This window comes from Xenopus laevis, chromosome 4L (genome assembly GCF_017654675.1).
Source record: "Xenopus laevis strain J_2021 chromosome 4L, Xenopus_laevis_v10.1, whole genome shotgun sequence".
NCBI classification, from domain to species: domain Eukaryota; kingdom Metazoa; phylum Chordata; class Amphibia; order Anura; family Pipidae; genus Xenopus; species Xenopus laevis.
In genome coordinates, this window is record NC_054377.1 from 69,029,149 (window position 1) to 69,084,864 (window position 55,716).

Consider the following 55,716-nt stretch of genomic DNA (forward strand, 5'->3'; position numbering starts at 1 on the left):
TAAAAAAAATCCCTACCCTACTTACACCCCCGTGCAGATTCTGTGCAGCAGAGTTCACGGATGCCATCTTCAGCCACTTCTGTAATCTCCAGCGATTCAGCAATTTTCGCGAGTTTCAGCGCATGCGCAGTTGTCGCAAAACAGAAAATTGCTCCAACTGCGCATGCGCCGCTTTGCTGGTCTCATTACGAAGATTACCGAAGATTACCGAAGAGAATGAGATTGTGCCCGTGAACTCCGCTGGACAGAATCTGCACGGAAGGGTAAGTAAAGAGTTAGGGGCATTTACTCGGGGGGGTTGTTTCTCCTTTAAAGAGTGGCTTGGACTACTTTTTTGCCAATGAACAGTGATCTCAAAATCTACAGTTAGTTTAGTATAAGTATGTGTATTTATACTTTAAATATGTGAGTGTATCATGAGTGTAGCAGACTCATCAGAAGACTACTGTTTTAACATGCCAATGTGACTGATTGCCGATCACATACTTTATTGGTCAGGCAGTCTGTTGACAAGGGCCCATACACAGGCCAATAAGCTGCCGACATAATCTAGAGAGTAAGCAGGTTTTATTAGCCTGTGTACAGCAAATGGAAGGCTGAGAAATGTATAACGTTTGGGACATTTATAACGTTTTTGCTGATCATCCATTATTATAGTTTTTTTATTTATTAATTTAGAATGTAATAATCCTCGCCCCATCTCATGGAGCATTGGTGCTATATAAGTAATATATCGTAATAGTTCAGCAATCCAAGTGGGTATCTTTTTAAAATAACTTCTCACTAACTGAAGACTGTTGTATGAAAAAACACAGGACAAAAAGTGATGTTTGACTGAATTTTTGGTTTTCAGTAACTTCTTAGTAATAAAGAAAAGTGAAATGGGTTCTTGGTTGTTACATTAGTGAAGTGCCTCCCGAACAGAACATATTTCTGTCTGTTTGAAAATGGTCCTTAGAAGCCCAGAACAGGTTGTGGTTTTATATAAAAATACCAGATAAATGGAACAATCAGGCATTTTTCTAAAACATGCAAGTTGCTGGGTTGCATTAATTGCAAACTTATTGCATTTAAATGAAATGCAATCAGTGCAGCTTACAATAGGTTAAAGTTGGTGTAATTTTTTGGTGTTATTATTGACTTTTTTTTAGCGTTAATAATATTAAATTCAGAGCTGTTAAATTGGCAAAATTGTGTTTCTTGAACTATTTTGATTCAAAAAAATGTTTTGCATGGAGTGGTATAAAAAATTCTGAAACTGGAACTTTAATAAAACATGTTTAATCCAATTTAATGTCAATTTACCCACCCACCCCTTACAGTCCGTTAGTGGCCTATGATATGGGAATAGAATGGAAGCACATAACTGGATTTGGAAGTAATATGGTCTAATATGTACTTGGTACCTGCTTTCTGCTTGCTGGCTCTCTTTGCCAGTCTGGTAACGGAGCTGTCGGAGTTCTCGGATAAGATGGGTTAGCTGCATTACGGTTAGCTCAGGAACAGGTACTGCAAGCTGACGACGCCGGTGCATTAAACAAGGTGGAGGACCCAGAAAAGACCAGCAGCTCCTTCTGCTCACATCTATATGCTGGAAGGCAGGCTTGTTTCCATAAGAGGCATACTGAAAAAAGGTAAACACATTGTTTTACATATACTGATACATTACTTACTCTGGAATTCTGTAAATTCTTTAACTAACATGATATTATTGTTAACTTTATAGTGAACTACAATTAATTCTTGATTCTAAACACTTTCTTGAAAAAAAAAAAAAAGATTAGACCCTGATTGTAGAACAGCAGGTCTGCTATTCAATCCTTATACAGCTCAGGAAAGGAAGGGGGGGGGTCAACAGCTGGATATTCCATTACTTGCCTAAGCCATCATCACCAATAAGACTATACTACCTTTCATTGCTTCCGACTGTGATGTACAGTACCAATTATTTATCCTATACAGAAAGCTTCCTAGTGCTACCAGCATTTGCAATTTCCATGAACTCACAGTAAGGAATGTGGCCATCGTCCCACTTCCCAGAGTTTCGCACCTTTGAGTCCTCTGGTTGCAGTGCAAACTCATAGACAAGCATATATACCAGTCTTCAGTTCCTCTCTTCATTCACAATTACCTGGCATTCCCTTATCCCTGAAATTTATATAGAGCCCTCCCTCCCACCTTCATGAACTGTGTTGTTGCTCTGCGTGTCATGTGTCTGTCTGAACTCACTGAGTCTCAGGTTTAGCGTGAAAGGCTCCCATTACAGAAATGCATAGATCTGTCATGTGTTCTAGCAACTAAATACCAGGGTGTGCTTCTGTACCACACCTTCCAACACTCATATTAACAATTCAACACCACTCACCAACGGTCTTCTAATAATTATTTGTCCTGTACCTGTTTTGCTCAGAAATCAAATAAGCAACTATTTGTCTGCAAATGCAAAAAGTGTTACTTCTGTGTCAGTAGAGCAGCTTGTTACTGTTACCTATCAGTCTTAACCCTTTCACTGCCAGCCGATTTGGTGACTTGTGAAGTTTTATTGCCAGACAGTTATTGAACATTTAGTGCTCTTTCACTTTAAGGGCCTTTCCTGGAGGGGATTTAAGGTTAACTCAGCAAAATGATATCTCGTTTTTTTCAGAACAACCTAAACTTTCAAAATATGCTAGAATGTCGATGTGATTCCACTTCTTTAATAAGTTATACGTTTCTAACTGTAAAAATAATTTTAAAAAATTATATATTCCATAATATACTGTAAACAGATAAAGTAGAAACATTATTTATTTTACGCATGGAATTACAACTGATTCGGAAAGGCCCATGTCTCCAGAACACACCAATACCAAATATGTGTAGCTTTGTGGAGATTGTATAGGTCAAAAACTCTCAGCAGGACACTACCACATTTCCAAAGCATTGCTCCTGAAACCGGAATACTTTTGATTTCAAGGCAAAAAACTCCACTAACAGTGTTTTTAGCCTAAACAACTATAAATTTTTGGAAAGAACAGATTCTGACATTTCCAAAATCAGTAAATTTGCCTTTCTACTCCAAACTATCCAGTCAAAATGCTTTCCTAAAATTACAGGGTTTCATAAAATTTTCTGACATTTTTCCCCTCGTTTTGCAGCATTGTATCTTTTTTACATATCATTAGATATGAAGATAAATCACTCTAACTATGAAGGCCAGTGGTCTGCTGAACTGTTTGATGCACAATGTGTATAGGTTCATAAGTGTGTGGCCTCTAGGGGCCCCAAAACGAAGACACCCCATATGCGCTATCATCCTCTGTCATTCCATTTACTGCAGAAGCAACACATTTACTGCATTCTATGTGGGGTAAACTACAAAAAAGTGTGGTAACCCAGAAAGTCATATATTTTTGGAAAGTACGCATTGCCCCTAAACAAATATGGGTAATTATGTCTTTCTACTCCAAAAAACCAAACTGCAAATCTTTCCTGAATTTGGCAATTTTGATGAAATTTCAGAAAATTACCTAAAAATGTTGCAGTTTGCTGCACTTATCTCATACATTGTTTTATGTACAAAAAAAATCACACTAAATATGAACGCCAGAGGTTTACTGAACAGTTTGATGCCCAATACGTATAGATTTACCAAATGGATGGTATGGATGGATGGTTATGGATTCAGAATGTAAATAGCGCATATGAATTTTATCGCCTGCCAATTCAGCTTTTGCAATCTGAGCCCCCTGACTGAGTATTATGTGTCGCAAGACCAGGGCCGGGCCGCACCGCTCAGGCGCCCTAGGCAAGGCAGCCCGACGCAGTGACGGCTTAGCGGAAGTGCACATGCGCAAGGTGGCACTCAAGTGGGTGAATTTGCGAGAACTTGTGCATACGCGAATTTGCGAGAACGTGCGCCTGTGCAGGAGCGCAAAAAGAAGAAAAGAAGCACAGAGTCGGCAAAGAGAGGGGACCGGACTGGGGGAAGGAGACAGAGGAGGTACGTACCCCCCCGGCTTTGCGCCCTAAGCACGTGCCTACTCTGCCTACCCCTTGGCCCGGCCGTGCGCAAGACCCACTACCTGTACAAAGACCCCCAGAAAACCATATATTTTGGGAAAGTACACATTCTGATGAATCCATCAAGGCAAAGATGTCTTTCTACACCAAACTACAAATCCTTCCTAAACATAGTGTTTTTTTTACATTTGACATTTCTGAAAATCGCCTAAACATTTTGCAATTTGCTGCATTTATTTCACATTGTGTACAAAGGGAAATCACCCTAAATATGAATGCCAGAGGTCTACTGAACAGTTTGATGCCCAATATGCATAGATTTACCAAAGTATGTGGTATGTATGGACCCAGCTGCCAGTTCTCTGCAATCTGAGCCCCCTGTCTGCATATTCTGTGCCGCTAGATCCCCTAATATTACAAAGACCCCTAGAAAACCATATATTTTTGTAAAGCATATATTCTGGCGAATTCAAGTAGAAAGACACCTTTGTACACCAAAGTACCAAACTGCAAAGCTATTCTAAATAACTCCATTTTGTATGTTTAAGACTGTTTACTGCCGCAATAAATATTGCTGTTTTATTACATATTAATTAGGATATGGTACAACAATAATAATCAATTTTATAATATCTACAGTACTTATTATGACTTCTATCGCTTTGTGTGACTGTGTATAACAGCCTCCAGACCAATCATTTGATATATGTGGCTATAAAAGTGTAATTTTGGCAGAGGGCGCACTGGCTTCTGAGGAAGTGACTAGTACAGTCACGAAACGCATTAAGCTGTGCTCTCCGCTGCCTGCTTTATTTGTCTGTCCTCATGCAATGATTTTATTGAAAAACTCGAAATAAACTTGGATTATTATATATACACTCGTGCTTATAAGTCCTGCAATATGGTGAACAGGCAATGCAGGATGGTCACAGAGTAATATTCCCTCAAATCATTACATTTGTTATACAATGTGTGAACGTGATGATGGTACAGAATACAAACCTTGCCTAGTGTATAAATATCCTTACTACACCTTACAGCTTTTTTAAACGTGGCTTTTCCAATCGTTTGACAGCTGACCAATGCCTGGATCATAACAAGGACCTGTTAGAATTTCAAACTTGCCCAATATATATATCTGCCCAACCAAATATCAGTCAGGCAGGCTGTCATCTTTGCTTGCAGTCTGGAGTGATCATTATCCAGTGGCCACATTAAGATAGCAGGGCCCAATGTAATAGCCTGTGCTAAAATCAAACCCAAAACCCAGTTTCTAGTGTACGTTATTTAGTACATATTTTGCCTAAATAAAATGCACCCTACACTGGCAATCTGGAAGTCTGGCAAATGCTGTAAACTTCCACAGACAAGTGCTTTGGTGCTTTATATTGGGTCAGTGTGGCACATCGCCTCCCCCAGTTCTTGAAGATATCTTAATAGCTGATGTCCCTCCACATTCACTCATTAAGAAAGTAAATATAATATAAAAAAAATATATAAAAATGTAGACTAAAATAAAATCATGCTTTACTACCTGCCAGCAGTTTCAGTATACATACTATATGTAAATATAGACTGCAGCCTGTCATTTCCTCTTGCCAGGGCAGGGTTAATTGTAGCAATGTACAGACTTGAAGATGTGAATGGGGCTGTTGTTCTGCTGTTTACATGGGGGAGGCTGCCTGGTGTTCTGCCACTATCACCAGATCAGGACAATAGGCCCAAGTAAAGGTGCTGTCCCCTCCTTCCTCCCAAGCCCCCAATACGTCTGTTTAAGAGGCGCAGCTCTTCCAGCTGTGACTGGCATGAAACTCTCTGATTGTCCTCACACAACACTGGCCTATGTGTCTCTCCCACACCATCTTTCCCTTGTCTATGTGCTGAGGCAGCAGCTATGCATTGGGAATTTCAGGGAAGGGTTGATGATCTTTAAAAATATGATGAATTTGCTGCTATTGCAAAGAAGCATCACTTCTAATAAGAATGAATTTAAAACATACGGTGGTTGACTTACTTAGCGGCTGCACGACTGTCACTAAATAACATTTATTTGCTCCTTTTTAAAGAACAAGTTGACTTCTCTAATAACTAACACACACAGAGCTATAATTTACTGAAAGCTAACTGGCATAGAAGGAGCAGAAGCCATTTTTTGTGGTACGAATCTGCAAGCTTTAACATTCCAGATTTGTCTGGTGCAACAGGTGTTTGTTTCGATAACACACCCCTAACCAGTTCATATTGCTGCCATACTGAAACCATGTACCCAGCAGCCAATTGGTATTAGTTATGCAAAGTCACTTAGAGTACAGTAGTATGCTGCAGCTGAAGGCAAACATAAAATGTTTTAATTACAAATACGATGGTCAGCATTTTATGATTGAATGAGGCCAAACAATAAAAGTAGGTACTGGAACTTTAAATTCTATACTGCTCTTGTATCATGTGAATCTGTATGAGGAAAGTCTTATCTCAGGACATAACTAGATGTCTCTGGGACCTCAGCAAAACCTTTTAAGCCTGTATAGTTGTACCAAAAGGGATGCCAAAGATAACATCCTCGCAAGCCTCACTACCACCTGATAAAGCAAATGTCTTTCTGAAAATGTGTTTTATAGTTCAGTAGTCTGCAAGGCAGAAGAAAGCAACTGCGACTACATTTTCATCATGCTCTGCTCACAAACCAGTGTTTCTACATTTAGCAACCTCAAACAAGTACGGCCAGCTCCAATAGTGTTTGGACAACCAAAATTTAAATAAACAAACCACAACCTTAACAAATATGTTTCTACCTCTTAAGGCTATTTTGAAAATCCCATATACCTGCCCCAGTGAAGAATTCACCTGGCCTTCCAGTGCTAGTTCCCAGCATCCCCCGCTCCCCAGGTGAATTTGTGAGTGAGACCCCACTACAGCCTGCAGCCAGGAGGACTGGCATATCAAGCATTCAATACTGTCAATATTGTATGGTGATTGTGATATTTGATGATCACAGGGATACTACTTTGATATTGTAATACCAAGCTCCAAATAAAAAGCAGTAAGTAAATAAAAGAAATAAATAAGTACAGTTGCAGTCAGTTAACATTAGTTAGGGTAAAGTCACACTGAGCGTTTCAGGGAGATTTAGTCGCCTGGGGACCGAATGCCTTCCCTCACTCTTCTCTGGCTAAAATGAAAAATGCCGGCGCTAATCAAATGCGGCAATTCGTTTTCCAGAGTCGCCCGAAGTTTCCTAGTGCGGCAACTTTGGAAAACGAATCACCGCGTGTGATTAGCACCGGCGTTTTTTTTTTTTCATTTTAGCCAGTGCAGAGTGAGGGAAGGCGTTCGGGGAGATTGGTCGCAGCCAAGAAGAGGCGATTAGTGGCCAGTCGACTAAATCTCAGTGTGACCTTACCCTTAAAAGCATTCTGCTTCCTTTTTATGTTAGTTTCTTTTTAAACAAGGGCTGGAATGGAAATTGTCAATTTGTATGCAGTAGAGTGTTCAAATCTATGTGAAAGAGTTTAGTCAGGATTCAGACAGGAGCCACTAGATGGCCTTCCCTGGAAAGGTAGCATTTTGCTGGTTGTTCTTAGAAAGGGAATCACACACGCAAGGAGCAGCTCTCTGTGTATTTGTTTTATTGAAGACTTACATCTAAAGATGGGAGGCAACTCTGAGGTGATGAAGGGATATTAATTTACTATTTTGAGCAAATGTTAACTCCAACCTGCCCCCACACATACTTTTATGGATCCTCCCAAAATATTGTTTATGTTTTACCTAGGATGTATGAAACAATATTGTTGGGAGGAACCATAAAAGTGTCTGTGTACGTGTGTGTGTGTGTGTGTGGGGGGGGGGAGTTGTAGTTTACTTTGCTTGGCAAGGAACAAGATGTAGGATTGTCATTAGAGTACCAGAAGAGCATGATCCCTGCCAATGCAGAAAGGCTCAGGCCCCATCTGAGGGATAAAAAATATATATTTTAAGTGGGAATATTGACACTGTTGCCCTCTGGCTGTTAATGAACCTGAATTCCCAGCATCATACCAAAAGATCTCAGCTGATGCTTCAGTTTGTAGTTTAATAGTGGTGCCCCACACACCTACACAGACCTGCCCTGAATCTGCCTACACCCCCACACTATGTACCAAAAGGGAAGCCACACCCATCTTTAGGGCAGTTCAGGCTCCCACTTGGAATGGGCCCCTGACAGGACTCCTGCCTGTCCCCTTCTGATGGCACCCTAAGGGTAGTGTTGCTACAAACAAACACCCTGGATACATGTAACCCCTCACCCCGGAGCTTGCAATCAACAGGGTGAGAGTGCATTATCCGGGGTTTAAGAAAACTATTTTGGGGGGACAAGTGATTTGAAGGTATGTACCTGGCTAGTCTCCAACTTATAGATGAAACACTGAGCAACTACCTGAAACTGCTCAAGGTTCACATTTACTCGCTGCTAACACATAATTACTGTCAATCCCACGGAATGCCTAGAACAAGGTGTTTGGAGCAACTCCTCTTGTCTCTGATCATTATGAGGTAGAAGTTGAAAGACGACTTCATACCTCCCAATTGTCCCGTTTTTAGAGGGACAGTCTCTCTTTTGACAGCTCAACCTGCAGTACTGGAAAGTCCTGTTTTTCTCTGAACTGAACAGCCAGAAAAAAGAAACAGAGTTTCTAACTTAATTGGCTTTCAGCAGAGAGCCCAGAACAGCCAGGAGGTTCAGATAAGATACTTTTGTAACAATTTTCGAGATAAGCAAATAAGTCATTGTAACAATATAAGATAACAGGTCCCTGGGGAAAAGGGCTTAAAGGGCAATTCACCTTCATTAGCAAAACTAGAATAACTAGAAAAAAACACAGAAATATGTTCAAACTTTTATAAATTATGTAAAATGAACATGGTAATTAGGGGGTGTGGTCACAAAACGGGCGTGGTCAAAAAATGTCGCCACACTACCTGCAGCAACTTTTCTGTCCGTCTTTTTATTTCCAAAATTTTGGGAGGTATTCGACTTGCCTCCTCCAATCACACAGCCTTGCTTGCTGTCAGCTAGTTCAGGCAGTTCAGTGACAGCCGTCACTCCCACCTTGTGCCCCTGGCCGGTTTCCTAGCCCTAGGAGGTGAAACGTAAACCTGATTAGTTCATCGCAGACCCCGCCCGTCCTCGCCCATAGGGAAGTACCGGGACAAGCCGGACAGCATGAGGCTGTTGAATATATAATCGTATGCAGATAAGGCGGGGCGTGGGTCCCTCGGCTGTCGGTTGGGAGTTTCCCAGTAGAACTTGTAGCGGGTTAGGATTGCGGTCCCTTTGCACTTGTCTCCCATGGCTTCGCGCCGGGTTTCACCTGTTGAGTTGCGCGACAAATGCTCCGCCGGGAAGTGCTGGGTCCTTGTCGGTAACAAAGTGTACGATGTGTCGGCTTTTGTCAACCTCCATCCTGGGGGGGAGCGATTACTGCAGGACCGGGCAGGGAAAGACATCCAGGCAGATTTGAATGGAGCCCCTCATCGTCACTCGGAGAACGCTCGCCGCTGGCTGGAGCAGTATTATGTGGGGGAGCTGGAGCCCCAGGAACAGAAGCCGCAGGTGAGTTGAGCTGGAGGACAGGTGGCGGCTAATGTGGCGGATAATGTGGTGACCGGACAATGTCCTGGGACTGGTGACAGCAGGGATTGGCAGTGTGACGCCAGACTTACACTTTCATTGTACAATTGCTGCCAACGGACACTTCACCTTATGGTTTAGACTTCTTTATGCCCATTGGATTCCAGTCATGATGCCCTTATACTGGAACTTGTGCTCATGGTAAAGGAGTGCTGCTTACAGCCAGTAACTGGGCCCCCAGCAAAAATGGCACAGCCCCTCCCCCCCTAGCATTATATTGCCCCTGTACCATTACAGTCCCCAGCAATTACCCTTTCTGCCTCCCCTCTCATTATTCTCCTTCTTAAGGGTCAGGGCACGAGGCACATTCTCTGAGATTAGTCGCCCGAAGAAGAGAAGATTTGTCCCCCAGGTCAACTAATCTCCCTGCACCTGCCTGTGTGCCCTGACCCTAAATCGGCGGTGGGATGGCACTCAGAGCAATTCGAAGTTGCCTGACCAGGAAACTTTGGGCAACTTCGGAAAACGAATCGCTCCAAGTGCCATCTCGCCGATGATTTAAAATTTAGCCGTCGGGGAGGCAGTTTGGGGAGATTAGTCACCCCGAAGAAGAGGAGACTTGTGGCCGGGCGACTAATCTCCCTGAATCTGCCTGTGGGCCCTGACCCTAAGACGTCAAATTGTAGCATACACTTATTGGTGGGCACATTATGCACCTATTGTTCATTGTTGGTTTGTGGAATTCTGGTCAGTTTTATTTTTTCAATATATTGAGCAGTCTATGGGTTCCAGTGAGCAGTTGGACAGTCTCACCAGTATGTGGTCTGGGTGTCTCAGGTAACCAGGGCCAACACCCCATTGACCCATGACCCACCCCACACCCCGGTGCACACCTACTCTTGCTGCTTCTGCTGGGTGCTGCTAAATTCAGGCCACCGGCAAGCAGTTCCTCCCACCCTTCAGATCACAGACATTCATTGGCTGTGTGACCCATGATGGACAAGTGGAACAATTGGTCAGCACTCACCCAAACCACAAGCTCGATAGACAGGTGCACGTGCAAGATTGTCCACTCCAACTGGCTAAATACTTCAGTAACAAAATCACAGCACCATACAAATTATGTATAATCTTAAAAAGTCTTTATTAGGTTTCTGGCTTGGCTCTCGTTCGAGAGGCTTATAAAACCATGAAGGCCAGGGCCCACTGGGACTTCTTCCGGTGTCACTCTGGCCTAGTAGGTACAGGTATGGGACCTGTTATCCAGTATGATCAGGACCTGGTGTTTTCCAGATAAGGGATCTTTCCATAATTTGGATCTCCATACTTTTAAGTCTACTAAAGGATCATTTAAACATTAAATAAACCCAATAAGACCGTATTGCTCCCATTAAGGCTTAATTATATTTATATTTAAATTATTATGATCTGTTATCCGGAAATCTGTTGTCCAGAAAGCTCCAAATTACGGAAAGGCCGTCTCCCATAGACTCCATTTTATACAAATAATCCAAATGTTTAAAAATCATTTCCTTCTTCTCTATAATAATAAAACAGTGGCTTGTACTTGATCCAAACTAAGATATAATTGATCCTTATTGGAAGCAAAACCAGTCTATTGAGTTTATTTAATATTTACATGATTTTCTAGTAGACTTAAGGTATGAAGATTCAAATTACAGAAAGTTCCGTTATCTGTAAATCCCCAGGTCCTGAGCATTCTGGATAACAAGTCCCGTACCTGTAACACTTAAGAGTTATTTGTCATTATGTGAAAAGATTCCTGTCAAGGGAGACAAGTTAAACTGAATACACTAGAAAATCATTAGTAGAGGAGAAATGTGTATTTCATTCTACAGGAACGTGTCCGTATCACTATATGTGTGGAAGCATGAAAATCTTTTTGCCCTCCATCCCCAGTATAACTTACTACAACTAACACCTTGGCATGGCTTATAGTGATATCCATTCTGGATAACAGGTCCCATACCTGCACAAGGTGCTGTTTTATTATTACAGCGAAAAATTTTAATTTTTTTAATTTTTTTTTAATGATTTAATTACAATGTAGTCTATGGGAGATGGCTTTCCTGTAATTTGGAGCTTTCTGGATAATGGATTTCTAGCTGGATTCAACTGGCTGTCAGCATTGGACCAAGACCCATCTAGGCAAAGGGAGTTCAGAACAATGATGCATGTTCCCTTTAAGTTGATTTTATATGCATGAAAATTCTGAGGCTGCCGCATATAACAAATTGTGGTGCAGCCAAAGAATTTTGCGTGCAAACACGTCATATATATATATATATATATATATATATATATATCTACATACATAAAGACAATTTAGGAATTTTTGTAACATTGACACAAAGCTAAAGGTTGCTAAGTGTGTGTGTGTGGGGGGTGTTGTAAAGATTAAACTGATCATTATCTAGAAATCTTAGATCTGGGATGTACAAGTGAATTGATAAAATGACTGGTGGTGTTAGCCTACACTTGTGTTCACCGAAATTATTTACACGGCTCTTAAGTGAGGAGAAAAGCAATGGCATTAGGGTTTATGGGAAGACACTAATGTTGCACTAGTTTGTGATTAACAGAGGGTAACAGGTACCTGTTGGAACCAGCTGATGTCATCCAGGAGATAGCAATGGCACACCTTTTGGGTGTGGCAATAAAAGCCTAAGATATAGATGAGCATTAGACAAAGATCACATGAAATGTTTCACAGAATGAGTACGTGAGCTATGGTGTTACAATTCTAATACAGCTGAAACTATGAACATGATCAATCAGTATTTCCTCTTTATATTATACTTATATTTCCTTTTTTATTAGTGAATCCAGTGTCAGAGATAAAGAGCAGTAGGGTGAACAATAAGGATTGGCAGGTACAGAGTTGCAATAGATCTGAGGCAGGCAAGGCAGATATACTGTAGAGTAGGTATGTTGCACCCATTAGAAATCACCGGACCGCGTACAAAAATTCGCCCACCAATCCCCCAAGCCCCACCCCAGATCCCGCCCACTGCACACCACAGTTAAAAGACACACACAGACATCAGTGCTAAAACAGGTAACCCCCTCACTCACACATTATAAAAAGTCATTGATGGCCAGGGCCCTCTTATAAGTTAAAAAACTGTGGTGCCAGGGCCCCCCATAAAAGTTTTTTTTAAAGAATTGGTGGTCAGGGCCCCCCTACAAGTTAAAAAAACATTGGTGCCAAAGCCCCCCTTACAAGTTAAAAAAAATTGGGGTCCCAAAGAATGTTTTTTTTTTAAAAAAAAACTGTTAAGGGGGACCCGTCTCTTTAGAAAAGTGCGTCACTGCCGGGCCCCCCTTCAGGCCCGGGCCCGGTACACTTGTACCCCCCTGTGCCCCCCTGATGGCGGCCCTGTGTTGCACTTCGGGAGAAGCTGGGCACAGAAGTGATAAACACAAGCTAACACTGGGTATTTGGGAGCAGAGTGAAAGATCAAGGTGAAGGAGTTTAAGCAGTAACAAGGTGGAGGCACATGCATGCAGGTTCAAATTTCAGAAAAAAAAATACTGATATGGAAAAATATGGAGTGGGGTTAAAGGTATATAGCTGGAAGATTAGATATAAAGCAGTAAAAAGGAATTTCAGCAAAAGAGTTACAAGTTAATATCACTAACAAAAATGACTTTAGTTTTTAGTGTTAGGAAAAGGGAAAGACAATAAGTATGTGAGTTGTAGTAGTAGGATATTAAGATGTTTGCTTAGCTGTAATGGACAAGATTAAAGGGAAGCAGCTCTTCATTTTTATATATATTATATTACCTGAACTAAATAATGTGTTTTTTTTTCTTACTTGGCAACATATCCAGCATCAATAGAATATTTTTTTCTAATAAAGTACTTTGCCATGCAAAACATTTGCATTCTAAATAGTTCCCTAATGCTATTACGTGTTGCAATGTTGTTGCTCATATAGGTAGGAATGCTTGTAAACCAATCAAATTTGCAGGCAAATAGATCACGTAACCAAGCTCATCGCCCTTGAAAACCCTTATATATATGTTTTCTTCTTTGCAACAATTCCCTGCTACATAATTCTCCAGTACTATGGAATGGCAGTCTTATTGGTCTGATAGTCAGACGTGTGAGTTAAGACTAATGGCACCCAGGACAGTGCCTCACCTTCTTTCCAATACACAGAGCCGATATCAGCGTCAAAATGCAAACGTATGCATTTCTACATCTCTATCTTCTCTCTGTGTGTGCACACAGGTTACACTGTTCCTGGCAGTGCAGAAACCCTAAGAAGTGGATGGGAGCACATTAATTTCTCTTTGGATCTGGAGAAAATGGAGGTTGAGAGAAGAGGAGGCACAGTCCTATGTGCCATTAGTCTTGTTGTAATGGCAGTTTAAAGCTTAGTACAATTGAAAACCCGTTGGTAAATATATTGTGCTTTGCCACAATGCTCTGCTCATTAGCCATGGGTCCAACTTCACCATTCACTATAATAACTAAGAAATTAGTTAAGGCAAATGAAGGCACCGCTGCTATGAAATGTGAAAAGCCAACTAGCCTGTGTTTAGTAAAAGGCCACATAAAGCCACTAAGTTTCTGGCTGGATACCCTTTGGCATATGTTTATCTTTTGCCACAATGTCTGCTAAATAGTTTTTCTATACTATAGCATGGTACAGTTTGATTGGTCAGATGGCAGGCATGTGTTATTTGGGTAAAAGGATGGCAGCATTAGGCTCAGTGCCTTTGAAGACCCCAATGCATGTGTTTTGTTGCATTTAGGCCCGAACTGGCAATCTGTGGATTCTTGCAAATGCCAAAGGGGCTGTTGTAAGTTGTCATAGACAGTCACTATAAACTGGGCTGATGGTGGGGCTATTTAGGCCTCTGTGTGAGCTGTGTGGGCCTCTGTGTACCTGAAATGCCAGGGCCTATTTTGATTCTCAGTCCAGACCTGATTGCATTTAGTATTCTCAGTGGAGTGCCGGGCCCCCCTGCAAAAAAATCTCCAGAGGGGCCCAGCACACCCCCATCCTCCAGCCCACTTCCCATCCGGACTCTGCCCACTCCATGCCCAGACCCGCCCACTCCACGCCCAGACCCCGGCCACTATGCACCCGTGCCGACACGCTCTGCTTACCCGCCGCAGGTAAGAGAGCGGCTGGGGAAGGGGGGGTTCTTGTTGGCTGTAGAGGAAGCAGACCCCTCAGTAGGCCCCCTCCCTTTTTTCCCTTGCCCCGCAGACTGCGGGGTCTGCTTCCTCTACAGTTATGCCACTGGTTGTATTCCATGAAATGTTGAAATTGGACAGGTCAGATCCAATGGTTGGAGGGCAAAATTTTGCATATAAAGGGTTATTGTTAACCTTTGTCTTGGTGAAAGGATTGTGTATTATGGCATCCCCTGACCAAAAGAAAGATTTGTGGTAACAGAAAGAGATGAAGCTCATTTGAACTGGTTAATGTCCCTGTGGGTGTTAAATGGTCATATTGAACTCGCACAAAACTTTCTAGTTTCTGTATAAGATACAAAACAGTAACATCTGTTTATTTAAATGTAGCACATATTTTTAAATGGGCTATTTGGTGGAAATTGAGATGCTTATCTCTATGTCTAAAGATGACCATACACAGCAGATTGAAGTTGCTGGTTAGCTTATTTGCCCATGTATGAGGCCCACCAAAAACCTTCCCCACTGATATCTGGCTGAAAAACAGAAATATCAATCAGACGAGTTTTAAAATCCTGTTGGACAAAAAGAGCATTGGCATGTTGATGTGATCCTCATCTCATGGGTCTCTGTAAGCCCCAGTGGATGACTGGACTGCCAGAATGTGGTGGCAAAATCAGGTCAGGACCCACTCGTTTTGCCTCTCCAAACAATCAAATCTTGTCACTCTTATCCTCTTTTGTGAGACTTACTACACCAATCTTGGAGGAGCATGCGCAGTTCAATCTATGTGCTGAATCAGGTTCTACTGTGCATGCTCCCGTGCACATGCAAAAAACAAGTGCATATATATATGGAAGAGTGTACACATGCGCGAAAGAGCACACTTAATCATATTGTTCATGGGGGGCTAGGAGAACAACTTAGGAACAAGGTCCTAGATTAGAGATAGGCAATAGAAGAGGTATGTGCCTAGCACCCCCCCAACTTTGCACCCTAGCTATGTGCCCTGCTCATGACAAGAAGCACACTGGTTTACTGTATATGTCTATGAACATATGTGGCTGCTGTCTAGTTATACTCAGTATCTAGTAGGGGTGCACCGAATCCAGGATTTGATGCAGCATTCGGGCAAGATTTGGCCTTTTGTGTTTGTATGACTTTTCGGTACACAAACAAGGAAGTCAATTTTCTTTAACCATTGCCTGCACGTGCGGTTCTCTTTCCCCCTTCTTTCCCTAATTTACATTGCAAATTTGCAAATTAGGGTTCAGGTTCGGTATTCGGACAAATCTTTCACAAGGGATTCGGGATTTGTCCGAATCCTAAAATAGTGGATTCGATGTAGTATCTAGAGGGCCATGCATGTGATATATGATGGCCCTTGGGTAGAAAATGTTGGAATGATTTGCACAAACCCGAGTTCTGAGCTTTGTTTGTTTTACTTGCTAGTTCTTCATCCTGTTGCATGGTAAGGCAATGGGTCTGCTGTTTCAGGCCTTTGTAAAGCAGGTGCATCACATTTCCATTCATTTCTTCTCCTGTTTAATCAGGAATATTCAAAAAAACATCTCCAAATTGCTTAAAATAAAAACATACAAACCTGTGATTTCTTATAATGCTCTGTTGCAATTATTACATTTTTGTTGAATCAAGACCCAAATAAATTCGATATCATTGGAATTTCTCAGCCTCATCCCTCATTGCAACACTATGTAAATCTGTGACATAGTCACAGGTTGAGCTTCTGCTTTCCCTCTTAAAGTTCTGTTTCCTGGCATAAATCCTGCGGTCAGACAATTGACCCTGCAGGCATACTCTTTTTGCCCAAGAGGTCACTAACCCAATAAAATACACATTCATAAACCTAGATTCTGTATATTTATTTTGTTACACTCTGTATTTAAAGGGGACCTGTCATCCTAAGAAATAATTTCAAATTCTTTTCTATCATGTTAGTTGAGCAAAATAAACTTTACTTACACTGTATTTATTATTTACATTTTGTTTCCTTCTGTCTTGGAATTATACAATCACAGCAAGCAGGCAGCTGCCATTTTGTGGACACGGTTATTAAGAGAAATTGTGTATCACCCCAAAATCTTGTGTGTGCACCAGAATGGGGGACCTAATGTCCATGTGCAGTGCCCTACACAATTATAGAGCCTGAGGAGGGAAGGGGGAATGTGGGGAGAGCAGTGACATGTAGGAAGTGCTGAATGGAAAGTGAAAGTAATTGACTGCCCCTTCTCTATGCCAGAGGCAGGGCAGGTAATATTTGATTGACAGTTTAGATATTTAAACACCTTTATAACAGGTATGGATGTTTTAATGAAATTTTTTTTGGGGGTTCATATTTAATTTGCAAAGTACTTTCATTATGCAGCTTTTTATGTGTAGATGACAGGTCCACTAAATCATTTTGAACTGTGCAATGGTACCATGGGTACCTAACACAGCTGCAAATTATATATATCATTACATTCTTTGGATAGGTCAGTGTAGCTGTAGTTGTCTGTAGTTTTCTGCTCCTACATTAGAGCAGTCATAGCTGCTCTTTAAAAACAAACAATGACTTATAAAGGTCTAGTGAAGATAATTAGAAAAGTACATTTCAATCATTGTAATACCATTTGATTGGTATTTTACAATCCAATATCAAATATGAACATATATGACCTTGTGTCTACAGCTGTAGATGTTATGCTATACAGGGTAGCGTTGCTTAATGTGAAAGTATGACATTGCTCCATCTGGTGTATATGTACTGTATATGTATAGGCCATCCACAATGAAAGGGATGCACATTGCAGCAACATGCTCTTATCTAGAAATATATTATGCCAGCGTCAGCATCTTGTATGGTGAAGCCAAATGCTGGTGACTTACTGGAGTACCAGTAGAATCCTGGAAAGATGGAGAAGGTCTCTATCCAGAGAAAGATTATTGTCCAGTGCTTTGGCCATTGCTTCAACAATGTGACAATGCAGGTAGCTTGTTCAGCTAGACCTAAGGCTTACTTATAAAAAAGAGACAGCATTGAACTGTGTAGTGGGGACGGCAGAATAACCATGGCTTTCACAGATACAAGTCACTTGCAATAATAAAGGATTTGTTCATCTTAAATTAACTTTCAATATAATGTAGACATCATTATTCTATGTTCATTTGTGATTGCTCTTTGTAGTCTTTGCATTAATTAACTCTGCAGTTTGGAATTCTGTATCTGATAGCTAGGGACTCTTAGCAACCAGGTAGTCCAAAACTCCAAAACCAGAAAACACTTATATAAAAAAAAGTTGCTAAGAACAGGCCAATCTATAACATACTGTATCTAAAGTTAATATAAAGGTGAACAGTTTCTGGGAAATTATGTTTTGTTTGCCACATTTCATGCCACATGGCCAAAGAAACAAAACCATGAAGTGGTTTTGAAGTTTCCTGTACATTGATGTATACTATTTGTATAATGTACTGTTTTTCTGGTTTTTAATGTATGTGCCTACCCATAAATTACCCATTTAACCTACAGGGGAAAATATTTATGCTAAAGGTTTTTCTCTAGGGCAGTGGTGTTCCAAATGTGTATCCAGTATTGCCCATTGGTGTGTATTCACACTGTATTCACCCACAGTAGGGAAAATATCCTAAACAATACGAATTTTGTTCCCAAGAAGTTTGGGAAATAGTGTTTAATAAAGCAGATGTAATTTTGCATTGACTTCAAAAGAATTTCTGCTAATGTTTGCATACTTGATTTTTAGGCAAGAATTGTCAGCTACAATGTGGTGTACAACTGTTTCTTGTAGCACGTTCTTAATATCACATTCTGATAAAGACAAATCAGAGCAAGAAGAAAAACAATGCATCATAGACTTTTGCTTATAACTGAGCTCACAGAAACCAGTATTTCAGATAATGTTTTCAAGGTGTGCCATCTGTCTCGGCCAAATATATTTTTGTTCACACTGATGGCTTTCAGGTTGATTGGCCAGATAAGTGATATCTGGTCAAAATTGAGGCCAAAATGTATAAATAACTTATTAACTTGTAAACTGAGTCAACTGTCCTCAACGTCACTCTCTGTATGGCTAGACTGCTGCACTTAACCAGATAGTATAACCATAGAAAAATATTAATACAATCTGTTAAGAAAATTTTATGTTTTTATTACCGGTATGTCACATTTTTGTTTCAATAATCCTGTCAATCGTGTCCTACAGAGTACAGGATTATGGAATTAGTAAAACCAGAAATCACTGAAAGGAACAGTAACACCAAAAAAAAAGTGTTTAATGGAATGACAAAATAATATCCCGTTGCCCTGTACTGGGAAAACTGATGTATTTGCTTCAGAAACACAACTATAATTTATATAAACAAGCTGCTGTGTAGCCATTCAAGTACAGGATACACAGTAGTTAACAGAAGAATCCAGGTGCGCTCCGCCAATGAGGCGAGCTGAGGCGCTCGCCTCAGGCGGCAGCGCCAGATAAGTTTCCAGGGGCGGCAAAAAGCCGCTCCTGTCACTTTAAAGAGCCGAATTTCCGGTTTTGAAACCGGAAATTCGGCTTTACTAGCGCGAGAGAGCGCAGTTGCGCTCTCCGCACTAGTGTTTCTGCCAGGGAAGGGGCGGCATTTAAGGAGCCGCCTCAGGCGGCGTCTTCATTAGAATCGGCGCTGGAAGAATGCCATTGTATAAAGCTTATTGTTTATCTACTGTACTGTTTAACCTGTGCCCTTTCTCCTTTTTCAGCTTGAATGGCTGCCCCCATGGCTACACAGCAGCAGGTTTATATAAACTATATTGTAGAGTTTCTGAAGCAAACACTCTATTTGTACCAGTGCAACACAACAATATGTTATATTTATATGATTTTAAAACACTTTCATTTTTTGGTGTTATTGTTCATTTAATACACAACCATATTATCTCATATGTAAATGATCTGATTCTTGTTTGAATGTAAAAGTCTGAAATATTATAATTGCAGTTAGGAAATTTAGAAAGACACACAAAAATGTTACTTTTCCTTTGTCTACTGGAGGTATCAAGACATTAATGTTCAAAAATACTATGGTTGCAGAACTTTTCCAAGGTATTTTTAATTCATGTGCCCCTAAGCAGTTCTATTATTGTGAGATATGCCTTGTTGCACACATCACCGCCTAGTTATTGTTTTATTATATATAATAATTACATATTTCCTTTTTTATATTAAATGGCTAATGATACTACATATTTTCTGCTAGCCCCACAGTATTGTAATATCTGATCTACATACATTTCACATTTCCCACTGTGTTCTATTTAAACAAACCTTTATTCTTGACCAATTAATCTAATAAAAAGAAAGTACCATGTACATTAAGTTAACTAAGCTAGTAATAGTAAAGCTGCATAAGGGCACTTTTTTCCTTGTGGTCGCTTTCTTTGGCCCCCCCCCCCATGATAAAGAATTTCGGAGGGCCCAGAGCACATCGTTCTCCTCCTTTTCTCCCTCATCTGCCTGCTGCACGCCCACTCGTGCCCACACACTGCATGTGAAGAGTTTTATATAAAGCAAGTTCCGTGGTTCTGGAGTAGGAAGTAAGTGATTAAAATCACCGGGGAGTGCCTAATAACTGCGTCATTCCAGGGTAATAGTGCAAAATTACCTTCTTCTGGACTTTAGTGCAATTACCAGGGGTCACAGCATGTAAAATGTTTTGCATGCAGCAATTTCAATGGATCTGGAGTGGATTTGCAGGCACTTTGCCACCCACAGAAGAGGAAATTTTCAGTGGGCAATAAAGTCCCCTATCTGTCATTTCCCTTAGAATGGCTGTTCACCTTTGAGTTAACTTTTAGTAATGGTAGTATTCTGAGACAATGTGCAATTGTTTTTTATTATTTGTGGTTTTTGAGTTATTTAGCTTTTAATTCAGATCTTCGGTTTGCAATTTCAGTAATGTGGTTGCTAGGGTCCAAATTACCCTAGCAACCATGCATTGATTTGAATAAGAGACTGGAATATGAATAGGAGAGGCCTGAATAGAAAGATGAAAAATAAGATCAATTGAAAAGATTCTTAGAATTGAACATTCTATAACTTAAAATTTAGCTTAAAGGTGAACCTTTAAGGATGAAGACACACGGCGTTATTTACTAAAAATGAATTTCTGGTCAGCCTTTTTGGGGTCAAAACTCGAATTTTTTGTGGAAAAAGACACTTTTTGTGCTACAAAAAGCCAGAATCTGAAAATTTGCCATCAATCCTATATTTTTGACTTGTATAAGTCAGTGGCAGATGTCCCTATCTCACGGTTCTCGGTGGGTTTAGCCTGATAATCCAAAAAGTTTGGGGTTTTCGCAATAACCCCAAAAAATCAAGCAATTCGGAAGAAAAATTTGAAAAGTACAATTAGAGTTTTTGCTCGATTTCATTGAGTTTTTCCCAGATCCGATTTATTCAAGTTATTTTAATGATAAATAAGGCAAATTTGTGGATGGGAATTTGGTTGAGCTTTGTTTCATAAAAAAATGAGATAAATTCAGATTTTAGTAAATAACCCCCACAGAGTTACTAGTAGCAGCAGCAGCTACTTGTCATGGCTACAAAATAGGCAATACTGATAATTGGCTTTGCTAAGACACTGTGGGGCAAATTCACTAACCTGCGGAGTTTCGCTAGCGCAGGCTTCGCTACACTTCGCCAGGCGAAGTTTCGCCAGGGCGCCGCTAATTCACTAAAATCCGAAGTTGCGCTCAGGGAGGCGAAAGGTAGCGAAGTTGCACTAGTGTTAATTCGTCAAGGAAAGCGCAGTTACGCTGCCGATGCCTAATTTGCATATGGCACCAAGTTAAAGTACATTGGACGTATATGTAGCAGCAAATACATTACACTACACAAGCCTGGGAAAGCTTCATAAAATAAAATAGAGGTGTTATATTGCCCTACACATGCCCACTGTATAGTTTAGGTGCCATATGTTAGGAAATGTAGGGGGGAAGGAGGGTACCCCAAAAAATGTACGATCTTTTTCGGCCTATCACCCTTAAAAAAGGAAAAGACACCAGCATTTTTGGGACTTAGAAAATATTTATCTATGTACTCTATTGCACTTCGCCTGGTCTGAGGTGGCGAAGGCAAGTCTGGCGCAAGAGGTAACGTTCAGTAAAATGCGCAAGTTAGTGAATTAACGTAGTTACGTCCCTTCGTCATAGTGCAACTTCGCCTGTCGTAAGGGTGCAAAGTAGCGCTAGAGTAGGTCCCGCTAGCGAATTTACGCCAGCACCCGTTAGTAAATCGGCAAAGTAACGAAATGACGTCACGCTGGCGAATTTGCGCTAGCGTTAGGCGCTTCGCACTTTAGTGATTTGCCCCTGTGTGTTTTAGCAGAGGCAATTCTCAGTGTTGTCTACGGCAGGGTATTATGTAGCCACAACAAGTGGCTGCTACAAGTAGCAACTGAGCTACTAGTAGCAGCTACTTTTTGGGTTTTCACTTAAATTTTATCAAATTTTTCTGTGATCCGATTAAATAGAGTTTTTTTAAATTAATAAATAAGCTAAAATCAGGCATGGGAGTTTGTTCTTGGTTTTATTTGTAATAAAATATGAGATAAATTCAGATTTTAGTAAGTAACCCCCATAGTGTCTTAGCAAAGCCACTTCTAATTATAATCTATTTTGTAGCTGCTACTAGTAGCTCAGTGTGTCTTCACACTAAAAATCACTGTACTGGGTTTACAATTAGTGCTGTATAAATAAGTATGGAATACATTTTGCCAATAAAAACAAATGTTTCCTTGTATGTATGCCACAACATGAAGATCGTCAATTCAATACACACGTGTAGAGCTGCACGTGACGATTTAGCACTAACAATGGCTGATGTTTGGGTCCCTTCAAAGGCACCCGATCAAAATTTTCCATCCAGCACGATCGACGAGCCGACCGATATTCAAGTCTTCTGGCAATATTGGTTGGCTCTTTTCCCACCATACACGCACCGAATATTGTACGAAAATTTGTTTTGTATGATATTATCTGTGCATCTATGGCTACCTGTGGGCTAGTGTTTCACAGAGCTGTTCATCTCTTCCCTCCACCTGCTTTTTCTGATTTGCTCTCATCCACTCCTTCTTCCATGATCACTGACAGGCACACTCGCACACACGCGCCTGTGAGTGTAAACACGGCAACACACTCCATGCATTCACTGAACAGACTGATGCAGTGTCGGACTGTCCCCTTCTCCCAAACTGTTTTTTAAAAATAATAAAAACAAATTCGGCGCATAGTAGCGCCGTTTGCGCATGCGCGCCGAGCGCCGTTTCCGTTTGCGCATGCGCGCCGTTTGCGCATGCGCGATGCGCCGAGCAGGGATTCGCCGAACAAGTAGGTAGCGGGGCCAGAGGGGGGCCCTGGACACCAGTCCCGGTGGGCCCCGGACCCCCCAGTCCGACCCTGGACTGATGCTATGACTGTTAGTGTACTTGGAAGAAGGAGCAGAGGGGAGCACATTGGAAAACGCAGGTAAAGGACACTAGTAGCGCTCCAATACAAGGTGTTTTCTTAGCATTGTAACTTCTAACCTTGGAAAGAATTTTAAGAAGTGTTTGTTCATGGAATGGGTGTGGCAATTTTATATTCCGTTCAGTTTTAGGACACTGGTGGTTTCAGAAAATGACCATCAGAGTATCTGTCAAAATGTTTCTTGTTATCTGTAAGATTGTACTGTCATGGCTTCAGAACTAATGGCAGAACAATGGCAGGGAAAAAGTCTTCACTTCAGGTCAGCCTGCTTGGGATCCTGGGGATTCAAGTTTTGTAACAACTGTATGGGTTAAGGTTGATTATCCATAGCTTAGAATAAATTGTGTTTGGCCTTTTTGAGTTAAAAGTATGTAAAATACAAAGCAATTGCTAGTTTTATTAAATATACTGTACCACATAGCTCACTCAACTCTCACCTCCTGTCTACCCACTGCAGCTCGCTTACCATATATAGTATATATAAATCGATACATTACTTGATACATTTCTTATCTGTGGCACTACTGAGCAGAATCCCTGATTTTCATCAAAGGCAACTGTGTTAATTGATACAATAGTTGCTAATACTCCACAGATGCTGCTAAAAAATGTATCAACTAATGTAGCAAATTGTACCAGTTTTGCACCTGGATTACTGAGCTGCCAGATGGAAGCACCAGAAACACAAACAATAGACTTCAATTTTGGAAAAATGTTAAAAATAAAAAAGAAGGAAAGCATCGAAAAAAAGTCTTTATTTCTGGTGAACAATCTGAAAACAGCTGAATTGAAAAAAAGTGTTTGGAAGGTGAAAAACTCCTATAAAGTTATTTGTAAATATAATTGCTATTAAAAAGAGCATTTTCTTAACTCCTGATTCGCTAGCGCCTCTCTTACTACATGGCACTTAAACTCTGTGTACTTATGTATATATACTTATTGTATTTATGTTACTTGTCTCTCTATGTGTACTTTTATATATTGTACAGCTCTGCATTTCTCACTTTATAAATATACATACAGTAAATACTGCAGGCATAATAAAGTAACTCATTCTGCTCCATAAAGTTATTCATATACATAGCATACATAATATATTAACAGTTTTATAACATTTACCTTTGCCATAAAGTTATTTACTGCATTCCATACAAAATTGATTAAAGGGGTAATATACATCTAAATGCACATTTTATTACTATGCTTTTACTTTAAAACAGTCATTATTTATTACAAATAATTAACCGAACACTCACTGTCTCCCCTATAATTAGCTAAAGTAGAAGTAATGAGCTCTGTATAAAAAATCCACCTTCCTTTGCCCCTTTGTTGTGGGTATTTTAGATTAGATACGAGAAGAAATCATGTATTTATCTAATTATCTACCACAGAAGATACTTAATGGGGTAGTTCACTTTAAAATGAACCTTTTGTAAAATGCAGACAGTTCTATTGTAAACCAATTTGTGATTAGTCGTTTTATATTTTTGTGGTCTTCAAATTAAAGTATTTTTTTGTTAATTACACCATCCTTGTGTGTATTTTCTTCAAATGTAAAATGTTGTGAAATTATTGTAATGTAAGTAAGTGTAAGTGTAGCAATATTGTCTTTAAAGGAGAATTCAACCCCCCACTGTGATAAGTCCCCACTGGCCCCCCTCCCTGCCTCCCCTCTGCTAAGTGTTACCCCAGAATTGTGTCCCCTGTAGGATTACTGAGTGCACATGCAGAGTGAACACAGCGGAGCTCACGGCGCCATATTCTCTTCGGTAATCTTCGTAAAGTAATCTTCCAGTTCTCAACAACTGCGCATGCGCCAGAAGTGACGGAAATTGCCTATGGGAAGGAATAAAATACGAAGATTACCGAAGAGAAGAAGATGGCACATTATGACAAAATATTGGAGGAAAATTTGCATTTATTAGCAGGAAGCTGTGCCTGGACTTTTAAACATGATCATAATCTGTAAAATAAAGCCTTGGCTCTGCCATATTTTCATAACCTTATTTGTTATAATCTTTACAAACAAATTTTCACTTGTACTGAAAAACTGAAAAAAATGATCTGCAATATCATCTTCTGGTCACATAAACACCTGTAACCTTTGCCTCATGATTACTCACTAGCCCAACTTATCTGATGCCGGACTAAGTTGTCTCATAACTCACTCGTTAGGATACACTTCCCTTTATATTGCCCTTTCTGGAGCACAGCTGTCAAATGTAAAGAAAAAAAGTAAAGCTTTACTGCATAGCAACTGCTGTAGTTACCTCTAAGCCCAAACTGATAAGTGCTGTATACAGTGAATTTGAAAGGGAAGGGCAAAAGATTGTTAGTTATGTAAGCAGAGTTATTGCTAATCTGTACAATCGACAGGCAAAGGGCATTTCCAATCTCAGTATGCAAAACTTCTATCAGCTTGATAAATGTAGGAGTTTAATATGAGGCATTGTGCACAAGGAGATCCATGGGGCACAAAGTTTAGAGATCATAAACCAGGAAAACTTTGTACTTTACAGATGCTTATTTTCTGTTCAACCCAACACAACTGGGTTTTAACAAGAAGAAAGAACTGTGATTCTGAGTATTTGTTACTTTAATGTAAAGTTGTTGTTTTTTTTTACGTTTCTCAGGGATCCAAGTTTTAAGCTTTTTACATAAGTTTATGTGTTGTGCATTGTCTTTGGATACAAATGGCATCTGAATGGCTACCTTACTATATAGTCTAGCTTTGTGAAGCTCAAGATATACTGTTTTTGTTACGACTGGGTAAAAGTCTGGCACAGTTATGTGTTAAATGTTGAGGCTGTTGTTTTTTTTGGAACAACTATCCTATAAAAGTATAAGGAAAGTTGGTTCCTAATTTGGCAACATCTGAAATGGCCCTGTGATGTCTATGAGTGAAAATTACAGAACCTCTGAGCTTCTTGTTTGTCAGGTTTCACTGCTTTCCCAGTGTAGACTCTTTTAGTAATTGGTAATACTTTCCACACCCTGGGCAAGGAGCATGTGTACTTCTATAAACCCAAGTCTTGCACAGCAATAACAAGTTCCAGGCCCGGACTTGTAATCTGTGGGTTCTGGCAAATGCCAGAGGGGCTGCTATTAGGTGCAATAGAAAGTCAGGATTTAGTGGGCTGGTGGGGGCTGTTTGGGCCTCTGTGTGGGCTGATTGGGCCTCTGTGTACCTGAAATGAAATTCTCAGTCCAGACCTGATAACAACCCATCATTAGGATCAAAAACACCAATAGGTAAAAATTGTAGGTCTTATTCGGTCTCAAAGTGAACCAGTCTAAGGAAGAGGTCCAGGTGCACTGCCGTGAACCTTCAGCTGAGGGAGCGGATAACCATATGTAGGGATTGAGCAGGCACTTCCAGAAACCAATCTTAGAAGAGCGCTAGAACAGGTTGTGTTCTAGCGCTCTTCAACAAAGTAAATACTTTTTAACTGAAAAGTCTGCCTGGAAGATTGGTTTCTGGAAGTGCCTGCTCAATCCCTACATACGACCAACCCATCATTGTTCACCCTCCAATGCCCACCACTAATGGAGATGCAAGCCAAAGATGGAGGCAGTGTGTAAATAGTGCACACGTGATTTTTTTTTCTCATTTTAGTGGAAATAAATTTAATGTTTTAGGATAGCATCCTTTTATTCTCCTTTAGATGTTTGCCTGTCCATGTGAGTGAGCTTTGATTTGTGACTAATGTTTCTCTTTCTTTGTGTGGAATATGTAGTCATGATTTTTGAGATTTTTCCACTCTTATCAGTTCACCTGCAGTTCAGGCATCAACTATTTTCCTTTAATTAACTCTATATCTAAATGCTGACACATGCCATTAATTGGCAATCAATGTAATGTGGCTAAACATGGTAGCCACCTTTATCATTGTGATTTTGTTAGTGTAGTGTTTCTTCTATTTTGTGTTCTCTGCCAGTAACATGGTAAAATTTGTCATCCCCTGGTTAAATATTCTGAAAATCAAATAATATTCTATTATCTAATAGTTTTGTTATATAGCACATTATGAAGCACTTCAACATTTGACTTTATCACAGGAAGTGCCTTCTTTAACATTTTCCTGCAATAAAGCCAAATCGCGTAGTAAAGGGGATGGCATTTTAAGGAGATTTGGCTCCCATGGTAGTACAGATTTAACCAAAGACAACAAATCTTAGACCTTAGATTGTATGTACTTTGGAGCATGGCGCAGTTCCATTCACATATATAAAAGGGTACTGTGTTTTTTTTCTATGTTGTACTTCATAATGCGCCAAATAACTAAACTATTAGATGATAGAATAATATTTGATTTTTTTAAAAAATATTTTTCAAACCACCTGTTGTTCCTAAAGCTGGCTTAAAGGGAAGGAGGGTGAAATCTGTGTTTTTGGAGGTTACCATTAGATCATTCCATTATTAGGGATAATCATCTTTTATTCTGGCTTGGCTATTCCTAGTATTTATCGCACAAAGACAATTATGATATTATGATTAATTTACTATGCTGAGGAAAAGTTGCAGGGTGCACAAAAATGATGAAAAATGCCACGTTTTTGTACTTTGCACCACTTCTGAGCCTGTGACCTTGACTTGTGATATGGTGATGGCAGATTCCCTTAACAGTAAAATATACCATGGGAATAGCAGGTCATTATAACTAAATATATAGTGAATAAAGTACCCCCTCTTGTAAAATACAAGGATATTATAAGTTACCGAGGAGTTTCATGACCATATAAAAACACGAGGCCGGAGGCCGGGTGTTTTTATACAGGTCATGGAACCCCGAGGCATTTTGCAACTGGGGGTACTTTATTTATTATAATACACAAGTTTCAGTGAGTCCTGTGACATCAGAACTCACGTTTATAACTGATGACATCAGAACTCACCATTTATAAGGATATAATTTACAAGATATTCATATGTATTATATTATGTATAACAACCCATATATAAGACAGTTTTGTATGAATAAAGCCTGTTCATAGCAATAGATCGGTCTACTAATGTGTGCCATCAAATAATCACATGCTGTATGAAAGTTGACATAGTTTGTACATATCTACAGTGGGGAGTTCTATTTCACACTTTATCAAAGTGTGAAGTTAAAGCTTACCTGAGTAAAATGCCACCACTTTCTATTCATTCCTATGGGATTTTAGAGGCATATTTATTAAATGGTGAATTGTAACTTTCATCCATTGATAGATAAATACACCTCTTAAAATCCCATAAGAAAGAATAAAAAGTGGTGGCATTTTACTGTGGTATACTCTTATTACATCATCTGCCCCATGGTGCTATATGCCAGTTAGAACAATGCTATTTAATTTGTGTGTGCACATTCAGTAGAACCCCCATTTTACGTTTTTCAGGGGACCAGAAAAAAATTGTGTAAAATCCAGGAAAATGTAAAATCAGGGAAATGTATTGTGCATAATATATAGGTGGGAACACAAAACAACAATGTAAAATGAGGGGAAACTTTAAATCAGGGGATGTAAAATTGAGGTTCCACTTTATACAGATATAACAGACTATAACAGATTTGAATGCATTGGATTGTGGCATACAGTGTGCTCAGTCTATTATTTAAGGTGAGCATACACAGGCATGAACCATGGCCAAAACATTTACATCTGGTAGGAAGGACAGTGTTTTATTACCTTATTTATATGTAAGTCTAGTAAGTAGTATGTACTAAAACTAGTGTTTATATATTGTTCATATTTTTGTTTACATTTTAGCCAACACTCTACCTACCTCTCTGTCCTCTGAGAGGATTTCTGCCAAATGACATTGTTCATATCTTTATAAATAAACTGATATCAGCAACAGCTTCAAAAGAGCTGCAGGAGACTTGCAGGCTATTTATACAGTGATATATACAGAGATATGCTTAAAATCCTGCTACACGGGTATGTTTGTGCTGCTTTTCCTAATCAAACCTGATCAGTCCCGCATCTACTAGATAGAACAGAGTAGAATGTTTCTATTTGCACATTGTTACTATTTGTGATTTACCCACCGCACTCACAAGACTTAATTTTTTTTTTATAATTTATCACAGTGCCTGGGCACTGTATGGTGATTCAACACTTTGAAAAAGGCTGTTGTTACAGCCAAAACGTCAGTTAATTAAGTGTAATAAATTATAAAAAAGTCCTGTGAGTGCGGTATTTTCAATGAATTGATATATATATTAATATATATATATATATATTACTCTATAGGGCTGAACACAGATCTCACCCTGGTTCACCTACAAGCTGAGCTTCCAGGAGTATATTGGTGAATGGACATGCATTCTCCCCAGTTCAACCCTAACTGGCCTTCAGTGTGGAACCCAATGTAACACAACATTACTGGCATGAATCAAAACATGGTTAATGTGTTTTTGTTTATAGAGGAAATTAGAGACCAGTATTTAAGCCCTGAATTCAGACTTAATTTAATGTTATTCTGTAAAAACTGAAATGACTTTAAAATTGTCCTTTAAATGCTAGTCGGCCATTCAGGCCTTACCACGGGGCCTCTGTTAGAAGATAGTTAAAAATTGATTTCTGAGCAAATAAGAAGTGCTCATCAGTGCCTGGTACAAGGGCCGCAAGGACATCAAAATACGTCTCCTTTTAGCAGGAACGGCTGTGTAGTGTAGGCTGGAAGGAGGCCATTTCTAGATGACTGTAACTTTTATTAAGAATAGAAGGAATTCTTCTGCCACTTATTTGAAGTCTTCATTCTTTATTTGGCTTATTTGTTTTTTATCACATTCTGCATGTATTCTAAAAACAGCTTGAAGCATGAATACAAATGTTTAAACTTTAAACTGTCAATGCTGATGGGGCTCTTCACAAGAATGTTTTTTTCTTGTATTATGTTTCTTCATCGGGATGTAAACCAAAAAATATAATTTTGCCTTATAAAGGAAAATGTAGTTTTAAGCCAGTGATCCCCAACTAGTAGCTCTTGAGCAACATGTTGCTTACTAGATACCTAGAGGCACCTGATACCAAACAGGTAATACTGGAAACAGCACTCCATTTTGATACTGTATATTTTAATTCCTGGCTTGGAGGCAAGTTTTTCTTGTTTAAAAAGCAGGTGTACTGTCAAACACAGCCTCCTATCACAGCCCTCATTTGGCACCTCCAGGAACATTTTTCATGCTTGTGTTGCTCCCCAACTTTTTATTCATCTGAATGTTGCTCACGGGTGAAAAAGGTTGGGGACCTCTGTTCTAAGCAATATTCAATATGCAAAAAAATGTTCTGTAGTTTTGAAAGTATTTGTAAATGCAGTTGCAACTGAATGCAGCCTTTGTCTGTCCCTTTCTGCACTGCTGGTTCTTCTTTACTGGCCTTTTAATCAGTTTGTTTCAAAAGTCAGACCATAGCAGTGCAAAGATAGGCAGATGCTGCTTTCAGTAGCAATTACAAATAAGAAGACATATAGGATAAATGAAAAAAACCTAATTTTCTTGGCAATTATGAGTAACATATGGTGTTGCTTTTACTTGGAGTTAAAAATTAATATTATCTTTAAAAATAGCCCCTTTATTGGAGTTCCTTATAGATGTTAACTGGTCCCTGTTTCAAATGAGGGGTGGGTGTGTCCTAATGGTCCCTGCCAGAAGCACAGTAGGAGGGGGACAGCCAATCACAGCCCCGCAGTCACACAAGCAAAGACAGGTTTCAGCTCCCTATCAGGTCCTGCTAGCTGCTGATTAGAGCAGGAAGTGGAAGAGAATGGAGGGATTATTTGGGGTTTTGCAGATATATTCAATAAACCAGCCTGAAACACTACTTTTTTAACCACAGTTCTTCTTTATCTAAATGTGTATAACACACTGGTACAGTCTTATTTTTTTACACAAAATGTCTTCTTTAAAACCATAGAAAATGTGTAATGATTGTTTATAGGAAAGCAGCTAATATGACAATTTCAAATGTTAGCAAAATGTTATTTTTGGGTTTACATCTTATTTGCAGAGTAAAAAAAACATTCTGTTCTTCTTATTATTTCATTTGAAAACTGCCATGTAGTGTTGTTGTCATTAAAGGGGAATACTTTTTGAAAAGTTAACATAATTTCAAGCAACTTTGCAATATACATCAATTAAGAAATATGCAGACTTTTCATGATCTTTAATGGTTTCTGACAGTTCCCTAAGCCTAGCCCCCTGCTATCCTGCTGATCTGTCTGACTACTTTGCTGAGCTGTCTGACTACTGTTACTTTGTATCAACTACCAGCTGTCCTCAGCCTGCATCCTCCAAACCCCACAATTCTCGGCACATGTGATTTCAATAAGGAACAGAACATCACAGTGCAATGCATTGTGGGTTATGTAGTTCCTGCATGCTGTCTGTAAGCTGCGGAGAAGTTGTTACAATTTATAACATCAGTGTTTAGTCCCTGCTTCCCTGCCAGGATTTCAAATGATGCAGAAAGAGAAGAACTGTTAACCAGCAGGATTGCAGCATAGAAAATGGCATTTATTCATACTTTATGAAGAAACAGGTAACTGTGATGGGTATATTAGGAGTTTCTGTGTTATGTGGGCCTCGATGAAATTTTGGGGCCGCCTATAAACTCATAATATAAGCCTAAAAAGCCCTGTCTGGAGAGGACCATATTAATGAGTCAATGCAATCCTCACCTGAATGGATTTTAAAACCTGCCTGATCAATAGCTGACACTTTTCAGTATCAAAAAGGGTATCATACATGGGCATGATAAGCTGCTGACTTGGTCTGGAGGGGCAGCGTTGGCAATTATTATGTACTTTTGTATGGCCAGCTTTATAGAAACTTGGGGGAGATAAAATGAATAGAAGAATCAAACATTAGTAAGCATGTTTACAGAATAAGTTCTATAAATAAAATAGCTAACCATAGATTTTTTTTGCAAAAACAAAAGTTTACAGCTTTATGGATGGAATATTTTGTGCCAGCAACTTATGCACAAACTTGATGTACCCACATGCTGTGAAATGTAGTCATGAATATGATTTAGAATTTCATGGCTGAATCATAACTTTTTGCCTGTGACTTCAGCGTGGTCACTTGTGAAGTTCCTTTTTTTTTTTGTAGAGTGGGAGATAGTGGGTGAGGGAATTTCACACATTCGAAAGATGCTGATGTAGCTGGTCAGTGAATAAATGCTATAGATTGCAGAATGTCGAAAATGTCATTGTTTTCACAGTGAGCGTTAGTAGCAAATGTTCAGAAGTCAAGCAGTAGTCAGTAAGCAAAATAATATAAAGTCTGTACATTTCGACTTGTATAAAGGGTTGGAAAAAACCCCTGAAATGTTTCTTCTTATTCATCCCAGATAAAAGTCATTTCCACATCCAGTGTGTAAAATTGCTTTGTTTGCCTGGTTATTATTTAAATAAATTATTTAATTTGAATCATGGGCTTCTTCTTTGGAAAAAAACACCACCAAAGGGCCAAATTGGTTCCTCTGAGAAACAAATATATTCTGCTACACCCACAGAATGGAATGGAATGGAAAAGTAAACGAACAGACCAAGATCATAACAACTTTGTTATATTGGCAAGAATAATATGAATTCAACAAGAGAAAGCAAATAAAGAAACTATAAAACCAATCAAACATGCAGCACTAAAAGGCCTATAATGCAGATACATGAGAAGCAAATTGATCTCATTACACTACACAGCACTATAGAAACATGCATGCAAGAGGCTTGGTTGGTGTTCTGCAGTGGGTTGGAAACAGCAGATACAGTAAGTTTAGTGTAAGTGTGGGTTAGTGGACCTGGAGGTTGAGTCTGGTAAAGCATTTTGCACTTGTGCTACTAAAATAGGCTTCTGTGCTTCATTGCCTCCCGTCTCCCCCATGTTTGGCCTCAATTTAATCACTTCTGGTTTTTGATGACATTTATATTTTTAGGGTAGGAGCTATGATATGGTATAGCTGCTGTGGGTCTGGTAGTAGTTTCCAAGTAAGGAAAAAAGACATTTAGCCTTCTTCAGCTCCCATATTCACCTTTTTTGCTCCTACAGGGACGAGAAGGGTCCTCAATTGCACTCTGCACTATATAAGAATTTTTTCAGAATTTTGGGGAAAAAAAACACTCCCATTAACCTGTGGGGTAAATTTGTCAAATTGCCTCATGTCACTTTCTACTTAAGTTTTACATTTTTGAAAGACTTTCAAGTTAAGGCAGTTAGGTTGGATGATTACATTCCACACCCCACCTACCTGCCTGCTAAATAACAATCAGTACTGTATTTAAGGGTCAATATGCAGGTCACTGCTTTCCAAAACAGAGCACTGGGACTATTCATATTATATATATATATATATATATATATATATATATATATATATATATATATATATATATACCAATTATTCTGAGACCAGCACTCCCTGTTATAAAAGCCAATTACTTTATTAATGCATCGTGTGTGTGCCCGACGTTTCGGTCCCTGTTGGGACCTTTTTCAAGGAAAAAGGTCCCAACAGGGACCGAAACGTCGGGCACAGACGTTTCAAGGGACTAAGTTTTACCTGCAACAAAATTGCTGCTTTCAACATAAAACTCCCAAACTTGGTTGCCCTTTTATTAGCCACCAGTGGGATCACCTGACTATAGCTGGGAAGGGTGGGGGCTACAACATGGAGCTGGTCACTACTCTCCTATATAAACTATAACAAACAAGTGGTTGTGCTCACCACTAATTTTTAAAACCATAAGGCGGGGGTGCAATGAGGCTGTGACCACAAAATACATATAGACAAAAAAGTCCTCTGCACTCAACCCATTATCAATATATTTAAGACATTGAGACATTTTGTGCATACTGCTACTGAAAAATGCCTTACCCTTTAAACAAAACAGGGATTGTTTATCCTTATTTTGCTATATATTCAAGCTGGCCAACTACGTCAAAGTCATCCCATATCTGGCCAGTCCTACACTCAAATTGCATCTGATTCATTAAGAATTATATATATATATATATATATATATATATATATATATATATATATGTAATAAGGAGCACTCATGGGTATGTTGAAATATAAGTTTTATTGGAGTTTTACAGACTACCCCACATCAACGCGTTTCGGTTCTCTCTGAGACATCCTGACGACGGTTCAGAGAGAACCAAAACGCGTTGATGTGGGGTAGTCTGTAAAACTCCAATAAAACTTATATTTCACGATACCCATGAGTGCTCCTAATTACATTTATACATGCTCTTTTTGAAGAGCACCCGGGACTTGATGGATTGGTGGTGAGTGCCAGTTAATAGTATAATATTAATAGTAATATATATATACACCTAATATTTACTTGCCCTAAAAAGATAAAATGCAGTTCGCATCAACATTTCCTTGTTTTTTTTTTTTTTTTTTTTACAGAACTTGAAAGAGAAAGCACAACAATACAGCTCAGCCACAGACCATAAAGATGTTTCTACTGGAATTCAGTTTAAAACTTTCAGCCCAGAGACGGTATGTCAATTCCATGTGGTTATTCTATAGCAAAAATCTTCTGCAGACACATTAATTGGTAAATGAATGGACAGTATACTCCTGTGTGTGGATACTGAGCAGGGGAAAAGTGGTTTCAGTGGAGAGCAACTTTATATCTTTAAAGGGATACTGTCATGGAAAAAAAATGTTTTCAAAATGAATCAGTTAATAGTGCTGCTCCAGCAGAATTCTGCACTGAAATCCATTTCTCAGAAGAGCAAACAGATTTTTTTATATTCAGTTTTGAAATCTGACATGGGGCTAGACATTTTGTCAATTTCCCAGCTGCCCAAGTCATGTGACTTGTGCTGTGATAAACTTCAATCACTCTTTACTGCTGTACTGCAAGTTGGAATGATATCACCCCCCTCCCTCCCCCCCCAGCAGCCAAACAAAAGAACAATGAGAAGGTAACCAGATAACTGCTTCCTAAAGCTCCCCTTAGATGCGATGATTCTTCCTGCCGAATGACCGATTTTAGAGAAGTCCGACCAATCCTTCGAAATTGTTGTGCGGTTAGTGGGATTCGAATGATCGTACATCTTACGATTTTTCGGCTGACATCTGTCAGGAAATTGATCGCCCAGGTCAAAAAATCTGTCGGTCCCAGTGCAATTTATCTATGTTTGCAGGGCCAAGCAGGCAGCTCCCCTTTGTTTTCCTGGCAAATTGGTCTTTTTAGTTGATGGTAAATTCGTACAATCGTACGATCGTTCCGAGAAAATCGTGGTCTCACGATGAGGATCTGATCTTTTAAAAATCTCAACATCTATGGCCAGATTTACACAAGATAACAGCTGCCTGGTAGATCTAAGAACAACACTCAATAGTAAAAACCCATGTCCCACTGAGACACATTCAGTTACATTGAGAAGGAAAAACAGCAGCCTGCCAGAAAGCATTTCTCTCCTAAAGTGCAGGCACAAGTCACATGACCAGGGGCAGATGGAAAATTGACAAAATGTCGAGCCCCATGTCAGATTTCAAAATTGAATATAAAAAAAATCTGTTTGCTCTTTTGAGAAATGGATTTCAGTGCAGAATTCTGCTGGAGTAGCACTATTAACTGGTGCGTTTTGAAAAAAACATGTTTTCCGATGACAGGATCCCTTTAAAGGTCACAATGGAGCTAGTGCAGTTAACACTTTCTGGGATCATGATCACTCACTGGGAAGTTGCACTTTGCACCCTGCTGTGTGGGTGAAGGCCCACAGACACAGGTCCTTGTGCTCGAAAATGACTCCACAGAGATGTTATGATAGTGCTGTGTGGTTTTGTTTATTAATAATGTATACTCCTGAAATAGTGGTATTGTTAGTGGCAGCTGAGAAGGAATTGACTGTAGAGATACTTTTTTTTCTTTAAAAGGATACTGTCATGGGGAAAATAATTTTTTTCAAAATGAATCAGTTAATAGTGCTGCTCCAGAAGAATTCTGCACTGTAATCCATTTCTCAAAAGAGCAAACAGATTTTTTTATATTCAATTTTGAAATCTGACATGGGGCTAGACATTTTGTCAATTTCCCAGCTGCCCCTGGTCATGTGACTTGTGCCTGCACGTTAGGAGAGAAATGCTTTCTGGCGGGCTGCTGTTTTTCCTTCTCAATGTAACTGAATGTGTCTCAGTGGGACATGGGTTTTTACTACTGAGTGCTGTTCTTAGATCTACCAGGCAGCTGTTATCTTGTGTTAGGGAGCAGTTATCTGGTTACCTTCCCATTGTTCTTTTGTTTGGCTGCTGGGGGGTGGGGGAGGAAAGGGAGGGGGTGATATCACTCCAACTTGCAGTACAGCAGTAAAGAGTGATTGAAGTTTATCAGAGCACAAGTCACATGAATTGGGGCAGCTGGGAAATTGACAATATGTCTAGCCCCATGTCAGATTTCAAAACTGAATATAAAAAAACCTGTTTGCTCTTTTGAGAAATGGATTTCAGTGCAGAATTCTGCTGGCGCAACACTATTAACTGATTCATTTTGAAATAATTTTTTTTTACCATGACAGTATCCTTTTAAAGGTTTGAGTGGAGCAGAGACACTACAGGGCTTTCCCACATTCTCCTACAGGGCAGGGTGCAAAGTGCAAAAAACACACGTGTGCCACAATGTTTTATGCACTTTGCACCCTGCCCTGTCGGTGGACACCCACACGGACAGGTTCTTGTGCTCCAGAAGGAGGACATGAATAAAGTACTGGCTGTGTTTGCAGTGTTCTATTCAGGAGAAGGAAAGTAGAACTCTGCATACATTGCATAGACCATTGGAGAAAATAAACTGCTGAATTGACAGCTTAAATATTAGTACGGTGTAGAGAGTGATATTCTGAGACACTTTTCAATTGGTTTTTATTTGTGGTTTTTAAATGATTTAGCTTTTTATTCAGCAGCTTTCCAGTTTGCAATTTCAGCAATCCGGTACAAATTACCCTAGCAACCTTGCCTTGATTAAAAAAAGAGACTGTAATAGGAGAGGCCTGGATAGAAAGATGAATTATGAAAAGTAACAATAACTGTACATTTCTAGCCTTACAGAGCATTTGTTTTTTTATTTGAAAACTGGAAAGGGTCAGAAGAAAAAGGCAAGTAATTAAACTGTAAAATTTAAATACTGAAAACCAATTGAAAAGTTGCCTGGAATTGGACATTCTGTAACATGCTAAAAGTTAACTTAAGGTGAACCATATAGTGGGCTGGTAGGGGGATGCTTGGGCTGGTAAATGGGTTGTTTGGACCTCTGTGTACTTGGAATGGCAGGGCCTATTTTGACTCCCAGTCCAGGCCTGTTTCTGAGATATTTTTAGCTCAATCCAATGGTTAATTGTATGTAGACTACCAGGCGGCTAAGAATAAGACCTTCTAATACTTCCTTGGGCTAATGCCATCCGTGGGGGCTGATCTCTGGCTGCAGAAAAGCAAATGCTAGTGTTTTGGTGCCCAAATCCACCATGTGTGTCTGCATCCAACACAATGGTTCCAGTTACAGGCAAAGCAGAAAGCTAATGTCAGTATTAGGGCTGATTCTCAGAGATCAGCCCCCCCCCCCCCCGTGTGGCATTGGTCTAATAGTTGACTTAAAGGTGAACTATCCCTTTGAGCTTATCAGATCATAATCATGTTGATTTTTTAGCAAGGGTTGCTGAACTTATTCCTATTTTTAAAACAGCTTATGAGTGCCACTGTATTTAATATTTTCCCTTTGTATTTGTTTCTATGGAGGTTTTGTACAATTACTTTGCCTACTCCCTCTAGAATCAATGTAGATGTATCTGACTCACCTGAAGTTTTACTGTTGCCTAGGTTGCTGTTGCCATTGCCTTCCTTATCAATTGCATGTTTAGGGCAATGGCACATGGGGAGATTTGTCACCTACAGTTAAATGAGGTACCGCGGACAACATATCTCCCGAAAAACACTTTGGCTTCCTGAAGTTGCCTTTATTATTAACATGTATTTATACAGCGCCAACATATTGCGCAGCCTTGCCTTGCGAGGAAACTTCAGGTGACTTTGGAAAATGAAGTGAAGCGCATGTTTTCCCATCAGAGATTTACATTATTGCCTGTGGGAAAGCATTTTGAGGAGATGTGTTGCCTTTGGCAGTGCATTTTTACTGTGAGTCTTCCTCACACAACAGAAAATAGTTGTTAGGGTTTGTAAAACTGATGTGAATTATATGACAAGTTGGGTCTTCTGAAAAAAAGGTTAATATATGCTGATCTGTGGGAAATACTGTACATGACTATTATGTAGTGGAGACTGGCGGACCTCTCCTTAAAAATATTATGAATGGAGACCTGCCTGTTAGAGCAGAGACACACGAAAAGATTCACTTCTTCTTCGGGCGACTAATCTCCCCCAAAAAGCCTTCCCGCCGGCTACAATCTAAATTGCCGGCGGGATGGCACTTGGAGCGCTTAGTTTTCTGAGGTTGCCTCACGAGGAAACGTCGGGGGACTTCGGAAAACTAAGCTCTCTGAGTGCCATCCCGCTGGCGATTTAGATTCTAGCTGGCAGGAAGGCTTTTTGGGTGATTAGTCACCCAAAGAAGAAGCGATTTGTCGGGCGACTAAAATCTCCCCAAATCTTTGTGTGTGTCTCTGCCCTTATTTGTGTATTAGGCACAGCATTTCACATAAATTAATAGTAGACAATGGCAATAGGTGACAGCAGTTTGACCTTCTGTCTTCCCTCTGATGACAAAACCTCACTATGATATTAACCTTAGAACAAACTTCCAGGCATGTAGCCTAGTGAAACAAAGAATGTGAGGAAATTGATCACGCATTGACACTGTTGTGAAACATACTGCATATTCAGATAAAGACTGACCTGAGGTGTATGATTAATGCACAGGAGCATGCCACCCTTCTTCTTGCACAGCTATTATTAAAGGTTTGCTTTCATCTTCCTCTAAATGCTGTGTATAGGAGCTCTTATCTGGCATCTTTAGAGATACTAATTCTTGGACCTTGGGCAGCAGAACTTTTGGGGAAGTGCAATAGGATCTGTAAAGAATAATATACAACTGGATTTAATTATGTAAACCGGTCCTAGCCTGTAATGGAAAAGCAAAAATGCTAAAGCTACCGTATGTATTAAAATCCTAAAGTTGGTATAAATTAGCTGTGCATTATTCCTGAAAATTAGTATTCCCTTTGATCAGCTGCCTGAGGCCCAACTTATACACAATACCAGGAGGATTTGTGTCCATATATTCCAAAAACTTCTCTTGTTGGTCTGCCCCAGAAACCACTGCTATTGAATTATTTCAATTTTTTTGTGCTACACAAATGAAACTTGACAGTGCAAGTTTTAATTAATCACTGTTTCTGTGTGACTTAGATTTATTGCTCCAGATTCAGAGCAAGATAAGCAGACAGTAGGACTGTGCTAATGCACTCTCTCCCATTCCCAGAGACTCACAAAAGCCTAGGTTAATTATGGTGATTTTTTAGAGAACACTTTTCTATTGGAACTATGGAAATATCTGTAACCTAGTTCTAAGCAATTGGGGACTCTGACCAAATGTGGAAGGGGTGCATTAGCAGAAAAACTGCTTTATTTTGCTAAAACTCAGAAGTCAGTTTTATTTGCACTTTTCAGGATTTGGTGGACTGGGAGAAGCCTTTACTCTGGCAAGTGGGCCACCTACGGGAGAAGTATGATGAGTGGGTACATCAGCCGATTAACCGTCCTATCCGACTATTCCACTCGGACTTTGTGGAGTCATGTTCCAAAACAGCTTGGTAATATTGTCATTTCGGTGCTCATCTATTTTAATTACTGGGCAATTACTTACAATATCATTATTTACTGTATATCCCTGCTGTACATAGACACTAGGAGTCCTTGCCCCATATAAGATTTTGGTTTAAAGTCACAGTGACACAAACAATCTTAGAAATGTCTTTTTAGGCTTACATTGGCAGACACATTCTGCCTTGAGTGAACATCCATTCTGTTTATCTTAAACAGGAATAATGATCAGTGATAGTTTATCACTTCACCAACTGACTTGGATACCAGTGCATCATTTTGCCAAATATATATTAATGGTCTGAAAATTGTTTGCTGATAATGGTCATGTATTATATCATAACACCCCGTATAATCAGACACATATAAGTTAACACAGGATAGCAATAAAAGAGCTCATGCCTTTACAAATGTCTTTTTTTGTCCACACACACCACTAGTAATCTAGAATATAATCTAGTAATCTAGAATGTTGCCCACTATTTACTAAGGGTAATTAAGTAAATAATTGGATAAAATGTACCACTGGTGTAATAAATTGGGGTTTAGAAGTCTGTGTAACACCTTATAACTCTGTTTTCCCCCTATGCAGGTACATTGTTTTGTCTGTATGGGTCCCTGTGGTTCTTTATTTATCTTGGTACTGTCTCACAGAATTGGCTCAAGGAAACACAAGGATCTTCTCTTCATTCACCAAAGGTACTTAGCAAAGCCAATATCTACTTGTATGGGTTCAGATTCAGGGCCAGGACTAGGGGTCGGCACATGAAATAAAATAATGATGTTTTACAGAAAGACTGTGGAACCTTTGGACAAGTAGGGGCCATGTTAATCCCTATTAGCCTCCAGTTGGATTGCTTTGACCTATAAAATAGGGGGGGCAATTATAAAAATTTATACATCATGCAAATTATACTAATTAATAATATAATCATATGGCAAACATTTAACTAGCAGATTTGTGCTAGATATGCACTTATGTGAAAAATGTATACTGATTGAAGTGGACATCACCAGTGGGAAATTGAGTCAGTGCAGTATGTGGTATATTTTTAAAAAAAATGTAAAATGTTAAACAAAAATCTCACTGGGTTATTGCAAGGGTTAATACAATTTAGAATGCAATAAAGTGAATTGATCACAATTATCAATATTTAGTCATAGAAAGAGTGATCTGGAACATTTGGGGCATTTCTTATCTGTATAACACTGGGGCACACAGGTATGACTAATGCTTCCCACTCCCACAGCTACAGGAAGTAAATAGACAGTGGTACCTGGTACAAGTCCATTGACTGCACCTTACAGCCCCTCCCTCTGGATGAGATTGCATGACTTTAACAGCCTCACCTGCCAACGACAAACCCATGCTCATCATATAATTAAAGGGGAACTCCGGCTTCCAAACCAAAATTTGATAAAGAGGTCCACATAACACAGAAACCCCTAATATATCAATCACAGTTACCTGTTTCTTTAAAAAGTATGAATAAATTCCATTTTCTATGCTGAGATCCAACTGGTTAACAGTTCTTCTCTTCTATCATTTGAAATCCTGGCAGGGAATGAGGGACTAAACACTGATGTTACAAATTGTAACAACTTCTCCACAGTTTACAGACAGCATGCAGGAACTACATTATCCACAATGCATTGCACTGTGATGTTCGGCTCCATATTGAATTCACCTGTGCAGGGAATTGTTGGGTTAGGAGGATGCAGGCTGAGGACAGCTGGCTGTTGATACAAAGTAACAGTAGTCAGCCAGCTCAGCAAAGTAGTCAGAGAGTAGTCAGCAGAAGAGCAGGGGGCTAGGCTTAGGGAACTGTCAGAAACCATTAAAATCATGAAAAGTCTACATATTTTTAAATTGATGCATATTGCAAAGTTGCATGAAATTATGTTTACTTTTTCAAAAGTAAAATGTTTTTGTGGAGTTCCCCTTTAACATGTAAGGCCAAGGACACACAGTGCTAGAAAATACTCTGCCATAAATAATACTGAGAATTGTCTCTGCTAACACTCAAGTGCATGAGAAGGCATTTTTCGTGCAATAATGTGATAGAAGTGTTAGTATTCTCTGTGGCACAATATTTTTAGGTGTTTTGTAGCTGTAACAAAACGCAGGCAACAAATAGCAATTTGTCACTGCCCTAAGGTATTTAAAAACAATAATTACACTAATGTGGCACGGGGGGTTGTGTTGAGGACAGGAGCAGCTCCAGACCCCTTCATACATTTTTGCTCACTGGGCCCCTCTAAAGTTTCTCTTTGATGGGGGGCCCGCTAATCTTGTAACGCTACAAGAAAAATGTTTTTCTAATATAGTTAGTTAGCCAAAAATGTAATGTATAAAGGTACAGAGACTTGAGGGGGGGGCACATGGGTTATAACTGTTGCTTTTGAATCTGAGCTGAATGCTGAGGATCAATTCACTGAACAGTTATGTCCCATGTGGCCCTCCTTCGAGTCGCTGACTAACTCAGAGTTAGAGAGCTGAAAAGCAGGAAGTTGTGTTCTGTGCTGTTATATTACACGTCCAGTCACTCCAGCCTTTATACATTACATTTTTCACTAACTAAATTAGAAACATTTTTTATTTTGCACAGGTTATATTTATTTACACTGAACTGTTCCTTTAAGCAGGGTGTTGCATCATATGATAACACTACTATATGAAAATGAATGGAAGAAAAGCAGCATTATGGAAGATCTTCTAATACCTTGCACAGTACTAGTATTATTTGGTTCATATAGAACTACCTGAATGCAAGTATATTAATGGTCTCATTAGTGACCAGTAACATTCTAGATGTCCGATCTATCCACAAGCTCAGACACCTAACAGGGCTTTCAAACAATTCACAAAAATGTGAAAATTTTTGCAATGCATTGAAGTCTAAGGATGACAACATTTTTTTTGACAGGTGACAAATTTTTTCACCCATTAGAGACTATGGGGGTCATTTACACAACCAAACTTGGCGAAAAATATCCTGCACAGTTCTGGACAAAAGATAGCCCGCATAGGAGCCATAGAACCAGAAGGAAATGATGGGGCCTATTGTAACAACTATTTTAATTTTTGCAGATTATTCAGTTCCTGTGCCAGTGTTTTTCTTCTTTCCACTTTTCCTTATTGGAGTATTAATCTGGACACTTATGGAGTATGCCATTCACAGATTTGTCTTCCACATGAACCCACCTGCTAGTAACTACTATCTCATCACCCTGCACTTCATGTTGCATGGGCAGCATCATAAGGTAAAGTGGCTTCACAACACGTAGCACAATTAATCTTGTCTTGACACACAATACAACTAGTGTTTGCATTCTTCAAAATTCTTTTTAAGAGCAACTTTTCTTTGCTTACATACAAACATTAGTAGTATAAATAGCATCCGTTTTTAATCAGTGATGAGTATGGGGCATATAAGAATTCGGACACTGTTCTATGTACTAGAGGTCCATAAAGTGACTTACAGAGACGTTGGTTGTTCATTGTGGGAGAAGGAATATTAATACAGCCTATCTAGGAAAATATGGGATTTTTTTATTTTACAAAGTAGTTATTTGCAGCTGAATTGGCCTAAAAAGATGTAATAATAATAATTATGTTTCAGGCTCCCTTTGACAGCTCCCGTCTGGTGTTCCCTCCAGTTCCAGCATCCTTTGTGATTATTCCTCTCTATATCTTGGTGCAGCTGATTTTCCCAATTCCAGTAGGGCTGTCTATCTTTGTGGGAGGACTTTTTGGATATGTGGCATATGACATGACACATTATTATTTGCACTATGGCAGTCCTAGCAAGGGCTCATACCTGGCCTGGCTAAAGTCATATCATGTCCGTCATCACTTCGAGCATCAAAAGTCTGGTATGATGTTTTCTGATGACTTTGTATTTCCATTCAATTGATCATTTTCTGTCTCAGTTTTTCTGATTAATTTATACAGTTGTTTTTTTTCATGATATATATATTTGTAGTGTCATGTACAATTTAATTTACTTTGATTTCAGTTCTTGCATATTACTTGGAAAAAATTTAATTTGCCCATCAAATGTAAAGCAGGCGCAACCATGCAGAGGGTTTGAAAGCTGTGTCAAAATAATAAAGTTTACAGCTCTTTGCTTACTAACAGGTATATTTTGCACTGAAGCACTGACCCGTAGCAAACCTCCTTCTATTAGTATAGTACACTACTATGATCCAAGCTTACTGGTTGGTTGTTGCCAGTTATTTTTCTGATGCAAATTAGCACCCACGTTAATAAGGAAGGGCCCCAATGTATTGTACAAGTGTGACCTACAAGTGTTGAGAAACATAAAGAGTTGCTGAAGATGCAAACTCTAAAAGCAATACAAAAAGGTAATGTGAGCCTCTCAAAAATTCAAATTCTATATTAGGACATGAGGAATAGCCTACCACGTTTCATGCCTATTGTGGCCATAGGCGTGTGAGTCAGTGCCACAATTATTCTAATAATGATAATAGTCTGCTCTTTCATTGTTCCCTTTTTTACATGATTTTCTTCCCTTTTTATCTACAATTTATGACTGTTTTGTATTTTTTTCTCCAGGTTTCGGCATTACCAGCACCTTGTGGGACCGTCCCTTTAACACTCTTATTCCTGAAGATAAGGATAAAGACAGCTAGAATGTACCATGCTTTTAGCTTTATACATTCAGAAAAACACCTGCTGGCTTGCAGCCTATGGTACATACAGGGGGAGGAGAAGGTGTTTTTTTTGTTTTTTTTTAAATAAAAGATGTCCAACTTTTGCCATTGATCCCATGTGTCATGGGATGCACGTCAGCGGGAAATAATTATTTATTAAGGAAAAAACAAATTGAAGGGGATTTGTAAGAAATGTAAGAACGCCTGGGCTTGGCCTCTTCTTAAGCTAATTCAATGCAAGTGTTTCCATAGCTGAAATGGACCCTGACTCCTTGACAAAGGAGACACACACATTGTATTCCTTTAAAATCGCACTGACAGACTTCAGCTTTAACCCTGGCTTCCCCTGTCAAGTGAACAGCACATTGTAAAATCCATAGTGTGTATCAATGCCTAAAAATAAACTAATATTTTCTTTTTTTAAGAAATCGGACATGTTGTTATAATTCAATGTTTGACGCTAGGATACAGTTTGATATGAAATAGCCAGAATGCACCATAGCAAAACACTAAGGGGATAATGTAAGAAAAGGTGCATAGCAACGAATCAGATGGTAGAATTTACTGGTCACTTGTTTAAAAGCAAATCTTTTTATTTGCTATGGGTTACTGCTCCTGCTGGCTTTTATTGCATACGGGGCTAGGGATTTATTTATTAAAATCCCAATGTTAAAATCTCAAAATTAGTTTTTTTCACAAGAAAATTCAAATTTTTAGAGGTAAAAAAAAATGTTGAATTTTTCAAGATTTACCATATCTCGATGCTGCATTAAGACTGAATCCAAAATTCCGAGATCTCAGACCAATCAAGGTCCTGTATAAGTCAATAGGAGAGGCACCTATCTCAATTTGAAGTTTTCATGGTCTGCGCTGGGTTTAGCTGGAAAATCCGTATGTTCAGGGTTTTCGGGCAAAAACTTGAAAAATTTGAGCGATTCGGGGGGAAAGCATGAATAATTTGAGAGATTCTGGTTTTCGCTCGGTTTTATCAAGTTTTTCTGCAATCCGATTATTTTTTTTTTTTATTAATAAATAAGCTAAAATCAGTACGGAAGTTTGCTTATCTTTTTTTTTTTTTTAATAAAATGAGATAAATTTCAATTTTACTAAAAAAAAACCCTTAGGGTCACTTACTGCATAGGTTCACTTTTTCCTTGAACACTTTGGGGAATTGTTCAGCATAGAAAGCACCTAATGATGGAGGGGGAGTTGTGCTTAAAGGACCAGTAACATCAACATTTTTTACAAAAATTAGTTAGAATACAACAAAAAAACCCCACCAAGACAAATTAAATTTTAAAATAGCAAAGCATTTATTAAGAAATTACTTACCGAAACTCCACTTCCTGTCCTCTACAGAAAAGGCGACACGGCGACCATCCATACTGCAGCGCTCGATTTCTTCTTCCTGGCTATTCACTGACAGTGTGTCCTGCAGCCGGTCCCTGATCTTCACGCGAATATCCCCAGGTCCCTGTGTTTGTATGTATGTGTATCAGCGCGATGTACGACCCCGCCGTGCTCCTGCCGACCCCGCCGCCTTGTATGTGTCTTTGGTGGAGGATCAGCGCGGGAAGCGGGGCATCAGCAGGTCCCCATCCTCTTCTTCCTCTGCCCGCCGTTCGTCCTGCATGATCTCCTCTGCTGTGCGAGAGCCCTATGCGATGCGCTTGGGAGCCGAACCGGTGCCGATACCAATTCCTGCGAGAGCGCAGGGTTTGCACAAACAGCTGTCCAGCTGGATTGCTGCAGTCGCTGCTAAGTTATGGATCAGCAGAAGTGGACGAGCGTTTGCTCCCCGTGCCACTTCTCTGGCTGCTCATACATTCAGCTCTCCGGTAGCTTTGGGAGAAGAGGCAGGCAGAGAAAAAGCCCTGGGGAGCTGCTGTGTTGGGGATCACTAGAAACCAAGCGCATCGCATGGAGCTACTAACCCTGCGCAGGAATTGGTATCGGCACCGGTTCGGCTCCCAAGCGCATCGCATAGGGCTCTCGCACAGCAGAGGAGATCATGCAGGACGAACGGCGGGCAGAGGAAGAAGAGGATGGGGACCTGCTGATGCCCCGCTTCCCGCGATGATCCTCCACCAAAGACACATACAAGGCGGCGGGGTCGTACATCGCGCTGATACACATACAGACAAACACAGGGACCTGGGGATATTCGCGTGAAGATCAGGGACCGGCTGCAGGACACACTGTCAGTGAATAGCCAGGGAGAAGAAATCGAGCGCTACAGTATGGATGGTCGCCGTGTCGCCTTTTCTGTAGAGGACAGGAAGTGGAGTTTCGGTAAGTTATTTCTTAATAAATGCTTTGCTATTTTAAAATTTAATTTGTCTTGGTGGGTTTTTTTTGTTGTATTCTAACTAATTTTTGTAAAAAATTTTTTGATGTTACTGGTCCTTTAATCACATAATGGTTTTGTCTAGAAATCATTCATTCCTAATAAGAACTATGCAACACATAACGGGGCCCATTTACATAGCTCGAGTGAAGGAATGAATACAAAAAACTTCGAATTTCGAATGGCTTTTTTGGCTACTTCGACCATCGAATGGGCTACTTCGACTACGACTTCGAAGTTGAAGGATTTAACTTCGACAGTCGAATATCGAGGGTTAATTAACCCTCGATATTCAACCTTAAGTAAATTTGCCCCTACGTGTTTGTGATAAAAATCCCTTGGAGGGCTACATGCACAAACATAATGCAACATGCATTATGGCACACATGGCCGTCGTACTGATACTAGTGAGTTATACTGAGCAGTGCTGACAGGTGGATCTCAGTACCAAAATTATAGCTTTAGGGTTTTCGGAGCTTTGTCCTTTGCTGCTGCTTCATGGGGCAAATTCACTAAAGGGTGAATTTTCACCAGTGAATGCTCTGCCACACTTCGTTACCACAACGCTAATTCACTAAGATGCAAAATTGCGTCTCAGCAGCCGAACGCTGGCGAAGTTTCGCAAGCTTTAATTTGTCAGTGCAAGCATTTTCTTAGTGATCTTTAGCATTCAATTCTGCCTAGCGAAAATTCGTTAGTAGTCTTACAATTCGGTCAATTTGAATAAGGCGGGTAAATATAGGTCGTATGGACGTCTTTTTTAGAGATGTTGGTGCAATTACTTGACGTGGCCATTCATTATTACAAATGTCCAATGAGCTATAATAAAGATAAAAGAGATCATATAATGCCCTAGACATGAGCCCACCCTAAAACAAATGTGGCATGCCCCTCAAATTAGTTAAAAAAAATTTTAACACACAATTCATAGTTAGGACTTTTGAAGGCAATCCCGCTTTATAATATGAAAAGACGCCAGTGTTTTACAAGTTAGGACTTTTGAAGGCAATCCCGCTTTATAATATGAAAAGACGCCAGTGTTTTACAACTTTTATGAGTTTCCGGCAGACAGGATATGATGTCACTGACATAAGATTGAGGAGGATGTAGCTTTATCTAATCAGTTCACCAGGTCTAAGGTGGGGAGGAAACTCTGGCAAAAGAGGTAACGTTCTTTATTAGCACTTTAGTGTATTTGTTGTGTAACAACCATTCGCCTGAGTGAAAATGCGCCTGGCGATAGGGCGTGAAACTGCAATATCAATGGTCTCTTTCGCTAGCGATTTGTCGTCTACACTTGTTAGTAAATTGGTAATGTCCCTGCGAATGAGATTTCTGGTGAATTGTCGCTAGCAATGGCGTTTCGTCCTTCAATAAATCTGCCCCCATGTGTATTTAACAGAATGCATTACATTTACTGCTATAAGAAGTGATAGATGGACAGAGCGTTTTGGTTGAGGCTGTTCTCTGTTAGAGGGAAGCAACATGAAAATATGCTGTTGGCTTTAGATGAGGTGCAGTTGCAATGCCCTATTACACAGATGCAATAAGCTGCATCATACTGACTGTGCTGTCACTGAAAAAACAGGTTTATTTCTTCTAAAAACGGCTGAGGGCTGTCTAATAAGCACAAAGCAGTCATTCTCTGAATTCTTACACTGAAGCCTGTATAGAAGTGATATTATGCTGAGCATGAAAGCCATCCCAGAGCAACAGTAGTAAAGGTGAAATCCATCATAATCTAATCAATCCATAATTGATAGGTTGCCCAAAATTCGTTGCTAACCTGTTTGGGATTGTGCCAGCATCCAAATCACATTTGGATAAAAAGTTAAGATTTCAAAATAATGTATGATATATTTACAGGACTTGGCTAAGGTAATACATACAGTTGTTTGAACCCTAATAAACTCTAATCAGATCAGCATTTTATGCTAATGCTATTAGAAGGCTTTGTCTTTATCATTATCTATCAACACAATTTCATGAGATGTGGAGTCACTGGATCTGCATAAAACATTTTGTGGAATAGAACTTCAATAACAAAAGGTGAATTCAGTTGGTGACTCGACTTACCAAGCTGCTACTGGGAAACAATACATTTTGTGATGGTGAATCCCTAAACTGAACTGCTCACATTCACTAGGGATAACAAAAAATGCTTCAGTCCCAGAAAAAATGGCTCATTATACTTGCTAAGATATTACAGCACCTTTAGAGATCATGGGGCTCTATATGCCTCCTAACCACGCTCCATTATATACACCCAAGCTGCTATAACCCCAATTATTCCTTGACAAGACATGTCTCTTTCATGACAATTTAGCCTTTCTCCTCTTAATGGTGGCCCTGGTAACATACATAGGCAACACATTTATGTACCTGTGGCTTTGCTTGTCTATTAATATTGCAAATAAAAAACAATATTGTCCACCTGGATCTTTGGACACATTACTCATACAGAATATTATCCAATGGAGCCAAAACCAGATTTCTATGGGTTCCCAATATTCACATCTATTATCATGGGTCACAAGGCAGAACCCACAACTACAAGAAGATGGCTCTTTTGGTAAGTTAAGGGGGTGGTCTAATTTGTGTGTGTCTAACACAGGTGCTGCTTTGGAACTACAACACCTCCCCCCCCCCCACCAGAGCTCTGTGCAGTTCAAACACCTCTATGTATACACCCATATGACAAAATCAGTGTCAACTGAAGTACCTGAGGCCCACTGGAGAACCTTACCTCAAGGACCCAACACTACAGATGATGAGACCTTCCACCCAAAACCCCCAGCAACTATCTCACAATCCTAGACTTCATATTTCCTGCTTCCCAAGCTCCCCTCCCCCAGGTGGTGACATCACTCACAGTAGCTGCATTAGTTACCTGCTAATTGCACCCAGCCCCTATTATCCTCCCATATGCTGCGTGTCATAGAGCATTCTTAAACCTATGTAGAGTGTTTTTTCAGACACTGTGCCACACCTGTTTAAAAAAAACTTTTTTTACCAATGCTTTTCAGTTTTTCACCTCCTACTACCTTAAAATTCAGTTGATCTTATATGTCCCCATCACCCTTGTGCTGTTCTCCACTCTCTACCTTGTTCCATTCTCTTTTTACACCATACACCATTTACTCTCTCTTCCCCATTCATCCCCCTGACCACAAAAAATATTTTTCAAACCCCTTTTAACCCCTTCCATCCATAGGTCCCTTTCCCAAGTTTGCCTTATGGCAGTGCACTCCATCCCTGTCAGAGTGAGCAGCTCCAAAGTATTGTACCATTAACTGCTGCACCAGCTTAGTCTGTGAATGAAATGAATCAGAAGCGGAGTTTAAGCTGAAGATATCTAAGCTATCACAGCCCATCGTGGCTGGGGCCCACTGGGATTTCACCCAGTTTAACCCTGGATAGAATGAAATAAGAACAATATTAAAAAAGGCAGATCTTGAGAGAGTGAAAGAGAAACTGCATGCATTATTAGACCAACAAAACAATAACATAAAACCTGCAACCTGCATATTTAGGGAAAATTTACACACGTCCCAAGACTTACGACATGTGACATTTTAACTGTTGTGGTGCTCTCAAGGAAACCTGTGTACAGCAGAATGTTCTTAATAGCCTGTCACCACTTCCATTATCAGAACATCGGCCTCTGTGCTCCAAAACAGAGAGCAGCGACTCACAGCAATTGTGACAGAGAAAGGCAGTGTGCAAAGTGTAAGAAAAGGCTGATTGCCCCTGTTTCCTTGCACTTTGCATTCAGCCTTTACTTAAAGGGATACTGTCATTTCTTCCAAAATGCATCAGTTAATATTGCAAACAGATTTTTTATATTTCATTTTGAAATCTGACATGGGGCTAGACATATTGTCACTTTCCCAGCTGCCCCCAGTCATGTGACTTGTGCTCTGATAAACTTCAATCACTCTTTACTGCTGTACTGCAAGTTGGAGTCATATCCCCCCCTCCCTTTCCCCCCCCCCAGCAGCCAAACAAAAGAACAATGGGAAGGTAACCAGATAGCAGCTCCCTAACACAAGATAACAGCTGCCTGGTAGATCTAAGAACAGCACTCAATAGTAACATCCAGGTCCCACTTTGACAGATTCAGTTACATTAAGTAGGAGAAACAACAGCCTGCCAGAAAGCAGTTCCATCCTAAAGTGCTGGCTCTTTCTGAAAGCACATGACCAGGCTATATGACCTGAGATGGCTGCCTACACACCAATATTACAACTAAAAAAATACACTTGCTGGTTCAGGAATGAAATTTTATATGGTAGAGTGAATTATTTGCAGTGTAAACTGTAATTTAGAAATAAAAACTACATTGTAAAAATCATGACAGAATCCCTTTAAGTAAATGACCCCTTGAAAAGCCCCAAGAGTAGTATGCAAAGTGCAATTATGGACACAAACCGCCATGTTTTTTTGCTCATAATAGAATTCTGGCATAATTGTAGCTGCACAGGGAGTTACGCCTGCAACAATTGTGCCAGATGTGTCAAAATTAACATAATTGTACATCTTCTGTAAATTGTGGTTAACATTTAAAGTTTTCTGGCACTCAGAGTTATAATCACATTTGCATGTTGTTGTTTTGGGACAAGTCTGCTGTGCCTATTAATGCCACAAACTGTGGGAACCCTGGGCGGCAGTGGCTTCAGAGTTCCCTATCATCAATAGGCATACTATTTAATAGCAGCTTTTTAGATGCAATGGCACTTGGCACAACTATACAGAAGTGCAAGGATCATGTTTGGATGCAAGCAACTACAATGAATGGTGTCAATTAATGTAAAATTGTAAAGATAACAGGGCCTTAAGATTAGCGAGTTTAGAGATTAGGAGATTAATATGTAGCTAAGAGCTTGGTGTAATGAGTTGGATTTGGACTTTTGGAGAATTGGGCTGAATTTTCAATTGGCAACAGTCTCTTTGCCAGGGATGGTCTGTACCTCAATGATAATGGTGCAGCTACTTTGAGTGAAAGGACGACTAGATTATTGATCATAACTAGTTTCTTATTCATTTAGAATGTATAATGTTATCCATCTTTTGAATTCTGAAGGTATTTTAATAACAGGGAGAACCAGAAGTATATATACACGTTACACACCGGTGCCAATATTAGTTAAAATTAAGTTAATGGCATTAGAGAAGAATTATTATGGCACTGGCATTGCTGAAACATGGGAGGCCATACTTTACTTCAGGGGTACAGGGTGAGAGGTATGTCTTTTTATTAAGAGGAGTTTAAACCCCAATATAAAGGAAGACGTTATAAGAGGCCTGAATCCTTATGGGCATAACTTTTAAAAAAGTATGTTACAGACCCCCTGATCAAAGTAAAGCGGAAAGGGCTCACCTCCTGTTGCAAATACAAAGGGTTGCTGGTTTGTAACAGGTCTTGATAATGAGGGGTTTCCCATTACTGCCAACTAAGGTCCGTTGACCTTGGTAATGTTCTAGTTACGTCCATTTTATCATTATGCATCCTGAGAAACAATTCAGTATTTAGCAAATTATTGTGTTTCAATAGTCTAACATCAGGAAGAGAACAGATTCATTGTTTAAAGAAGAACTAATTGTAGGATAGAAATGTTGTACATTATGTTTTGTGCTTCTGTACCAGCCCAAGGCAACCACAGCCATTTTGCAGTAAAGATCTGTACCTCCAAATATGCGCCAGTAGCTCCCCATCTTTTTTTCTGCTGATTCACTGCACATGCTCTGCGCTGCTGTCACTTACTGAGCTTAGGAACCCACTCACAATATACAGTACACATAGGGGCAGACTTACTAAGCTCGAGTGAATTTTCAAAGTTAAAAAAGTTAGAATTTCGAAGTAATTTTTTGGATACTTCGACCATCGAATAGGAAACTACGACTTCGAATTTACTTCGACTTCGATTCGAACTAAAAACAGTTTGAATATTCGACCATTCGATAATCGAAGTACTGTCTCTTTAAAAAAAAACTTCGACTTCATACTTCGCCACAATAAAGCTACCAAAGTGCAATGTTAGCCTATGGGGACCTTCCAGAGCACTTTTCTAAGTTTTTTTTTATTGAATAAAAATCATTCGATCGATCACTTAAAATCGTTCAAATCGTTTTTTTTTAAGGATTTTATCGATCGATCGAACGATTTTCATTCGATCGTTCAATCGAACCTTTTGTGCTAAAATCCTTCGAATTCGATATTCAAAGGATTTTACTTTGAGGGTTTTTTAACCCTTGAAATTCGACGCTTGATAAATCTACCCCATAGAATATAAATGTCACAATATAAGGCTGATTAGTAATTAATACAGATAATTACTACATGGCGGTACAGAAACCAGTGCAATTAGCATCAGAATTCAATAATCAGCCTTGTAGCATCATCTTATATTACGGACAAACCTAATTTTCTGCTTCATAATTTGCAATGACCCCTAAACTAAGCTCAGCTAAGCTTAGCCACTCAGAGCCCACTGAGTATGTGAGTGTCGCAGACACTTTCCAAGATGGTGACCCCTGTGACAAGTTTGATGTTCTGAACCATTGCTACTATTGAGAAGCTGGAACTTTACTTTGGTGCAATAAGTTCAGTATATAAAATATGGCATTTTTAAGCATAATTATTTCTAGGGTTTAGTTCTTTTATGGCACATGAGTTGCCTAGAAGCAATGTTCCCTGTAATTCCTTCTCGGCTATGTGCACAAAAAATTTTTTTGTGTGCACGTTTTAAACTTTTAAAAACTGTGCGCTCAGGTCAGACTTTCTTTGGAGAAGTATCAAACTGCAGGTCAAGTGTTTCACTGAGCACATACATTGCACCATTCAGAGCAGGACACGCCACTCAAAGATGAAAAGCCCCCTTTACATTTCTTATACCAGTCAAAAAGTAATCTGCTCGGAGGCCTTAAGCAATGTTTGCTCAAACCTACATCAAATACCATCTGTCAATATCATAAATGAAGTAGTAATATTCCTGTGACTAAAGCAAAGTCACACATAGCTCATGGGTAATATATGTACATGACTAGTATTATACTGGTACAGGTGCACCCCCTACACAGGATGTATTGATCTTTATAATGATTTTACTCATTCTGATTCAGTTACACTGTAACAAACCACCATGAGTCATAAAATATAGGAGAAAGATAAAGGAGGGCAAAGTATGTGAATGAGTAAGGGCAGCGGTTTGAAAGGAAATGTCTGGGATGATCAGCAGTACAAATGGAGGACATTAGAAACTAGGGGGTGAATTTAGGGAAAATAGGATTTTAAATAAAGTAATACATGATCTGAGTGATGGTTTATGTTATGTTTTGGTAGCCGAAGATGAGTAGGGTATAACAGTGCTTTATTAGCAGGCTCATGCAGCCATTACACAACAGGCTGTATAGAAAGTAAGCACATTTTAAGTCTTGAGCACAGTGACATCTACAGGCCTTTTGTATAAACACCACAGTATAGAAAAGAAGATAAGGGTAAAGTCTATAAAGTGGGGATCCACAACCTTTTTTACACATGAGCCACATTCAAATGTAAAAAGAGTTGGGGAGAAACACAAGCATGAAAAAGGTTCCTGGGGTACAAAATATGTACTTAGACTATTGGTAGCACCTATGTGGACTGGCAGCCTACATGGGGCTCTGTTTGGTAGTACACGTGTTTTTTATTAAACCAAACCTTCAAGTCTGGAATTGCAAAATAAGCACCTGCTTTGAGGCCACGGGGAGCAACATCCAAGGGGTTAATGAGCAACATGTTGTTCAAGAGCCATTGTTTAGAGATCACTACTATAAAGGGATAAAGGTGTTTGTGATGTGGAGAGAATAAGGGGAATTAGGAGAGGCAGACAACAGGGGGAGGAAAGAAAAAGAAAGGAAAATGGAGAGTGGGGAGAGATCATGAGAGTTCAAGAAAACTGACAAAGGAGAAGCAGGGGATAACTTAGTAACATAGGTGCAGTTAGCCATAGCAACTATTCTGCAGTAAGAAAATGAAAACAAATGAATGAATGGCTGCTATGGATAACTGAGCTGGTAAAATGAAGCACTTCTGTTAGTAAATTAGCTCTGCAGTCATAATAACATATAGATAAAAACAAGAAAACAGGCAAGGGGTGGGAAACGTAGACAATGATCAGGGAAGGAATCTGTATGCCTGTTAATAAATGGGGCATTTTCTCCACTGGCTTGCTGTCTTTTATTGTACAGGTTGGTCTATTCTCAAGAACCTGTATTAGCCCAAACCACTTGTACTCACAGTCTCAGACTGAAACCAAAGGAATATGACATGGGCAATGTGGGTACTTCTCTACTGGCTGAAATATACTGAGTGCAGAAAACACCCCAAATGCCAATGCCTTAAAGGAGAAGGAAAGCTCCAAGACAGTTTATTGCCAACATATTAGCCACAATAGTGCAAGCTAGAACGCTATATTTTTTCTGCAGAATGCTTTACCATACCTGAGTAAACAGCTCTAGACACTGTCTCTGTTTGTTTAGGATAGAAGCTGCCATTTAAGCTTGGTGTGACATCACTTCCTGCCTGAGTCTCTCCCTGCTCACATACAGCTCTGAGCTCAGATTAC

The 55,716-nt window shown here is 39.6% G+C and overlaps 1 protein-coding gene across 1 annotated transcript; it reads left to right on the plus strand.

Annotated features, from left to right (window-relative positions):
* Nucleotides 1-9,284: 9,284 nt before the first annotated feature.
* fa2h.L (fatty acid 2-hydroxylase L homeolog) lies at nucleotides 9,285-45,191 on the plus strand. Its single transcript, NM_001089238.2, is given in 7 exon segments — nucleotides 9,285-9,595; nucleotides 34,717-34,809; nucleotides 39,934-40,076; nucleotides 40,679-40,785; nucleotides 43,178-43,350; nucleotides 43,710-43,962; nucleotides 44,666-45,191. Coding segments are annotated over 7 exon segments (1,110 nt in total). The 5' UTR covers nucleotides 9,285-9,331; the 3' UTR covers nucleotides 44,743-45,191.
* Nucleotides 45,192-55,716: the final 10,525 nt, after the last annotated feature.